Source organism: Panicum virgatum, chromosome 3N (assembly GCF_016808335.1).
Source record: "Panicum virgatum strain AP13 chromosome 3N, P.virgatum_v5, whole genome shotgun sequence".
Lineage (NCBI taxonomy): Eukaryota > Viridiplantae > Streptophyta > Magnoliopsida > Poales > Poaceae > Panicum > Panicum virgatum.
In genome coordinates this window covers 46,565,323-46,636,824 of record NC_053147.1, presented here as the reverse complement: position 1 = coordinate 46,636,824, position 71,502 = coordinate 46,565,323, and the positions used below count along the sequence as shown (strand labels likewise).

Genomic DNA, 71,502 nt, shown 5'->3' with positions numbered 1-71,502 from the left:
ACACTAGACCTGAGTTCGAATACTTGCTAAGCTTATTGGACCGATAAAAGTCGAGTGATTGCCTGTCACTCGAGAGCTCTATAGGAATTGCTTGTTTACTTTCTGTTGTCAATATAAGGACGACGGACGGGGTTGTGTTCGATACCATGACCTTATGTGAGACCCCGTCTGTGTTGATGAACTTGCTAAGGTCGCGGTGTGTGGTAGCGGTGGTTAAGTTTTTGAAAGTACTAGCCACATGCCGTAAATATGGTACGCGGCAAGCCTAGTAGCCGATTGGACCGGGGAGTGGATATACCTGTCACTCTCTCTTTAGAGATAGTTTTTTTAAATGTTAATGTTGATCAACATTGCGACTTCAAGGGACAAGGGTGGACCTCGTAGAAGGGTGGACCTTGGAGCCCTGTAGTCGGGGAGAGTGACCCTATCCACAAGCCGGAAAGAAAGATCAACGGTTGTTTGGGAACGACCCGACGGTGTTCCAGACGTGTGCTAGGTTTATCCTTGCAAGGTTGAATTTCGATTCAGAATCGTCTGCCTCTCACGATGAAATGAGACTGCTTGATCCCTTTGCCACACAGAGTAATAAGAGCAACAATATTATTTATCAATCTTGATGTTTGCTTAGTTTTCTACCATGATTGGATAGTAGTTGCTTACATAGAATGGTTAATCAACTAGAATCTTGAAAGCTAAAACTTGAAAGTAAGGACCTACTCTTTATTGCTTTTCAGCAAAAGAAAAACCAGAGCTTCACAGAACCTTGCATAGTCTAGCTAAAGTGGGCTACGTATACCCGTTGACGGTTAAGTCTTGCTGAGTATTAGAATACTCAGCCTTACTGTTGAAACCCTTTTTCAGGTATGAGTATTGAGGACCAGGTCGCTAGTTTATCTTGGCCCTGCTCCTTGCCTCCTGGCAGGTCCGTAGAGTGGGATCCGTCTTCGGCCGGCAATGACTTTGACTAGTAATACCATGCTTGGGCTAGCCTGGTATACTTTGGCGACGCGTTGTAGCCGTCGTGTTTTATCTTCCGCTGTTAAACTTTGAAGTTTTACACTTATGACTTGTATAACTACTTTACTAAATTTGGTTTTGTAATAATTGGTTTGAACTGGTTTGTAATCACTACTTTGTCTATGTTGTAAACTTGTGGTTGTAATATCTCTGGACTCGCCTTCGTGCGGGGTATGCTTGTTCGATCCGAGAACCGGTGGTTGTATCGGGACGTTACCCGACAGACCAAGAATTGTTCCGTTTGAAGTGCGTTTGAGCCGGTGTTGCCTTTCTGGTGATGGCGTGCGCACTTGAGCCGGGATAATTCAGGTGGTTCTGCCACAGCTGGTATCAGAGCTGCAAGCATACGCCAGAGGTGTTGGAACCTTAAAAATCATTTTCCGTATAAAATTGGACCAACAAAGAACTTCGGAAAACTACGTTGGAATCATTAAGGGTTGTGCATAGAACGTAAAGTCCTAGGGAATTTACGGGAATTACTAGGTGGCTATTTATGTATGGCTTATGTTATCTGACTTCCAGCACTTTACATTTTGCCAAACCATACTCACAAACAACTCTTAATTCCTGTAACGACGCACCTACGTTGAGGTAAGAAGGTAAGGATCCTCAGTCAGCTGAGGGAGTCTGACCTTCCCGTCGGTGATGCGAGCCGAACGCTGCCCTCAAGCAGTGGCTTACTTGAGGTGCTTCCAATATACCGACTATTAGTTGACTATATTGGAAGTAAAGTGTACTCAGCCAGCTGAGGGAGTCTGACCTTCCCGTCGGCGATGCGAACCGAACGCTGCGCTCAAGCAGTGGCCTACTTGAGCTGCTGCCAATATATCGATCTCGGTCGACTATATTGGGAGTAAAGGAACTTGTGAATGCGCCACTGAGTAGCGTATGTTAACGTTGGCCATACGGCGGAAATTGTATGGCTGCCGCTTCTATAGTGAGCGGTAATGTTTGGGGACGCTTTCATGAGTGCTGGCATGAAAGGTTCATTGGATATATATATATTCTGTCAATCTTCTGCAGGTACACTAACCGCGATTCGATAAGTTAAGAACGGTTAGAATGTATCGACTAGCTATATAGGGAGAGCCGTATTTATGTATGCCACCGTGCTAACCACGTAAGCCCAACCATAGTTGGCAATTGTTTATCTTGTGAGGAACGAACAGGACGTGCATGCATATTGATTGATGTTTACTTTGGTTCCTAGTATTTGAAGTTGTTACATGAGCTTTGTAAGGAATTTCTAGTGTGAATCCTCATAGATAAATGTTAGTGTGCTTAAATCATGAGTGAGTTAAATTTTGATTTTAGGAGCATGCTTGTTAAAATGCTTAGATTTTCTTGGATGAAAAAGATGGTTTTGAGTCTAGATTTCATCCTAAGCCCCATCTTGTTGTTATAAGGATCTTTTCGTTCCATAGAATCTCAAATGATGAACCTTACCATTGATCTTAGCTTGTTAATCAATCCAACCCTTGATCAATGCCTTGAATCTATTCCTATCAAAACCATTATTCCTTTTCCTTCATGGCTCCCTGGCTAAGCCATGATGTTGTTAACAAAATCCCATCAATAATCATTCTATTCCTCTTGGTGTTATGCCGGATCTTGCTGGCTATTCTGATATCTAAATCTTGTATTTTCATTCTTGCTCAGTTAATTTTGGGTAAATTAAAAAGTTTCATGTCATTCGTCAATGCATAGTGTTGCATCATGATCGGGAATCTGTAGACTGACTAAGGGGTATGCGTTTGAGTACCACTTTGTGGGTTGTCTTCGGTTCCTATCTTATCATTGCTGGCGCTATTGGGTTGCCAATCTTGTTTTCTCTTGTGGTGGAGTTTAGTCATATAACCTTGATGCCGTGACGAAACCTAGACTCTCGTGTGTGCTGTAGCCACATGATTGAGTTACTAGGAGCGCGCTGGTGTCTAGGTATATGTGATGTAACTCACTGCAATTCCCTTCTATGCAACCTTACTAGTGTCCTAACCTCTGATCCTTACTCAAGTGTATAGGGCTAACGAGTTTTAGTCACGGGAATATGGGTACGATGTGTGCATTGCACTGTGTGCATCATCAACTCATCCTTGTGGGCATCATGCTTATGCATTTCATACATGCATACGTCAAAGAACATTGTCATCGTTGCATCATGATGTATGCATCATTGGTCCAGCATCGTGGCAATTACATTGTGTCATAAGCACCATTTAAATTGTGTATAAAATATTTCGTTACTGCATTGCACCAGCATTGCAATCATACATCTCGAGGATGCATCATTCTCATGGTCATCGAGCATATGCATCTCGCATCATATTGTTTAATTTAATCAACAGTTGGAGCAAGAATGTCCTTGAGCAAAAACTCACCTTGATGTCATTTCTATCTAGATTTACCACCAGGTTGAGACATTGATTCTTCCAGAACTTAGGTCCTCTCTTCTTTACAAAAATCCTACTATATGTTAGTACTATAATAGTCCACCCGTCTTTTCCAGCCGACTTTGATGGTGATTGTGATCTCATGTTTTATCCATAGACTCTTGCTGCAAAGAATGAAGTCCTGGAGCCTTTAGTGTGGAAAAACAATTGATTAGTTCACACAATGGCACAATAATTCCTCTCGCTCATAATATCATACCTTGTTTCTTGAACTTTCTCTAAGTTCTCAATCCTTATCTACAAAGGATCATATCATCAACATCAATATTCTTTAGTGTGACTTTGTCCTGCTGGCTTGATGATTGGTCTGCTCTTTTTTCCCTCGAGAGTCTATCTTTCAGAATCTCGGGGCGAGATTCCTTTTAGGGGGGAAGGCTGTGACACCCTAGGTGTCTGCACAATAAAAACTGCATTTGTTTGCTATGCTTCATGTGTGAATTGTTTGAACAAGGGCTTAATTTAAATTTATAAGGACCTTTGTGTAATTTTGAATTAATGTAGGGTCATTCTTAGAGTTTTATTTGAATTGAATGTGTATTTGTTGCTTTTGTGGAGGGTGTTTTTACAAAATTCAGTGCATTTATTACATGGCAGCAAATTTTACTTTTAAGTCTAAGTTTAAAGTGAAATTTCTTTGAAAAAGACAAAATTCCTGGAATTCAAAATCCTTTCCATGTTTTCAAAATTAACTCTTGAATCTTTGATCAAATAAATTTTTGCACAACATGAAAGTTGTAGATCTTGAAAAATTGAACAACTTTCATGTTGGACACTTTTTCAGTTGATCCTTAGTTTAAAAGTTATCCTTGTTTTACAGTTAGGTCCCTGAAATTTTCCGATATTGCAAATCAGTCCACCTTTCTTCTTCCCTCTCCGTTTCTCTGTTCAGCGCCGCCCGCCGCTCTGGGCCGCCTTCCCGGCCACCTCCTGCTTCGCTGCCGCTTCACGTGGCGACCTCACAAGCTTCCGGACCCACCTCTCCACGCGCTGGACCTCTTCTTCCCGTGCCACGCGCCCCTGCCCAGCCCAGCGGCCGCCACCACGACGCCGCCGTGGCGAGCCCGCTGCACCACCCCAGAACATCAACTCGCGCGCGCCCCAGCATCTGGAGAACCCCTGCACTCTATTCCGCACGCTCTCTCTCCGATTCCCCACTCCGACGCCCCAGAACACCGCCGCCGCTCCGCAGAACGCCGGCGAGCTCACCCTCGCCGTCGAACCGCGCCTCCGCAGCTCCTCCGCCCGCGCTGACCCCCCTAGCGAGCTCCTCCGTGACCTAGCGCAGCTCTTAGGCCCCTTCTCCTCGCCCAATCCTCACTGGAACCACCCCGCCGCCGCACAGAGCTCTGCCGCCACTGGCTGCTCACCGTGGAGCTCATAGCTCTGGACCTCCTCCGCTCAATCCAACCCCTCCACTAGATCCGCCTCGCCCTCGTGCAGCTGGTCGACCACCTCCCCTCGCCCAACCCCCACCAGAGAACCCTAGCCGCCGCTGAACTTCGCCGCCGACCCGCCTGCTCCGTCGAGCCGCCGCCTCCGAGCCTCTCCCCGCACCCCAAGACCACCCTGTGGTGCGCCTTGAACCCGTGAAGCTCCCACACCCCTCCACCCTCGCCGCCGGTGAGCCCCTCGCCGGTTTTGGCCAGTCAACGCCGTGCCCCCCCTCTGACCCAGCCAAGGACCCCGTGTTGAAAGATACAAAACTCCAGGGGGCTTTCTGCAAACCCCGTGACTCAGATGAATAGTGTCTTTAGGGACTTCTTTGTTATGATTTTATGTGAACTTTGAAATTCAGTATAAATTCGTAGAAAATTCGTAAAATAGCAAATCTTGATGTTCTGGAATCCTTGTGTAAAGCTCTATGCAGTAGAATCAAAATATGGTGGGTGTTTGTTGAAAGTTTTTGCTGTAGAAGTAGATTTGTGTCACTAGGTAAATAAAGACTAATTGTTTTGTCTTTTTCTTAACTGATGATTGAAATCATGCCTTGCTCTGAAATTTTTATGGTGTTTTACACATGTGACACTAGTATTTCTATAAAAATTTCCTGGTCAGTTCTCATGTGTAGCTATTTCTTTGATTTAATCCATGTTTAGTAGACTTTAATTATGAAAAATAGTTTATGCTGATGATAAATCATGAAATTTTTTCTGAGTGATCTTTTCGAATAGTTTAGCTTGTACTTAAAGTTTGAGCCCCAGTTCATGACTAGAACAGGAGTTAAAAATGAATCTTGCTAATCTGATGTCTGTTTTGTTTATTTTCTCATAATTAATTTTGTGTAGATAAAATCATGAAAACTTCACAGTAGCTAATTCATCCCTGTGTAGGCCTGCTGTTAAATTTTGAGCTTCTGTTTTGGTTTAGTTTAATCTGTGTAATTCAATCTTGTTCTAGGTGTGATCTGAATGATTGAATTGTTATGAATAATTGGACACATGTTTTAGCATGAAATTTGCAGGATAGCTTGTTCTGTTTACCTTCTATTGAAAGTAATTTTTTTGCTGATTTTTTTGCTGAATGTGCACTAAGTGACTAATTTGTTAGCAAACCATAGTTTGCTTGCTATAGGAAATCACTCCCACTTGTTTATGATGTTAATATAGCTTTCTTGTGCTGTTGATCATGATGCCTTGTGTAGTTAGATTTGTTAATTAGCTACTCTATAAACGATTGCCCATGTGTGTGTATAATTCTGTTCTTGCATTACATATAGATACGACTGCCTTATCGGACGGGACGTATGAGCTGATCCCGGAGTCTGACGGAGGTGATCTCGAAGCTCAAGTGAACACCCCGTACTAACTGAAGCCCCGGACCAAAGTTCGGAAGAGCCTAGAGCTGAAATAGTTAGCGACTACCGAGAAGGCAAGCCCCGGACATAACCTATATTTCAAATCAATATCATTTACTGTTATTATTTACTTGTGCATTTACAGTTCTTAGAATTTGAATTGAAACCCTAGATGCATGATCCTAGGAACCTATGTACTGAACACTAGACCTGAGTTCGAATACTTGCTAAGCTTATAGGACCGGTAAAAGTCGAGTGATTGCCTGTCACTCGCGAGCTCTATAGGAATTGTTTGTTTACTTTCTGTTGTCAATATAAGGACGACGGACGGGGTTGTGTTCGATATCATGATCTTATGTGAGACCCCGTCTGTGTTGATGAACTTGCTAAGGTCGTGGTGTGTGGTAGCGGTGGTTAAGTTTTTGAAAGTACTAGCCACATGCCGTAAATATGGTACGCGGCAAGCCTAGTAGCCGATTGGACCGGGGAGTGGATATACCTGTCACTCTCTTTTTAGAGATAGTTTTTTTTAAATGTTAATGTTGATCAACACTGCGACTTCAAGGGACAAGGGTGGACCTCATAGAAGGGTGGACCTTGGAGCCCTGTAGTCGGGGAGAGTGACCCTATCCACAAGCCGGAAAGAAAGGTCAACGGTTGTTTGGGAACGACCCGACGGTGTTCCAGACGTGTGTGCTAGGTTTATCCTTGCAAGGTTGAATTTCGATTCAGAATCGTCCTCACGATGAAATGAGACTGCTTGATCCCTTTGCCACACAGAGTAATAAGAGCAACAATATTATTTATCAATCTTGATGTTTGCTTAGTTTTCTACCATGATTGGATAGTAATTGCTTACATAGAATGGTTAATCAACTAGAATCTTGAAAGCTAAAACTTGAAAGTAAGGACCTACTCTTTATTGCTTTTCAGCAAAAGAAAAACCAGAGCTTCACAGAACCTTGCATAGTCTAGCTAAAGTGGGCTACGTATACCCGTTGACGGTTAAGTCTTGCTGAGTATTAGAATACTCAGCCTTGCTGTTGAAACCCTTTTTCAGGTATGAGTATTGAGGACCAGGTCGCTAGTTTATCTTGGCCCTGCTCCTTGCCTCCTGGCTGGTCCGTAGAGTGGGATACGTCTTCGGCCGGCAATGACTTTGACGAGTAATACCATGTTTGGGCTAGCCTGGTATACTTTGGCGACGCGTTGTAGCCGTCGTGTTTTATCTTCCGCTGTTAAACTCTGAAGTTTTACACTTATGACTTGTATAACTACTTTACTAAATTTGGTTTTGTAATAATTGGTTTGAACTGGTTTGTAATCACTACTTTGCCTATGTTGTAAACTTGTGGTTGTAATATCTCTGGACTTGCCTTCGTGCGGGGTATGCTTGTTCGATCTGAGAACCGGTGGTTGTATCGGGACGTTACCCGACAGACCAAGAATTGTTCCGTTTGAAGTACGTTTGAGCTGGTGTTGCCTTTCTGGTGATGGCCTGCGCACTTGAGCCGGGATAATTCAGGTGGTTCTGCCACACTTAGTGTCTACCGATACCATGGGATAAATCTTCGTGTTAAGAATTTGCTTCCACTTATCCCCTCTTTACGTTTCCGCATTTCATACTTGCAACTTGTGTGCCTTTACTTTCTTAGAGTAGCATCAAACTAGGATTGGCTATAGCTTGCATAACTCTTTTGGGATGAGGATTTCACACTAGATGAACCGTAGTTGCATATTTAGATAGCATGTTTTAGTTTAAATATTGTGCAATCTAGTTGGAGCCTTAGGTAAAGGTTTAAAGTTACCTAATTTAGTCCTTCCCTGTCTTAGGCTATGAGCGCCCGATTCCTTTCAAAGACATCAAGGGAGAGAGATCAGTAGAGAGGAGAAAAGGGATTAGCCAACGGGGCAGCAAGCTGTTTTCCCTTGTAGGTGAGTCTCCTCTAGTCTAGCTTTTGGCCATGAGTTCATCTTCTTTACCCCTCTATTTTTGCTGTTGTTACTGCCATGGAAACAAGAAAGGGAAGGGGAAGTCAACAAGGGGCGCGACAATGTGGTGGAGATGATCAAGATAGTGTTCTAGTTCTCATGTTACTCTTTGCTTTCTTCAAGGCCAAACCCTAGTAACGTCCTAAATACTTTATATTATGTAAATTATAAGTTCTAGCCCTGGTAGCATGTGCTAGATTCCAATATTAGGCAAGGATCTGTAACACCTACAGTGGAGACGGGAACTACAGAAGGCGCCATCGACGCGTGATTAAGCTAGCGTTATCTTTTTATTTGTTGTAATCATGGACCCGGCCTGTCGGTGTCATCGGACTCGCGCTAATAAGCCGAGATGCTCTGTACTGGAGACTATGAACCTTCTTCTTGAGAAACAAGTCAAACAGGGGGCTTCAGGGTCATCGCCCGCCCTCCTGCGTATCTCTGTGTGCTTGCTGTGATCTGCTCACGTCCCGGCGATCGCCGGCGGCCACGGGTCGTTACAGTTGGTATCAGATTCGGACCTTCCTCGGCCTCTTCCGCCTCGTCACTTCCTCTGTTCCCCATCTTGGTCGGAGCCGCCATTCCGGTGATCTCGACCTGCTCCGCCGCGAATTCGTTCGATTCCGGTGTCCACGCCCTGCCTACCGACTTCCAGTCGGCGTCGGCCACCGCAAATCGCTGGTTAGCCACTCCGGCGCCGTCGACCACCCCGTTATCTTGCGCCGCTTAGGTTCTAGTTGGGGATTTCCTCGATCGTGGTTGGAACTCGCGACCTGGTCGAGAGGCAAGCACCGGTGACGACGACTTGGTTCTGACGGACGGGCGCGTCTTCGCTCATCGCGACGTATGCTCGGGGATTCCAGTAAGTGTTTGCTGAACTCCTTCGGCTTGTGCGACTCGATTTGGGCCTCGGGTAGTGTTCGAGGTTACGCCAAACCGGATTGAGATCCGCTTGCTTGAGGTGCAGACACAACGGCTCCCCCTAAGCCTTCCGTTCAGACTCAGATTCTGTTGTCAGCAATGGAGGAACAGGCGACTCTGGATAAGGACCGCTGGGATAGCATCACCGAGAATTTTGATTTGCTTTTCGCTAAGGTGGAAGAGATCGATCGTATGCAGCACAAATTGGAGGCCAAAGAGGATATCTCTGCAACCGTGTTGGATCAGATGATCAAGGATCAGCAGACCCTGGCCAAGCAACTTGAGTCCACAGGTCAAGTAGTAGCACAATTAACCCTCCGTCAGATGCGAGCTGAGGAAGAAATATAGAGTAGCACTACTTCGTCAGAAACTTCCACAGTACCACCCTTCCATCCACGTCGTGCAAGAACTTCTCGCAGTGCCAATCAGGGACAGAATCCTTCTGCTCCCCGTCGAGATCCACAGCTTGATCGCTCTCTGTCTAAAGGTTTTGATCCTAAGATGAATTTTCCTCGTTTCAATGGGAATAATCCAAGGATCTGGAAGGACAAATGCCAGGATTATTTCAAGCTGATGAACATCCCGGAATCTATGTGGGCTACGGCAGCTTCATTGCATATGGATGATAATGCTGAAAAGTGGCTCCAGGTGTATAAACTGGGCACCTGGAAGGACCTCATCACTGCAGTCGAGCAAAAGTTTGGTGCTTATGATTATCAGCATGCCATTGATACTTTGCTTGAACTCCATCAGTCTGGCACTGTGGAAGAGTATGTGTCTGAGTTTGAGGCTTTGCAATATCAAGTGGCTATGCATGACTTGGGTATGGGAGATACTTACTTTGTTTCACAGTTCATCAAAGGGTTAAAACCAGAGATCAGATATCCAGTCCAAGGACAAGTCCCAGGTACAATGGAGAAAGCTGTCATGTTAGCTAAAATTCAGCAAACCATCCAAGACAAGAACAGGAGTGCAGGAACCAAATCACCTCACTCTATTCGCTATAATTCTGTTCCTTCTCCTAAACATGACCAGAAACCTGCAAATTCCAGTCCTCCACTGACTAAGGAAAGGCAACTCAGGGATTACTGCCATGCCAACAACCTGTGCTTCTATTGCAGAGAGCCCTATGACCCTTCACATGCTGCCAAGTGTACTAAGAGACCCAAACCTCAGGTGAATGCTTTGGTTCTAAATGATTTGGATGTGACTTTGATGAAGTCCTGAAACAGTTGGAAATAGAAGATGCTTTGACAGAAGAATTCTGCACTTTATCTCTGAATGCATTAGCTGGTACTGACCATGGGGAGGCAATGAAGTTGAGATCTCTGGTGAAGAACAAAGTGTTTCTCTTATTAGTTGATAGTGGCAGCTCCCACTCTTTTGTCAGCTCAACATTCCCCAGAAAGTGGGGATTATCCCAGTCCCTGCCCCACCAAAACAAGTTAGAGTCGCCAATGGGGATATCATAATTTCTGACAAATGTGTCCCAGGGCTGGAATGGTGGATCCAAGGATATTCTTTTGTCACTCCTATGAGAGTCCTAGACATGCCTGCATATGATGCTATTTTGGGGTTTGATTGGCTCAGAGCCCACAGTCCTATTTCTCACCATTGGGATAACAAGACTATGTCCTTTGAGCACAAAGGGTTATCTATCACTCTAAAGGGAGTACAACCCAAGGACCTCTCATTGCAGGAGTTACCAGTGGACAAGCTATAGAAATGGTTGGTGGGAAATGATGTTTGGGCTCTTGCTGCAGTGACTCTTTCTCAGCCAGAGCCTCCTGCTGAACAAATACCGGCACCAGTGCAGGATGTATTGGCCCAGTACCAAGATGTATTTGCTGAACCCAAAGGTCTTCCTCCAGAGAGACACTATGACCATACTATTCCTATTCTGCCACAGGCTATACCTGTCAACTCCAAACCTTACAGGTATTCTCCCTCCCACAAAGATGAAATTGAGAGACAAGTTAGAGAATTAATAGCTGCTGGTCTTATTACTCCTAGCACTAGTCCTTATGCATCACCAGTGTTGTTAGTCCAAAAGAAAGATGGCAGTTGGAGATTTTGTGTTGATTATAGGAGACTCAATGACATAACTATAAAGAATAGGTTTCCCATGACCTTAGTGGATGAGATCCTAGATGAGCTTGCTGGCACTTGCTATTTCTCCAAGTTGGATATGAGATCAGGTTATCAAGTTAGGATGAAGAAAGGGGAGGAACACAAGACAGCTTTTAAAACCCACCATGGCCATTTTGAGTTTAGAGTCATGCCTTTTAGACTCACTAATGCTCCAGCCACATTTTAGTGTATTATGAATGACATCCTAGGCCCTTTTCTGAGGAAATTTGTGCTAGTCTTCTTGGATGACATACTGGTTTGCAATCCTACCCTAGAGGATCATGTGTTGCATCTCACCCAAGTTCTGTCCAAGCTCAGGGAGCATCAATTATTCATGAAGAGAAGTAAATGTTCTTTTGCACAACATCAGCTAGAGTACCTTGGCCACATCATTTCTGATAAAGGGGTATCTACTGATCCTGCAAAGACAACTGCCATGCTGAACTGGCCTACACCCACTTCTGTCACTGAATTGAGAGGCTTCCTGGGATTAACAGGATACTATAGAAAATTTGTGAAGCATTATGGCTTAATTGCCAAACCCTTAACTCAATTGCTGAAAAAGAAGCAGTTCTGCTGGTCTTCTAAAGCTCAACATGCTTTTGACAGTCTCAAGCATGCCATGTCCACCACTCCAGTATTGACACTTCCTGATTTTAATGTTCCCTTTGTGGTTGAAACTGATGCATCTGAGATAGGCATTGGAGCAGTCCTTATGCAGCATGACCAGCCAGTGGCATTTCTATGTAAGGCTCTAGGACCAGCTCATCAGAAGCTCTTTATCTATGAGAAGGAATTTTTGGCATTAATTATATTAATTATGGCTGTTGAAAAATGGCAACCCTACCTATAGAGACAAGAATTCCTAATTCGTACTGATCACAAAAGCCTCTCCTATCTTTGTGAGCAGAACCTGCATTCTGATATGCAAAGAAAAGCCATGACCAGGCTTATGGGCTTACAATTTAAAGTGGTGTATAAAAAAGGCAAGGAGAATTTGGCAGCAGATGCCTTGTCCAGGGTTGGTCACCTTTTATCCATACAAGCTGTGTCTGAGTCTAAACCTGTCTGGATACATGAGATATTGAATGCTTATGCCACTGATCCCAGAGCCCATGTCATTCTCACCCGACTTGCTATCCATAGTCCTGATGAAGAGGGTTACAGCTTAGACCAAGGTTTAATCAAGTACAAATCTAAGGTATGGATTGCTAACAATTCAGCTCTACAGACAAAGTTGATAGCAGCTTTGCACTCCTCGGCCATTGATGGTCATTCAGGGGGTACAGCCACATATCATCGTTTGAAGCAGCTCTTTCATTGGAAAGGGATGAAGGGTCAGGTTGCCGATTATGTGAAATAGTGCCAGATCTGTCAACAGGCCAAACATGAGCTGATACACCCTGCTGGTCTCCTACAACCTTTACCCATACCTCAAGGTGCTTGGAGAGATTGGTCTATGGATTTCATTGAGGGGCTTCCTCTATCTGATGGCAGTAACACTATCCTCGTGGTGGTGGATCGCTTCACCAAGTATGGGCATTTTCTGCCTCTGAAACACCCTTTCACAGCACAAACAGTGGCTAAAGTGGTCTTGGACAGTGTTGCCAAGTTACATGGCTTGCCCAAAACGATTGTGTCAGATCGGGATAAGATCTTTACCAGTGCATTTTGGCGTGCTTTGTTCTCCTTGGTAGACACTAAGTTGCAGTTAAGTTCAGCTTACCACCCCCAAACCGACGGGCAGACAGAGCGGGTAAATCAATGTTTGGAGATGTACTTGTGTTGTGCTGTCAATGAGATGCCTAAGCAATGGAAATCCTGGCTACCATTAGCTGAGCTGTGGTATAATTCTAACTATCATTCCTCTCTGGGTTGTTCCCCCTTCAAGGCTCTGTACGGGTATGATGCTGAGTTGGGTACAATGATCCCTACCACTGATGTGTCATCGCCTTCAGCCTCTGACTTTATGTAGAATCGTGCAACACAAATTGCTGCCCTCAAAACACACTTAGCTGCAGCTCAGAATCGGATGAAACTCCAGGCTGACCAGTCTCGTTCTGATCGGGTTTTTCAGGTGGGCGAGCAAGTATTACTGAAACTACAACCGTATGTGCAACAGTCAGTGGTTAGTCGTCCATATCCCAAGCTGGCTTATAAATTCTTCGGTCCTTTTACTATCTTGGAGAAGATTGGTGCTGCGGCATACCGGTTGGACCTGCCTGCTCATAGCCATTTGCCCCTAATTCCTCACCTGTTTACACTGACTTGCCTAAATTGGTGGACCTCAGTTCTCAAGATCTGCAGCCGGAGCGTGTTCTGGATCGCCGCCTGGTCAAGAAGGGCAATCAAGCAGTGCCACAAGTGCTTGTCAAGTGGAATCAACTACCTGCAGCATCGGCGACTTGGGAGGACTTCTACGTCGTCGAGCAGCGCTTCCCAGACGCTGTTGCTTGGGGACAAGCAACTTCTTCGGCCGGGGGAGGTGTAACGCCTACAGTGGAGACGGGAACTACAGAAGGCACCATCGATGCGTGATTAAGCTAGCATTATCTTTTTATTTATTGTAATCGTGGACCCGGCCTGTCGGTGTCATCGGACTCGCATTTATAAGCCGAGATGCTCTGTACTGGAGACTATGAACCTTCTTGAGAAACAAGTCGAACAGGGGGCTTCAGGGTCATCGCCCGCCCTCCTGCGTATCTCTGTGTGCTTGCTGTGATCTGCTCACGTCCCGGCAATCGCCGGCGGCCACGGGTCGTTACAGGATCCACTTGAGGATTGTTGTATCATCGTTTTCTGGACGCCTAGGAATTTTCAGAGCGCACAGTCTTCATTCTTTCAAGTTTTCCCGATGGTTATAGGCCAGTGAAATTAGGGTAAAATTCATGTTGTTGTAGTAAACTCTTAGCGGATTCCAAGAAGTCCAATTTCATGATTTTAGGCCTTATGATTTGGGAGTTGTGAATATCTGAAGTTGGCAGTCAGAATCTAACAGTAGTAGATTGAACTTGTTTTTGACGATCTTACTGACAAAATTTGTGGGGACAGTCTGAAGAAAACTTGTAGTATTGTTTCCATTGTTTCCAAATTGGTAAAGTATGAAATTATTGGATCAGTAGAACTCCAGTTATTAATTTTTGAAGATGCTTGTCATGTTGTGCTATCAGAAAGTTTCAGTAATGTTCCAAGTGTTAGTAAGTCATCTTAGGTGCTTCAAATGCAAAAACTTATTATACCAAAGTTGTAGAGAATGGGGTCTTCCATGTTCTGCCTAAGTTTGGGAATTTTTGAAATAGTGGATAGCAGTAAAAAAAAAAGAGAAGCAGCACTGTTGTCGTTGGTGAAAAGAAATATTCTTTGTTTAGTGTTTTTCGAATGGATGGGATGTAAGATCACTTTATGTCGGTCCATACATATTTGTATGAGTGTATATACTGAGTTTATGATTCCTAATCAGGTGGTGGTGCTTCGGATCGTGCCTAGTGTTTTTCTTGTGTTGCTTCGGCTTTTGGAGGCAAGTAGTTGTAGTTGTGGTTTTGCTACTGTTGCCACTCTTGTTATTTTCATTATCTTCATTTTAAATTCAAAACTAATATACTCTAATTTTGGATTGAACATTGTGGTTCCTTGATGTTTAATCATGTTAATCGTTTGTGATATGATGTTAACCTTCCCACATGAGAATGAAGTTGAAGTATTGTGTAGATAATCCTTTTATTATAGTGCATTTTGTTATGTGCATTTGCATTTCATATGCTCTTGAAGTTGATCGCAATCCTATGGATGTGATTATACCGGTACACATCAAGCGTTGCCCGAGAAGGGGTGCGATTTTAATGAAGTCATAGCATTTGCAATTTTTTCATTCATGGAAGACATCATATTAATGTGTAATTCTTGTGGATATGGAGTTGGATTATATGTCCCATGGATATGCCCGCCTCAGAGCCCATTTTAAAAGGTAGTTGTTAATAGAATTCTGTAGTAGTGGTAGCTGTTGTGTTAATGTCTTATGAAGCGTGTTTCAAGTTTGTTGATGATTAAACTGGATGCTTAATCAACTTGCCATTTAAAAAGCTTGACAAAACAAATTACTTGCTGAGATTTTTTTAATCTCACTCTTGCTTTTCTCTCCCCAGGTATTGGAAGCTTTACTTGGGGCTTGGGAAATAGCAGCACATGGCACTGTTCATGATTTCACTTATCATGTTGTGCTGTAATGAAATAAATGTTTTGTTCATGGAGTTTTTACTTCATTGCTTAACTGTTGTTAGAGTTGATTAAACATGATCCTTTTTTCTAGCACTCAGTTGTTTAATCATGAATGTTAATTTGATTTAAGTTTTCGAAAATGTTTTGCTTCCGCATTGCTTTTTATACAAAGGAGGTGTTGCTGAATTTTCTTGCTAAAATTCAGTCATAAGTGTAGGAAAGTAGGATGCATATAATATTGTGGATTGTATTAGCTTGAGCCTTGGGGCTGAACATATAGGGGTATATGACTTGGAGGGCAAGGAGCCTCTCCTACAGATCTGGTAGGATACGGATACAATCCTAATCTACCTAATATAGAGATGTCCCTAATATACTCTAACATCCCCCGCAGTCACAGCGGGAGCGTCGCAGACGGTGAGACTGGAGAGAAGTCGATAAACTGACATCCCCCCGCAGTCACAACGGTCAGTGCACTGCAGATGCTGTGGCTAGAGTGGAAACCCACAAGGTTGCTCAAGCAGATGATAGTCCTTTGTGCCGATGTCGAGCTAGCCAAGCTGAGGACGAATAGCCATGGTCGATGATGTCGTGCGTAGGGTAGCCGTGGTCGACGTAGCTATGTCGAGGTTGCCGAAGACAAGGTAGCCTCACATGAAGCCGCGGGCGCACGAGGAGGCTCCATGGTGGTGGCGTAATGGAGAAGACGCCAGAGACGAAGATGGCGACGCGTCGAGGCAGTCGTAGAGGGAGCGATGCCGAAGTCGATGCAGTCAGGCCATCGGGCGACACATGTCCAAGTTTGCCAGGCTCGGGAACGCATCAGGGACGATGGGCACACACCGGTGTTGCCAATACCGAACGTGCAAGGGAGGATGCACAACCAGACGCCGTTGCCGAGGGGGACCAGCAGAGAAGGCCTCCATGGTGGTCGCAGGTGCAGAAGAAGGTGAGGTAGAAGATGCCAACGCCTGCTGTTGCTGGAGTAGACGAAGTAGTCGGGGACGAAATGGCGACACTGGCGACATGGTTGTGCTAGATAAAGCGGGGAGGGGAACCCAGATTTTCCAGCACAAGGCCGAATGATCCGGATGACGCGGCGGCGGCGCTCGAAAGAGACGGCGAAGAACTCGTACAACTTGACGAAGACCATGCGCGGGGCGCACAGCGACGAGTCAACGATTTGGTCGGGGACGTGGTCGACGGCGGTGAGAAAGCAACGGTGGAGAAGACCACGGGGTGACGCCACTCCTGCCCGAAGAGGCGGCACAGCGACAACCCTCCGTGCTCGGTGAAGGGCGCGCTCGATGAGGGCGAACGTCACGGGAGCCAGGTGGATCACGCACATCGGCTGATCAGACCGAGTAGCGTGAAGCGAGACGACGGTGGGCGAAGTCGGTGAAGACGTCCCGATCAGTGAAGGCGACGACGAGCCGGCGAAGGTCGACGTGCGGACGAGGCGGCGATGTTGGCGGTGGCGCAAACGAGCGCCCCCTTGGGTGCCGGCCATCTCGCCAAGCCGCAGGGTCGTAGAGGAAGAAGAGGCCGGTGAAGTCGACGCCGACGTCGAGGTAGAGGCGCAAGGTCGATGGGCGGTGGGCGGTGGGCGACGCAATCCCGATCTCTGATCGGGCAAAAGAAAATGATGCAACAAGCAGCTTCTCTGGTAGTACCTCTGGGGTGCACGTAGCTGGAACCCTTATCCTCTCTGCCCGCAGCCCACCATGGCCAAAGACCAAAAGCAGAGCACGAGCGAGAAAAGGAAAAACAGAGGCGAGGGAGCACTCGGACGGTGGCTGGCGTGGACGGAGCTCCTAGCCGGCGGCGGCGAGGATCGCGTCGGGATGGGCGGCGCATGGGCTGGCCGTCAGCAACAGGAGCCCACACGAGGCAGAGTCGGCGAGGCGGAGCCGCACCGAAGAGCCATCCCAGAGGATTCCGCCGGTCGAGCGGCACGGATCCATCCCGCGAGGCAGAGGGGGCGGGGTGGAGCCATCCCGGAGGAGTCCGCTAGTCGGGCGGCGCGGGTCCCTAAGGGCGGCGACGGGTCCCCCCTGCAAGGCACAGGAGGCTTGGCACAGCCGTCCTGGAGGATTCCGCTGATCCGGCGCGGGTCCCGGAGGGCAGCAGCGGGTCCCCCCCCCCCGCGAGGCAAAGGAGGCGGGGCGGAGCAGGGGCACCGCCATGTAACCAGCCGACGACAAGGTGAACGCACCATGCCGAGGCCCCTGCTGCCACCACGACCACACGGGGTAGGACGCAGGTGCTGCATGAGCCCGCGGCTGCCACCACGGCAGCACGGAACGGAGGTGTCATCGACGATTTCCATGGCGGGTGATGAGGTACGACCGGATCTGCTGCTGCTTGACACGATCTGGCGGCGGATTAAACTGATCTGCCGCGGAGAGGGCCGCTGCTCCCGGCGGAGGTCACGGGCGACGTCCCCGGGGGCGCGCTAGGGGGCCATCGAGGGGGCGCCCTTGATGGGTGCCGTGGGCGACGACCGGCGGCGCGCATAAGGCAGGGGTGCGAGGAGAGGCAGCGGAAGGGTTAGGTCAGGATCTGAAACCCTAATCTCGTGATACCATGTAGGAAAGTAGGATGCGTATAATATTGTGGATTGTATTAGTCTGAGCCTTGGGGCTGAATATATAGGGGTACATGACTTGGAGGGCAAGGAGCCTCTCCTACAGATTTGGTAGGATACGGATACAATCCTAATCTACTTAATATAGAGATGTCCCTAATATACTCTAACAATAAGGTTGTGCCGTTAGTGGCATTCCAGGGATCATGGCCTGGGGTGTTACAATTTAGTAGCTTCCTATAGTGTATAGGGATACCCAAATTCCTCATTGGAAAGTCACCTGAATCACAGTCAAACTAGAAATTGCGTGCGGCAATGCCGCGCGGGCCCTTATTTTTGCCAGTCTGTAGCAATGTTGGGCCATTTTAATAAATTTTGGGCATAACTAATCAGAGATATTGTTAGGTATTGTTTTTTTTGTCTTTTGATCCATCTTTTTTCGGAATATGAGGAAATGGAAATAAGGCAAAGAGAATAATAGGAATCAATAGTTGATATTTGTTAGCACGAATTAGATAGCAAATAAGTATATATGCATGTTTACCGTACAGAATATTATATACTATTATGGATTCGCAATAGTCACTTTGTGAGTAGCGCAAGGAGCAGTAAATAAATACCTTTCAGAATCCTTCGTAGCAGAAGCAGAGATCATTTGTCTCTGACTTCTCTATGGTAACAATGCAGTAGCAGGAAGCATATGTAGATCACCCACTTCCAGGCTAACATCAGCACTCAGCAGGTCACCTTGCCCTTGCCGCCACCATCTGCCTTTCTCTGTTCAAAGAGCTGAAGGGCAACAGGTGGTGTCTCTGCACTAAAATCGAGCAGCAGTAACTTTCTGTTTCCCTCTCAGATGTCCAATTGTTCTAGATTGTTTCGATCCACTTGGGCTTCATGGATTCGTAGCTAGCAAGGTTAATGTTCCCATCTGCGAGATCTGCTGGGGAGGAGCCGGCTGCATCATGATCCAGGGGTTGCAGGTGGAGGGGCCGTCGTGGGGGACGGCGCTGCCACTCTCTTGGATGGTGCTTTGCCTAAGCTTTTCATTGTTTCTGTAACATTGAATTAAATTTCAGTAGTTGCTTGGCAGAGAGAGGGAACATATATGTTAATGAGGTCGAATGAAAGGGATTTTATACCTGAAGCATAATGGTCAGTGTATTAGAAGCAATTGTCGCTTAGTACTATCTTGGATTGCAGATTTTGCAAAGCTTGTTATATCATTTGGTCAATTAGTATGATGTGAAGATGCCTAAGCTCATTGTGTTGGCTCAAGCTCTGAAAAGTGGAGTGATTTTGACCTGCACACTCATTAACACCATATGTGAATATATGTGGCTCTTTTCTATTTTTTTTGTGTATATGTTACATGGCTGGAAATCTGTTTGTAACATATACGTACCTGCATTATTGATGTAAGACCAGCTTTGAGCCTGATACATGAATACAACATGGAAAGGTTAATGGGAGTAAAAATTGTAACTTTGTATAGAATATAATGCTGTAAGTATAAACGAATTGCAGTCAGTAATTTACACTATGTTACCTGAAGCATAATGGTCAGTGTATTAGAAGCCATTGTCGCTTAGTACTATTTTGGATTGCAGATTTTGCAAAGCTTGTTATATCATTTGGTCAATTAGTATGATGTGAAGATGCCTAAGCTCATTGTGTTAGCTCTAGCTCTGAAAAGTGGAGTGATTTTGACCTGCACACTCATTAACACCATATGTGAATATATGTGGCTCTTTTCTATTTTTTGTATATATGTTACATGGCTGGAAATCTGTTTGTAACATATACGTACCTGCATTATTGATGTCAGACCAGCTTTGAGCCTGATACATGAATACAACATGGAAAGGTTAATGGGAGTAAATATTGTAACTTTGTATAGAATATAATGTTGTAAGTATAAACAAATTGTTGTCGGTAATTTACACTATGTCTAGTATTTCTTTGTATACAATATTATTCGTTTTGTCTCCACATGTGCCATCTTCATTCTCTATCAATATTTTTAGTCCTTTTCTGTCCTTTACTCTAGATAGTGCAACATATAATTGGCCATGTGTGAATACCGGCTTTCTTAAATATATTCCTACATTTAATAGTGTTTGTCCTTGGCTTTTATTTATCGTCATGGAATAGCAAACTTTAATCGGAAATTGTCGACGGCATAGAACAAAAGGCCAGCGTGAGCCTTGTGTTGTGAGATTTATTCTCCGTATGTATACCTTATTGCCAATATGTGTTCCTGTGATAATAATAGCCTCTATAACATTGTTTCCTAAGTTTATCACAATTAATCTTGTGCCATTGCACAGACCTAAGCTTTGGTTCAGATTTCGTAATAGCATAATAGGAACTCCTATCTTCAATTTCAATTTATGAGCAGGAAAGTTGTTTGCGTTTAGACTATTTAAATATTCGATTGGATAGAGTATATTTGCATCATTACAAGTGTCGGTGCATTTGGATATTGAGTCAGCACTGTAATATTCTCTTTCAACTGTAGGCAGTAACTGAAGCATGTAATCATTTATTTCATCAACTATTTCATTTGTTGTTGCTAATATTGCTCTATTTTGAACGTACTCAGGATTGGTATAGTTTGAAATGAAATCAGGAAACGTTGCATGTACTAGCGCCTCTATTTTGTTCCCTGTTGTTTTAACTAACAGATCATCTGGTATTTGAACTAAGTGACAATCTGTATTATCATCGTTTACTGATAAGGTGGTAGTTTGGCAGTTTCCATTTCCTATGCTTAGTATCCAGTTGTTGAAGTCTTGAATTTCTTTATATTCAGATGAATTTATATGTAGTCTTCTTAAACGCATATTCTCATGCAAATATAATTTTTTTGTATGCCTCCATAAGTACGATCGAAATATAGAAGCATTTATTATTTGTGCTTTTGTGGCATTTTGTATGACAGGCAATATTTGTTTTGGATCTCCACCTAGTACCATTACCTTGCCTCCAAATGGTATATTTTGTAAGGTTTCTTCTTTTTCAGACAATATATCTCTTAAGGATCTATCAAGTGCTTCGAAGCATTGCTTGTTCGTCATTAAGGCTTCGTCCCATATGATAAGGTCAGTTATAGCAATAAGATCAGCTAGTTTTGTTCCTCTTTTTATATCGCACATTGATAATTCATCTACATCTATAGGAATTCGAAATCTAGAATGAGCAGTTCGTCCATTTGGAAGCAATAGTGATGCAACTCCTGATGAGGCTACTGTGAGTACAATTTTTTTTTGTGCTCGTAAATATGTAATAATTGTGTTCCATAAAAATGTTTTGCCTGTGCCTCCATGACCAATGATAAAAAATATGTTTGGTTGTTTGTTGAATACACTATTTATTATTTCGTGGAAGGCATTTCTTTGATCATTATTTAATTGACGAAATAAAATATTCACTTCTTCCTCTAGTTTGTTACAATCATAGTTTAGCTCTTCCTGTATTAAAGAATTATTTTTGTCTGATTTGTACTGCATGTTTTTACGTGGTAGGTTGTAGTTGTAAATATTGATTCCATTTTTGGAAAATATATCTTCTAGTTCTTGTAGCAATAGATCTTGTAATTCTGTATCTTTTGGATGATATACAATAGGGTGATATTTTTTTACTAAATAACACTCAATGTCGTCTACCATTTTGTTCCAGTTGTGGTTGAAAAAATTGTGCTCATCTTGTAAGTTGCAAAATACAAGCATTATGAAAAATAGGTATCTTAGTTGTGATGCAGTAGCCCAGTTGGCTGCTTCATTGAAAGTATCGTACCATTCTTTGTCATCTTTAAGTAAGCCACGTGCCCCACATGCTTCTTTAAAAGTTTTATATGTTGTTCCATTGTATGTTCTTATGTCATCATAATCCTTTGCTCCTTTAACAATCATGAGTAACATTCTTAGATAGAAACATTCTCCTTCTATTGGATTTACATAATATAGTCGACCGATCTTGAATCTCTGTTGTCGTTTTTTCCATATTCTGGTTTTCTCATCCCATGTCCATTCTTGAGGAAATTCACAATATGTTAATTTTCTTGCTTCGTTATATTTTTTATTAGCTTCAAACCATTCTGTTAGCTTTGTTTTCTGGAATTTAGGATCTTTAGCAATAGATTCTAGTTTTGTGCCTTTATGCATTTTTATTAGATTTTGTAATGGTAGATGTATAGGTAGTCGTTCAACTAGAGGCCAATGGTAATGTATGTCATATTCTAGTAATCTCCACAGTGCATCTTGTTCAGATATATATCAGCATTCTAGGTATTATTTAATTTCATCTATATCTTTTATTTGTTCATTTGTAGGTTTCTCACTTTGTTTTCTAATTTCTTGGAATATTATTGCTGCCTGATCTGGACCTTTGTGAACATATTTGCAAAGATATTTTAGTAATTTGCTCTTATTCACATACTCTACATTTATATGTGCTTGATACTTTTTAAGTAGATTTAAGTTGTATGGTACAACCCATCTATTATCTAAGTTATGGTTCTCTCTTCGAATATATATGTTATTGTCTCGACGACGATATAGAGTGAATCCATTATCTGTGAATGTCGTTTCATCTATGAACTCCTTAGGATAAAATTTTGAGCATTTTCCTTTTTTCATACAAGGACATTTCTCATTTTTTTTCACCACAAGGACCATACATCATATGTTCAGCTACAAGGACATATCCTAAAGGGTCCTCATATGGATCTGGAATTTCAGCCGATATCCATGAATCAATAATTTGTGCATTGATTTCTATATTCTTTTTATCAATCCACACTAATATATGAACATGTGGTAGTCCTCTCTTTTGAAATTCTACGGAATATAAGATAGCTAATATGGGTCCAAATAGATGTCCTGATGATATGTCTTCTATTAATTGTTGAAGTTTCATATGAAATACACGTACAATGATATCCGGCCTGTCGCTTGGTTGTTCACCGTGTTGTAGGTTTTGTGTTATCTCTGTCCATTTTGGATTGCATGTAAAGGTTATGAAAAGATCTGGAGGTCCATATACACGACAAATAGCAATACCGTCATGATAATTTTGTATCATATAGCGTTTAGATCCTGTATGACTCGATGGGAGTAATGTTCTTTTTCCAATTTGGTTGCTGTCAGTAAATCCTTTTTCTATCGCGTCGAAAACTCCTTGTAGATACTCAACTCTTAATTTACTTTGGTTTCTAGCAATAAACATTAATATATCTTCATCTTCCATTGCTCGAGCATCTACTATGACTTGTTTCGATAATCTACCATAGCATAGAAATGGGTTAGGTTGGTTTGGTCTGTAGTGCATGTGGTATTTATAATATTCATGTAGTGTCATTGTTTTTGTTTTTCTATTCTTGCTTGAGCTACCTTCTTTTTCGTGATATGGTATGCCTAGCTGGAAGCCTCTTTCTCCGTAAGGGAAAAGTAAAGGATATTGGAGAGCCATATATGCTGGATGGAAGATTGATATATGTAGCAAACCTGTTCGTTTACTACTGATGATAATATCTCTTTTACATTTTTCAAGGCTTAGGTCTCCAACTATTAACATGGCAAGTTCATCTGTGTGTGGCATTTCATATTGTATTGTGTCTCCTTTACTTGCACCTAATATACGTATGATTATGTCTATTCCATTATACTCCTCTAATAAGTCACGGGCGTGATGAAATAGTTTCACTAAAGGATTGTGTGTGTCTAGCATTTTTTTCAATTCTTCTACAATATGTGGATTTATATCACTTTCAGTTGGGTCTACTTTTTGTAATGCTTTGATCCTATTATTTATTTCATTTTGTGTGTCAAATATATATAATTCAGCATATTGTGGTATTTGACCATGCTCTGGAAGCAAAGATCCTATGCGATGATGTATTTGACCATTTATACGAAATATATATGGACCTTCACCTTTGTTGATATCTTTTATTATATTTGCACCCATTGAGGTAAAAGAAAATAAGCTGTTGTATTGTCTTATTTTTTGTAGGAAATGTCTTGACAATGGATCATCTCTATTATTTATTAAGCGGGATAGGAAGTCAGGAGGATTTCTATATGGTGGTATTTTGATTTTTCCATTCTTGCAACAGTTTGTGTACACTATTTCTCTGTTTCGTTGACTTTGCCTTTGGTTGCGTTCATTATACCAAAATATAGCATTGCAATGTTTACACTTGTATTTTGGTTCACCTAAATATGATTGTCCATTATAGGATTCTTTTAATTGTTGAATATATTCGGGGTTAAATGATACCATACCTTGGTTATTATTTAGATATGCATGGGTTATATCTAATGTCATTCTACATCTTTTCATCGATTGGTTTGATGTGTCATCATCTGGATTTCTCCTTTTTTTGCCAAGCAATGATTTTCTATCTTGTCTTGTTCTTTTTGCCTGTGGTTCAAAGTTTGTGATAGTAATAGGTTGGTATTTTCTCTTCGTACGAGCCATATTACGCTGGTAGTTTTTTTACAACTAAGCAGTATGTATAGATTTTTTGTATTTATATATATGTAGATATGTTGATATATATACACACACATATATATATATATGTATATATATATAGTACTACTGTGTGCAGGAAATATATTTCTGTGCACATGCACAAATAAGAGGTAAGTAAATGTACTATGTAACAAATGAAAGAAGAAAGTAGAAGCAACAAGCAATGTAAGAAACTAAATGAGTGAAGGAACTGAAAAAAAGCAACATTTAATTATAGTGGCAGGAATAATTTACTTCTTATTATAGCTAGCGTGAAAATTTTGAAAACTACTACTAAAAAATATGATATTTTTCAAAAGGAACTTCTACAAAATTTATTACTTATTGTCGGTGCTAGAAGGAACTTTCCTTTTTTTGTATAGTAGTAACTGGACTCTGTTAAAATCTACTCATATTGAATGTTAGTTCATATCTAAGTTTGTGACAATAGATCAATGAAGGAAACATGGATAGTCGACATTGTGAGTAGAACTTGTTAGAAAAGAGTAGAACTTTAAATACCTTGGTCTTTGCGCTATTCGTTACTTCCTTAGAGATTGATGTTCCTGGAAAATATACATTATAATTGTATTGGAATGCAAGGGATAAGTTTTGAACAAATTTACATTGCCCCTTTTGTGAACAATTGTATTTATGTTTTATAAAGCATCATGCTGTTGTGAGTAACTGTATTATTCTGGGAAAAGTGATGTCAGCAGGGTCACATGAATCATTATTTTTTCTAAATTTAGGGAATGGGAAATATACATGTGGAATGTTGGAATGAGCAGCTGATTCTAAAAGTGAGGGCCGGACAACGGATGCAGGAAGAAATGATAGCGTGGACTGGTGAAACGAATGGGTGACGGGCAGCACATGTTTGTGCAAGGCTGCCAGCGGTGCTAGAACCTGAGTTAAGTGGACGGAAAACTTCCTAGGGCGTAATTTGTAGGCATTTGGGACTGATTGTAATCATGTTGTGGTTTAATAAAGCTATTGAGATTGGTTCAAATAAAAAAAAGGAAAATACACATGTGGGAGTTATTGATGATACTGTAAGTTCACGATAACCCATGCTTCAAATCAAATATTTTCTTTTAGAGGATACTTGTGAGCACCACTGAGCAATGCATGTTTCTTTTAGAATCAAATTTAAGTTGTACGAGACTGGAAGTTAGTTTAGGCCTAGGGCTGGATATCAAGCCAGCTCGGCTCGTTATGGCTCGGCTCGTTATAGCTCGGCTCGTTAACATATTGGCTCGGCTCGGCTCGTTATACTAACGAGCCAGCAGGCTAGCTCGGCTCGGCTCGTTAGCGAGCTCGAGCTAGCTCGTTTGGCTCGCGAGCCAATGTAGAGAGACAATATGAACACACATCATCACAGAGTATGGCTCGTTTGGCTCGTTATAGCTCGTTTGGCTCGTTCCAATTCTTGCTTCTTATGCTGCTCTTCTTACCCATTTTCCAGCATTGTTCCAATTCTTGCTTCTTATACAACTATTCTAACTCATTTTTTATATAAGCAACCTCTTGTTGATACCTTGAGGAGTCATAAAGCTGACTAAAATAGAACTGAATATATATCATTTTGAACTTAGGGTCAAGGATTGTAGCAATAACCATGACATTGTTCTTCTCTTCCAAATATTTATCAAATTTGTTTAACATTGCAGCACTCATTTTCTTCAAATATGAGTCATTAGAATTTTTTGTCTTTAACAATGCACCCATTTAAATTTGCTGGCTTCATAATTAACTGGCTCGTTATGGCTCGCGAGCGGCTCGCGAGCCAGCTCGAGCTGGCTCGTTATAAAACGAGCTGGCTTGTTATAAAACGAGCTGGCTCATTATAAAACGAGTCGAGCTCGAGCCGAGCCATTAACGAGCGAGTCGAGCGAGCTAGCGAGTTACGAGTTTTTCGTCCAGCCCTATTTAGGCCTATTGATCTGTTCATACTTGTGGTCTGACCGGAATTTGGGACAGACAGTTTTTTTTTTGGGAGGCTGGGACAGCCCACCTCTCTTGTCAAAGCAATGTCCTGACTCGGCTCCACTCCATCAACGTCGAGTCAAACAAGTCTGAAAAGGTTTTGGTGGCAACTTGCATAAATTTGACCTTCTTGCTCATTAAACACGCTTACAGAATCAGCTTCACAGAGAGGCAAGCGTTGCGACTTGCCTGGTCGAAGTGGTGGTCATGGTCACGAGATGGGATTGGTATTTGACGATGTTGGACAAAGAAGAGGGGATTGAAAAACAGAGGATGCAGTGCGGCTTGGTGTGCAGTAGGTGATAAGAGGGCCAAGACAGCAGCTCAAGATGAAAGATTTGTCTGCCAGACATTTGGTCGAGCACTTGGTGTGCAGTAGCTGATATAGGGCGAAGACGACCTTGGACGTTGGCCGGCAGCATCAGTCCATGGAGATCGACAACGGCGGAGAGAAATGAGGGGATTGAAATAGAGGACAAGGTGTCGCCACTGGCCGTCGGCGTCTCAGTACGCGAGTTGCGACTGGTTGAGCAAGAGACAAAGATTCATAGCAAGGAAGAGTGCACGTACCTGATGATTCGATTGGCTTTCTTCCGTTGCCTAGTTTGTCTAGGGTAGCAGTATGGTCGCCCTTGTTTAAACGTGGCCGCTTTTATTTTTCAGAGTTTGCCGGAGAGTCTCGTGTATAACTTGCCCTCTTCTCTGTTCCAGGTTTTGATGGAGGGTTCTGGATGTATAGCTCTAGCACACATGGCCTGTTTGCACCGCACGTGTTCCTCAGCATTGATCCAACGCTTGATAAGTAGCTAGCGACGTGATCCAACGACTGAGAAGAAGCCAGCGACGTGGCCCTATTGGCTGCACGGGGAATGACACCTGTTTCGTGTCAAGAGATAGCTTAGTATATTGGAACGTTGCTTGTACTGCTGCACCAAAGCAAAATATCTCACTCTTATAAATAAATATTTTGAGCCATGATAATTGCTCTAAAGCAAAAATCAATAACATCATGTTACAACCTTTTTCAAGGTCACGATCCATAAAAAGAATATTGCCATCAACATATTGTATTACAGATAAACCTCCATCTACTAGATGGGGGCATGGGCACCGTACCACACACTTGACATGCATTCTGCTTTGGCTCTATTGATTAAGATATCTAGCATATCGACTAAAGTATTATACAATAGGGGGATATGGGATCTCCCCGCCGAATACTTTTCTGTTTGAAAACAGGGTCCGACTTCACCGTTGGCATTAATTGAGGCGCTTCCATATGAGACATATAGATTGTACATCGAATATCTGCTTAGGCAAAAATCTTTTCATCTGAACTTTTTGCAATAAAAATAGCTATTTTACTTTTTCATAAGCCTTTTGGAATTTTGAATGGGTAGTTTTAATGATGTTGCGCCTTACACGGACGCTCGCATGGTAGTGACTAACGAATGACATGTGGGTCATCCACATACAGACAAAGAGCTAGAGAGTAAAGATATTGAAAGTATAAGGCACAAATATTTGGTTACAATGTGTTCTGTTATGCCTTGTTGATAAATTTATGCATGTTGAATTGTTGATATACCACGTACACAAGTTTATCCATATTAACATACCACCGAAGCAAAACTACCCTTCAAAATCATTTCGGTGTTATTTAGACAGTTTGGAATAGTTCACTAAGGGAAACACCTAGTTTGCCGTGTGCCATAAAAAAACATTCGGCAAAGCTTTTGCCATGTGTAACACACGGCAAAGTGCTCATGGTATACAAACGTTAGCAAAGAGCTCTTTTGTCGTGTGCCTTTTATCGGATACACGGCAAAGGCTTCGTGTGTTTATCGGGCACACGGCAAAAAAAGGGCTCATTGGACGGCGACATGACAGTCACGGCACCTTTGCCGTGTGCCCTAATGGCGAGGCACACGGCAAAGATTTAATCTTTGTTGTGTGACGGGGCAATTCCTCACCTTTGGCACACGACAAAAGTGACGGCCGGGCGATGGCCGTTACAAGTCCACTGATTTGCCGTGTGTCTAGCGTGAGGCACTCGGCAAAAAATTATCTTTGCCGTGTGTATTTTGTTTACCATGTGTCTTATCGGTTAGCTTACGGCAGAAAACTAATTTTCCGTGTGTGTTTTGTTTGCCGCATGTCGTATTGTCTAGCACACGGCAAAAGTGTTGTTTGCCATGCGCCTTAACTTTTGATGTGTGTTTTACATTAGGCACACGACAAAGTTTCTCTTTTCCGTGTGCCCGATATATTGCACACGGCAAAAGTTTGTTCACACGACAAATTAGCTGTTTCCGGTAGTGGTTCAGTATGTTCAATACGATATTTTATAATCTGGAGGTTCAGTAGTCTGATACTAATACTTCAGAGGTTGCGTAGACTTTTCCTTTACCACTAGAAATCAATTGGGTCCAGGATAGACCTAAAATAATCCTGGTGGGCTGGACGATATGCGCACACATAACACTACCCCCATACTACCCGTTGCCAGCATCTAGTTGTCCCAAGTCCCAACTCTCTCGGTCAATAATGGTATGTGAAACCTTGAAAATTTTCAGTATCCCTTTTGACTTTCAATTTTTTGGCTCAATGTGATCGCTGTTACGGCATGGGTTTTCGAATTTTTGCCTCATTGTGATCTCTGTTACACGTGCAGCTGTTCCCTTCTTCAAACTTCTAGCCGTCATCAGTTCAAAAAAAAAATCTAGCCGCCAGGCCCATTAATTATTTAATGTGCATGGTGTTCATTTTTTCTTCCGTTCATGCTATAATAATTTTAGGATCATGTCCTTGTCCAAATTGTTATACCCTGCTCAAAGTTATATATATAGCCAACACTATGCCAAACAAGAACGAAGACAAGACACTAATAAGCACCTGCTCCTCCCTTTGATCTCCACCCATTCCAGTCCTCCTGCAGAACTATCTTGTGAGGAGGGCTCGAGAAATGGAGGCGCTATTTTCTGCTGCTGTAGGTGAACTTGTTAGCAGATGCCTATCTTTTCTGATCAGCAGATATCCGAGCATGCCAGAGCTGTCCAAGGTGGAGAGCCCGCGGAAACTAGAGCGAGCGCTGCTCCGGATCGCGATCACCGTTGAGGAGGCCGAGGGGAGGCTCATCACAGACCAGGCGATTCTTCAGCAACTCAAAATGCTGCGACAGGAGATGCACAAAGGCTACTACGTGCTTGACAAATTCAGGTACCTTGATCAGGAAGAAAGAAAGGTGAGCGGCCGTCGAAGTCGTTCCTTAGCCCTGTCGTCTACCTCCAATCCAGGCAAGCGTTTTCCTCCATCTGCTAGTAGAAGACGCGGAAGAAAGGAGCTAGAAGTGACGCTCGATAGTGTACAGAACATGGTTACTGACATGTATGAGTTTGTAGCTTTTCTGAAGAACTTGCCACCAATGTTTCGTCAACCGTATAGCATGTATCTGTTATTTGAGAGATGCATGTTTGGTCGCCAGGCAGAAATGGAACGAACCATCTACTTCTTGCTGCAGAGGGAACCTCCTGGCGACTTCACTTTGGGTGTCTTGCCAATCATTGGGCGAGGAAAAGTCGGCAAGAGCACACTTGTTGAGCATGTTTGCTACGACGTAAGGGTGCGTCATCACTTCTGTCAGATTGTCTTTTTCAGTGGAAATCGGTTCATAGAAGAAAAGCTGGGCACCCTGATGGACGGAGGCATAATCAAGCACAAAAGCAACGCTCAGAATGTTGGAAAAATGCTGGTTATTGTCGAGCTAGATGCGGATGTTGAAGAGGGAGCATGGAGAAGGCTGTTATCCGCCTCTCGGAGTTGCCTTCCCAGTGGCAGTAAAATTATAGTCACAAGCAGATCAGAGAAAATAATGAACTTCGGAACGACACAAGCCCTATGGTTAAACTTTTTGACTCGAGAAGCATGTTGGTACTTCTTTAAGGTGCTTGTGTTCGGAAGCACATATGCTGAAGACCAACCTAAGCATGCATCTATTGCGATGGAGATATTTGAGGAGTATTATTGCCAGAATGATTTGCTTGGGGACTTTACTGGTTCTTTCGCAAACTCAAAGAACATTGCTGCCCTTCTAAGAGCTAATGCTAGCATACAACACTGGCGCAGGATTCTTGCATGTGTCAGAGCAAATTGGCAGCAAAACCTGCTTCCATGTAGTGCTGGTAAAAATGATGTTAGGGTGGAAAATGGACACTACTATATCAGTAGAATATCCAATATTTCTCAGTATGTGGTGGTTGATAGACACCATAGAGTAGTAGGGTTTGATCACGAAGAGACCCCGACAAACTATAGATGAAGTCATGTATGGAAGAGTTACGCCGAAAGGGAAATTTGAGGCTGTATGGTGGAGATCACACTTGCCGCCACATTACAAATACATAACCACCTGCGAAATTCATGATTCTAAGTGAATGGACGGGAGGGAAAAGAGCTCTAGAAAGAGGAAGAGTCTTAGTTAATATGATCACTTGTTTTTTGTTGTACAGATAGCTTTATATAAATATTATCATAGTATGTGATACTCTGCTAAATTGATAATGTATATTTTAGATTCAGAATAACTTTAGTACTGTATAGGATTAAGAACCTTATCAAGCTCCACCATCCATCGTGCTGGTAGATAAGCCTTGCAGTATTTCCCTTATCTACCAGCTGGCTGCCATCGTGCTCTCTCTCTCTCTCTCTCTCTCTCTCTCTCTCTCTCTCTCTCTCTCTCTCTCTCTCTCCCTCTCTCGGTTCATTCTATCTCTAAGGTAACATGGAATCAGAGCAGGTTGGGTTCATGTTAGGTTAGCCCAACTGAGATCCACTATTCACCTCCATCGGTTGTCGTCTAGCGGTTGTTTGCTATCTGTCGTCGCGTATCTGAGCGTTGTGGTTGGTCCGCTAGGTACACGTTTTGCCTACTACACCCGCTCGCCCGCTTGCCCGCCGTCGCCTGCCGCCCGTCGCAGTGTCCGTTCTCACCGGCTCGTCTTCATCCACTGTTGTTGCGCCTCTGCTCTGCTATGTTGGTGTTCTACCGAATGGAAAGTGGGGTGCTCTACTCTATTGGTGTTATGCCCTCTGTTGTTTGGGTCAAGGGGTGCTAGCAGCTTTCACCATGGCACATATATCAATGCAATAGTAATCAATATCACTCTTCATGGTCAGAATTACCCTAAAAGGGCCTTTTGTGTAGAGACTACACTGAGAGGTCATAGTCTCTATTGTCATTTAACTGATGACCACCTGTGTGTGCGTTTGCATTGATGGAAAGAATGCCACTGATATCAATACAAGGCAGATTAATGATGGGAGAGTGATGGCTGCTATAGTCAATAGTACTAAGCAGTCCATGATGATGAGTCTGTCCAAATTCAAAACAGCCAAAGCTATCTGGTCTTCTCTTAAGCAGCGCTATGTTTAGAATAGCCAAGGCTATCTGGTCTTCTCTTAAGCAGCGCTATGTTTAGAATAGCCAAGGCTATCTGGTCTTCTCTTAAGCAGCGCTTTGTTCAGGACAGTGGTGCTCTTTTGCATAATCTCATGCAGCAAGTTCATGCAATCGAACAAAATGATATGTCCATTGATGATTATTACTCTGCTTTTGATTGTCTGGTGGGATCTTTGACCTCTATGCTAACTGAATGCTCTACTAATGATTCTCTAGCACACAAGTTTCTTCGTAGATTTCTTACATAACATTTTGTCATGGGAGTACGCGAAGAATTTGATTCCTTTCATAGAGAGCTGCTTCACGGTGACTCTGATTTGACTATGGCACAAGTATTGTCTGCTTTACTTGCTGAAGAAACTCTTCTGCAGTCAATGTCTTCTTCAGTGTCACTGCTTCACAGCATGTTGACAGCTTCTCAGCGGTACAATGTGCCTAAGGCTACCTATTTTGAGCCTTGTAAGCATTGTGGCAAGAAGAACCATGCTTCAGAATTTTTTTCTCACTATCCAAAGAAGTTGGCTGAGTATCGTGCTGGTCGTGGTCGGGGTACTTCTCGTGCTACTCGTGGTCGGGTTACTACTTCCACTACTAGAGGTTCTATCTGTTGTTGCTGCCTCTCCTACTGGCCCTGCTCAGTCATCATGGGTTCTTGATTCAGGGGCCTCCTTTCATGTGACATCTAATTGGTTTCAGTTGGTTGCTTGCAAGCCGGTCAACGATAATGCATCTATTCAGACAGCTGATGGTACATCTTGTCATATGACTCATCAGGGCTCTCTTTCTAGTTCAAATTTTTTTGTACCCAATGTCTCCTTTTTGCCTCTTATCTGTGAACCTCCTTTTAGTTGGTCAAATCACCAACCATAATTGTTTTGTTGGATTTGATGACACATCATGTTTTATTCAACAAGCTCTCGAGTAAAGTAATCGACTGGAAGCAAAAATGGTTTTACATCAAGAACCATGGCTCCACGCTCCAGAAAATTACTCCTCAACCCTCAAAGATCAAAGGAGAATGGGTTCATTCTGTTATTGATGAATCCCAAATACCCGAGTTGTTCGACTGGATCAAGAACTTGAGAAGTGATAAGTTGACCGGAGCAGTCGTGGTGATGGACTGGATGCAGCGATGGATCCAACCCTTACATAAGCGGGTTAAATTCGGTTTTGATTATCCTGGAATCAAATATCTGTCACGCTTCTCTTCGTAAGAAATTTCCGAGAAGAAAGCTCTGCGTTGAGTCCAGCGGGTTCTTGAGGGAGTGCCTAGTGCTCCCAGAATCCCATACACATTTTCTACAAAGAATCCTCCAAGACAGGTACACAAAATGTAGCGACTTGAATAAATCGAGTACTTCTCCTTTGCATATGTCGTATTCTGAAGTTTTGTCTTTTTGCAGGAGGATCTAAATGTATTTAGGAGTAGTCCTCTTCTCCCAGAAGTCACTTGTCCTCCTCATCTCCTCCCAAGTGCACAAAAGTCCATATGACTATCGCCCCAGCAAAGACCATGTAATAGATCCATTCACAGATGATGAATCTAACGAGAAATCCACACTTGCAGACGCTGAGGAGGTGATTGGAGCGGGTGGGGAGGACCGAAGTCCAAGCCCTAGATATGATGCGGTGGCTGGGCACCCGAAAGCGCTGCACACGACTATGTGCAAGTGCAAGGCATCCACCCCAACCGATGATGCTAGGTACGTCCCATGACTCATTCTATCTTTTGCATTTGCATCAACTACTTTTATTTTTCATCGAGTTGCTTGTCCTCTTTCTCCTTTCTATCTTGTAGCCTGAAAGGCAATGTGCAGAGGACCGCGACATCTGGGGATGATGCCGGGTCGGGAACCGTTGTCTCCTTTGGCCCAACGGACCTGTCTAGAGAGACTAGGACCACTCTCCTAGAGATCGCTGCACCGGCGAGTGGTTCCGAGAAGACTCCCTCGCCCAGCCCCCAAGCGATAGGAAGTGCAGATACTCCCCCCGCCTGCTGGTGTCTCTTATGCTCAATCTGAATAGGTATTCTGCAAGCGCTCAGAATCACCGGTGTAGCACTTCACCATGGAGTATTTTGGGGTATCGTGAAATCCTCAGGGAAGCACTATGGTAAAGTGTATCGTAAATTGTAGTGATGACATTTACTAGATCTATCAACCGACTAATTTAGTAGGGGTAAGCCAGATAATGGGTAAGGATAAATGTCCAGTCTATGACCGTCTGACACTTAGGAGATTCTATACCTTAGAGTGGTAGGAGTTGGGAGGACAACGAGCGAGAAAGGACTCCTGAAACACTTCTAAACTACTGAGCTAGCCTCACTAGAACTAATCTAAGCTTCAGTCTTGATGCCGACACCTTAAGCTTACTTCGGCAGCCTAAGAGAAGGACTCATAAAGGGATGAGAAGGGACTCCAATGCCCTTCGGCAACTACTGCTATGAAAACACCCAAACATGGTGGACTACGAGGGACGAACAAGGCTGTCACCACTTGCCGCCTACCACTGCGGTGTCGTGGGGTGGAACACACTTCCTAGCTAGTACTGAGTCGGACACCACGTCTGCTCTTAATACTAGGATTTCTGTTGAGGCCTTCAAGAGAAATCCCCCTCAACCTAGTGAACTAACTTGAGTTACACTAGTCCAGGCGATAAAACCCGTAAGATAAGCTCCGACAAGCAAGAAAGATAACTTAAACTGAACTAGAGCTAAACTACTCCCACAGACAAGTACTAGTACTTGAGAAGATAAATAACTTGTGGAAAGTAAAGCTGACCCAAGTAAATAAAAAAGATTACTTATATTAAAATAGTCAAAGGAAAAGATACAAGAGCTTATACCGAGCTCCGATGATGACTCTGGACCCCCGAGACAAGCTCGACTCGACTCTAACTCCCAACTACTAACCTACTCTAGACTTGAGAAGAGAGAATTACTCCTTTAAGTATGTGTTTACAAGTGATGGAGAGGGTCCTATTTATAGCCTTCCAAGGTCGGTTGATGGCCGGTAATTCAGGCAGCGCCGGGTGCACGCAACTATGGCTGTTGTGCTTAACTTCCACGCGAAGCCGGGAGCTGAGGGGCTGCAAGGTGGGGCCGGGCGGCCTGGGCTAGGCCGGCCGGCCTGTGCCACATGTCCACCGACCTTTATGTAGACGGCTCTTGATCACTCCAGGAGGTCGGTTCTTTAGGTGGTTTCCTCGGATGCTTGATTCCTAGGCCGAGCGGCCTGTCTCCGGGACCCGTTGGCCCTCTGTTTCGCCGACGTTGCAGATCGACGCTCCACAATGCCTCTGAGATGGGTAGTTTCCCCATTTGACGATCTGGGCACTGGCTTGTGGGTCCTTTGCTTCATCCTCATGCCTTCCGGGTTCACCGACTGAATCTGAGATGTTCGCCTCGCTCAGTAGCATTGTGAGCATGTCACGTTACTCCAGTAAAAAGATTGCACCCATATATGTGGAGGTGTCAGGCCGACCTGCACGGATTATGCCGGGCGGCCTGGATCTTCTCTGATTTTGACCATCTTTGGACTGTGAATTTCTGCAGGCACAACTCATCCAAAACTTGTGGAATCTATTGGAATTAAACAAAATATGCATGGAACATGGTGCAAGAACTCAATTTATTCCCGAGAAGTTGACGGTCAGAAGATGAAATAATGACCGTCAACACTGCCCAGCAAAATATTCCTACGGGAGGAGAGAATGAAGTGAGCCCCCAGCAAGGGCAAGCAACTCCCGCCACTAAAGCTTCAGTGATGTTGAGTGCTTTCGTGGTCCACCAGGTCCCAAAGCTACTCAAGGGGAGGAAGCTTCCGATCAAATGGGCGACTCAATAAGTCTTCTGTTTTGGCTCCTGGTTATGGATCTTATTTGGCCTTTTGTCGAGTGCTTAGATTTGCCCCTTTTTTGCTCAGCAAAGCGGATATTGGATTGGGAGATGCTGGTGACATCATGTCGTCCCTAGCCCCCAAACCTGTTGCTGCCTGCTGCTGCGGCCACGACCGCGCAGCTCCCCGACATCTAGGCCACCTACGAGCCAATCACTCCGCCGGTCGGAGACGCTCCCGTCAAGGACGCAGAGGAAGCTTTAACCGGCGGAGTTGATCAACTCCAGTCGTCGAAGATTCTCTCAAGTGAGCCAATCTTGCCGCCTCCTTCCAGTTATGATGATCTTCCGTATGATCGACTTGTCCATCCGGAAGAAGCAGCAGGTCCAGCGTCCCAGGAGGTGTTCGGGTAGCGCATCATCAAGGATGTTGGGCCCGAAGATGTAGAAAAGAGTCTACTGGAGTCAAAGGAGATTGCCCCTCCTATTCCTACATGAGAACCAGAGTTGGCGCCGGACAAGATCAAGTATGTTGAAGAGAACATGGCAAGATGCCAAAAATTGCTGGCGGTAAGTAATCTTTAGTCGAGTACTTATCTTTTAAAGTTGACAAGTTGGTCTGCTGATTCGTGTTGCTTGCAGGATATTGCCAAGTATGAAGGCGCCTGGTCCCAGGAGTTCAAGAAGTTCAAGATCGAAGAGAGCCAAGAAGCTCGTCTCCTGAAGGAACAATTGACAAAACTTGCAGAGGACAAGAAAGCTCTCGAGCAGAGATATAAGTCACTACAAGAAAAGAACAAATCAATTGCAAAGAAGCACAAAAGGTAAGATACATAGCTTGCCTGGTTCTTGATTGTCAAGTAGTCGAGTAGCTTTCCTTTCACTGCTTCCGATACTTATGTACTTGTAATATACACACAGAACTCAAAAAGTTATTAGAAACTCAAAAAGGTCTGGTGACTGACTTAAAGCTTTTGATGTACCATTGCATAGATGAAATTGAAAAGCTAACCCTCATCAAGAAGGATGCCACCGCCAGATCGTTGAGACAATGCAGGATATCAAAAATCTGGCTGCAGAAAGAGATCGATACAAGAAGGAACTCGACGAGCTGAAGGTGGCTGCTCAAGCTGTCATCGACATGGTCGACCCATCCGAGGAGGGTGGGAATCAGCTTGAGTCAATGGGCAAGCTCCAAGGGACTTGACCCCAAACTTATACAACCTGGCATGGAGGAAGGGACTGACAGTCCAAGAGGAGATAGAGAACCAGACTTGGACAAGAGTCCTTTGGCGGATGTCTACAGCAATATAAATGACAGAGTTTGTACTTCCGTGGAAAGTTGTATATGAAGTTCTTTTTCACAATTTCCTGATGAAATCACTTGAAGGTGGTGAGGTTCAGTTTGTTGGTTGTACAACACTTTCAATAGTCAAGCAATTTGGAGGGCGAAGGCAGAAGGCAAACATGGATTTTTTGCTTGGCTATTGGTTCAGGGCAAGATCCAGATAGCTCAGGAGCATGAAACGGTGGCACATCTGTGCTTGCACTGCTGCTTCTCTAGGGAAGTTTGGTGCTTGGTGCAAATGTGGGGCGGGTGGGTTGATTAGCATTCTAGTGACATGCGTGGAGTTGGAGGATTGGTGGAACTCATCGTGGCAAACAGCAAGTGTAGAGGACAGGGGCCGTGTGGCAGGTTACTGATCTACACGGCTTGGAATGTGTGGAATGAACGGAATCGACACGTCTTTTAGGGGATATCGCAAACACCTTCAGGAATTCTGGGCTTAATCAAGTAGGAGATGGAGGTTCGATGACAAGCATATGAGGCCCGGGCGGCCGTCTAGTCATTTCATATATCTTTTCTTTAAGAGCTTTAGTTTGTTGTTTTTTTATGTAATCTCAACTATTGTAAGAACCAACTTTCATCTCTTTCTTATATAACCCGGCGGTGCTCCTGCCATTAAGTTCAAAAATAATATTTTCAAGATCTTCTTTCTAGATCTATTAGATCATGTGCTGCGTATCAATGGTCAAAATTTCATTTTGATTCGTTGCATTTTGAAGTTGAAGATTTGGTTTTTCTCTTGCTCCTCCCCTTTGTTTCTGTCCGCTCGTGTTCATGCAGGGAGCGACGCGGGCAACTCGGACCCGAAGCTGACGCGGTCAGTGGCTATCGGCACTCGGCAGAGCAGCACGCGCTCGGTGCACGCAGCGGCCAGAGCCGCACGGCGGCGCACGCGATGCTCGACCGCGGCCAGTGCCCAGCGGCAGAGCCCGTGCAAGCGTTCAGCACACCAAATCAAGATTCCGAGATAAGCCACTGATTGGAGAATCGGCTAGGTGTTTGGCAATCTTGATCATTTTGAGTCGATTATCTGAGTTGAGTGGTAAAATATCTGAAATACCCTTAAAGCTGATGATATCTCATTTTTTGCTGAATACGAGGAGAATTCAATAATTCTTATATTTTTTGAGTATCTTGACTATATAATTATATTCCAAAAAAATATTTTCTAGCAACAACAATAGGTACCGCAGAAAAAAAAAATCGTGTGCAGCATCTATATAGCAAAACGTGCAATTTAGTAGCCAATAATACACTCATTCAATTCACTAGCAACACATACACTACGCAGCATTCAGGGAGTAACAAACAAGAGAACGAGGAAAGGCAGATCTAGTGGAGTAAAAAGCAAGAGAGGGAGGGAGCATGCAGGGTTGCGGACGCTGCTTCCGTCGGGGGGCTTGCAGGGGCGGCGGCGCTGATCCGGAGGGGTCTTGTAGGGGAGCTAGGTGCTGCTTCTGTCGGGAGGCTTGCAGGTTGGCGGCGCAGATCTGGGCGGGGTGCTGTAAGGATGGTGGCGCGGCGCCGTCGGGAGGACAGGTTGGGGGGGGGGGGGGGGTTGAGGGAGAGGAAAAAGTAGTCGATTCTCACGTACGCGCCTTCGAGAGAAAATTATAAAAATAGGACTCGAAACAATGCGCTTCGCAAATTTGCCATTCCAAACATTAACATCGGAAAAATGGGACTCAAAACATGAGCCACTTGATTATACTGCCATTTGGTGTATTTTTCATCATTTGTCTTTTTCTTTTGCATGTATTTCGAGTATAAATGTCTCTTTTGCCCTAATGCATAGATTAGGTATCCTATACTGATCGATCCAACTCCCATCGTTCCGATCCCGCTGCGCTCGTGAGTCCTGACCAAGCACCCCGCCGCCGGACACCGCCCAGCCGCCGGACGCCGGTCTCCTAGCCACGGTGGCCAGACCTGCCTAGTGCACACAGCGGCCTGCCTACCTGCCAGAGGCGGCGGCCAGCCCTGCCAACATGCAGCGACTTGCCTACCTGCCAGGGGCGGGAGTGGCCAGCCCTCCGTGCACGCGGCGGCTTGCCTGCCTGCCAGCCAGGGGTGGCGACTGCAACCAGCCTGCCTGCCAAGGGCGGCGGCGGGCTGCAGCCAGTCCGCCTGCTAGGCAAGGCCGGCGGCAGGTGCCCGCCTGCCGTGGCGATGGCGGCGGCAGGTGCCCGCCTGCCGTGGCGATGGCGGCGGCGGGCACAGATTGAAGCCTACGGCCGGTATGTCGTAATCCATGCACAAGTGAACAAGGACAAAAGAGACATTTTATACCCGAAATATATGCAAAAGAAAAAGACAAATGATGGAAAATACACTAAATGACAGTATAATCAAGTGGCTCACATTTAGAGTCCTATTTTTCCGATATCGATGTTTGAAATGGCAAATTTGCGAAGCGCATTATTTCAAGTCCCATTTTTGCAATTTTCTCCGCCTTCGAGGTTGCTTTGGAGGACAGCGAAGCTCACGTGTAATGTATTCTGCGCTTCCAGGTAAGCGAAAATTAAACTAGGCATTTAGGTGGGATTTTTAATTATTTTTGTCGAAAATCCTCTTATAAACGGAAACAAACAGGGGCACAAGACACGCGCTCGGCAGGCCCAAGTGGCGGCGCCTCACGACCCGTGGCCGGCCACGTGAGCGACTGTAACAGAACGGGCCAGATGGGCCGGGCCGAATCCCCGGGTACTGTAGCTCGGCTACTGTAGTGCCGAAAAAATACTGTAGCGACGGGAGTATAGTCCCAGACTGGAAGTTGAGAGAGGGACGAGCCAGCTTAAATACCAGGCCCAGGGTAGTTGAATAACTCCGGTTGCAACCTTTTGCGCGAAGCGAGGACGAAAGCGCAAGAGAGTTATTTAGCAGGTGTGATTTACTCAACGTGCAGAGTAGATCTTAGCCGTTACCCCGGGTCGGATCGTTACAGGAACATGAGGCCTACACAGGGCGATCCTATCTATCTTCCGTGTGATAGAAAGTTTATGAATCACAGCCTATGGATGGGAGCCCAGCGCGGCCCAACTGGATAGCAGTAGCAGGCTCCAGCAGCGCGTGGCAGACGAACGCAGAGCACACTAGCGCGCAGCGGACACTAGCTTGATTTTCTTTATCATATTTACATGTGTTTTTCTACTTCCGTTGCTGCAGTCTGCAGACCTGCAGTGCTAGATTCAACATTTTTACCAAACTCATTCAATACCGAAAAAAAACTAATTCAGCACTTTGGAAAACTAATTCAACATTTTTTAAACAAATGTTGAAATCGCATAATATATATTTTGGAGTGGTATATTGAAAATGTTGAACTATTATATTCAAATGTTGGAATACTAATATAAGAAAATACAAATAACATATTGGACCTCATTTTGTAACATTAATTCTAACGAATACTAAGTTTCAATCGAATCTTAAATTGACTGCATAGTTTAAGAGAAAAGATCAATTGAAGTTTGGAATGTGTCTAGATTCGTATTCACCTTCCACCACTCACCTTGCGCCACGTGAGCGCTGGATACTCTGCGCTATATGCTTGCATGCGTCGGGAGAGAATTGGCAACGCACCCACGTGTCCGTCTTTTACTTGTGGTTACTTATTCGCTGTGGAACTTAGTTTGAATCGGACGACCCGTAAACGTCGTACGAATCTTATACATCGGAAGATAGAAAATTTTCAATCGGAAGATAGATAGGATTTGGGCCTACGCAGCTGCCTAGGCCGGCTCACGGCCTGCAGGCCGAGCGGACCTGCAAACAGCCCGGAGGGGCGAGCCAGCCCAGCCCGCACAGGCCGGTGCAGGCGTGCAGAAGGCCAAGCGCTGCTCAACCCGACGTGGGCCAGAGCAAGGGCAGCCGGCCCAGCTCTGCCACGCAGCCCACCGAGGGAGCCAGGCCAGCACCAGCAAGCGGACCGACTACGAAGAGATAGAAGGCCCCGTTTGCATTTCCTTTAAGCTCTAGCTAGCTAATTAATTTATGCCTTTTAGTTTTAGTTCATTAGTATTTATTCTTAGTAAAAGCTTTTAAACCTTTGAATGCTTAGATAGTTTTAATTAGTATTCATTCTTGCTATTTTTAATTAATCCTTGCATGCTTGGTTAGCTTTGTTAATTAGCTTTTGTTATCACTAATCTTTGCTTGCATGCTTATTAATTGATCAAGGTTGACTAGTGCTAATCCTTTTTGTGAGACTCTTGATCAGCTTTTTGTTGAGCTTTGCTTCCGTTTAGTTTTGGGCTTTACTAATCAATGTTGAATCTTTGCATGCATTGTTAAGTAGAATCATTTCTAGCTTTGCTTGAGTAGATCAGCTTCTCTTTCAGTGCAAGTTTGTTCTGTGTTGCCTCCGCTTTGCGTTAAGGTTTCCTAATTGTTCCTAGGATATCGCTAGTTGACTCATGTCATCTTAGTGATTAGAAGAGAGGTGTTCTAGGCAGTGAATTGGAGTCAGCTTTTTTGGCTCCCATTCACCCCCCTCTCGTCGGCCGTTCCTATCCCATAATCGTATCTTGCTAGGATTGGCTCAAGGTTGCAAAACTTATTTTAGGATTAGGGTTACACACTAGTTGAACCGTAGTTGCACATCTAGATAGCATATTCTAGTCTCACACTATCCAGAAAACAGTCTAAAAAACCCCACGAACTCCTTCTCGTTTTCCATCTGATGAACTGTGATGTGATATTGACCTGTTGAATCTTGCTGGCACTTCTCCTTGGTATGCACCGAGAAGAAGGGTGAGTGGTATATCTTTGAGTCGTTGCTGTCATGAAGCCTGCACAAGGGAAGGCAATAAGATTTCTGGACAGCGCAACTGCGCGACTGCCCCGAGGCTAATCGACTACGTTCTGCACTGCGTCAACTATGATCTGCACTGCATCGTGTCTACATGAGGATGAAGCGCTGATCTGTAAGTGTGATGATTTTATACATTGGTTTACTTCAGTTCTTTATAGTCTATCTGCTGTTACATCTGAAATGCATAGCAGTAGCATTAGTTTATGTATTTTGCCTCAAATTAAAATCCAGTAGTTTTAAATGCATAATCCAACAGTGTTCGCAAAAATAACTGAGCAAAATAGCTTGATTACTTATTTCTAAGACAAGAACTCCAAATACTGAATATCATCTATGTGCTCCTAAAAATCAGCTGGCCTGGTTCATGATGATGGGTTTGACATGCCTAAGGCAGAAAGACTTCACTCTCTCCAGGCCATCCTCCAGCAGTGGAGGATCCACTGCGATGCTTATTCGGAGCCAATTCTTCATTTCCAGGCCGCTCCCTGCATATATGTATGTACCATGAAGTGTTTCCAGTTAGCATCATGCAGATGATGCAGCAGAGAGCTTGAGGAAAAATGCTTTGTGAATTCACAAAGTTAAACTGCTGGTTCGTTCATCAATAACTGAATGACTTGATACTGCTTTCTTATTTGCTAACTAAGATGAGTTGATCAATAACTGAAATGACGCGGTACTCTTTTCTTATTAAAACTAAGATGACTTTTACTCCTTCCATTCCAAATCATAATTCAAGCTGATCTAGCTTTATATATGGTTTTCTAGGAATATAACATCTATGGTACCAATAAATGCCTTATCAAAACATAATATCTTATGGTGGATTGGATTCAATAAAACTTACTGGATGTTATAATTGTTGATGTTTTTCCTGTAAACTTAGCAAAAGTTAGGAAATCATGACTTGGGACAAATCTAAGTGAACAATTGTATGGCACAGAAATTCATTGGCAGTATATTTGCCACATATGAAACTGTACATGCAGAATAAATCCGCAGCTATTGTATAGAACTCCATTACAATATTACAGTATATTATCCATCCTATCTTAGATACGTCAAACTATTTAATTTGTTTCTGAAAATTTGGTTCAAAATTCATTGTCATGTCATTCATATTCTCAAGAGAAGAGAAATATTTCCGTCAAATCCTTTAGAATTTGTAAATATATATTCTAGAATTCATGACAAATTAAATATGTAGATTTCTTTCAAATTTGAAACAACCTGCTACTACTAGCTAGCAAAGCATTGGCAATATAGGTGTTAAATCCTAGATTCTTTTACCTGGGCTTATCACCACGGACTCCTCTTTAGCCAACTTGCAGCAGAACTCAATATCGTCGTCTATGCCACAAAAACATGACATGTCCAACTTTACCTGTAGCCATATCAAACTACAAATGCTCATACCGAACTCCGGGGAAAAATGTCAATGGTTTAATTTACACTAACCATAACAAACATAGATCCCTCTGGTTTGTGAGGACAAGTGACGCCCTTGATTCCTTTCAGTTTCTGGTAGCATATCTCCGCTGTCTCTCTCATCACGTTCATTGCATTTGTGAAGAATGTTTCGTCCGTGTTTGCAATGATTTGGGGTATAGCTCCCTGCTCATAATTTTTTTGGGGGTCTTAATAGCAACTATACTAATCAATGTGTCCTGCTCCAAATGAGTGGTCTTTACAAGATTTCTCGGCGCTAACCTGAACAATTGCTGCAGGGTCTACTGAGATACCACGATAGACTATGATCGAAGCAAAAATCTATAAATTGGAGAAACGAGCTCTTTAGAAATAAGCAGATACATGGAATAAGTAAAGTGCAACAAGAAAGCTCATACAAGACTACAATTGACTAGACCATGGGATATGATACCTTCTTTTTTCTGAGGATTCCCTTTGGGTCGGTCATTGCAATCCAGCCCAGCTTCCAACCAGGCACCATCCACCGTTTGGATATGCCTCCCAGCGTCACCACAGGAGCAATCTCTCCAAACACGCCCATCGGCACAAATGGCTTGTTTCCAAAAACAAAATGTTCATAAACTTCATCACTGATTACCATTATCCCGAGCTCTCGCGCAGTCTCTGCAATCTAGAGAGAACTTAAGTTCGCAACTGAAAAATGAAATGGACGATATTAATGCTGATCAATAATATATCCAGAGCAAGTAAAAACTAATATATGAATAGGCCGTCTTAATACCAAACTACAACAAAGCATTTCAGTCCCAATCAAGTTGGATAGGCTAGAGTTGAAGCCCAACAGGAACTAGCTAGCAGGCCTGTCGAAAAGGGTGTGCGAGGTGGCCGTTTCGTATCCAAGTATAGGCATAGGCCTGTACATCCGTCAGGTACTCCGGCATTTTGAAGATCAGTCGTCCAATTGATTGGTGCTTTGGTAAAAATCGATTGATAGTATATAATAAAATACTCGAATCATGGTGTAAGAAGTTAATGTCGTTGCTCCTTTTCAAAGATTAAAAAAATAAAAATATCTCAAATGTTGGTTTAATTAGTAGTTAGATTAATCAACAATGGCTCGTTGCTCCTCCTTTTCAAAGATTAAAAAATGAAAATATCTCAAATGTTGGTTTAATTAGTGGTTAGATTAATTAACAATGGCTTGAATATTTTATTTGTTCTATAGTCCGATAACTATCCATGTATTTCTCTTTGGTTTATAAAACAAGAAGTTTGTTTCCTCAATCGGTCAATCCATAAAAAGATTCGACCAGGGAAGAGACATCCCCTTATTTTTATCTTAAAAGTTGTGTTGCGGCTCGAACCCGAGCTGGCTCAGGGAACCGGGGCCTTCCTGGAGACGGCACTGCTAGCTAGCAATCAACAAGGTCCAGGTACCTCAATAGCTGTTTTCGATGCACTCCTATTCAAGGATAACTCTTGGATATATACCAACAATTCAAGTCTCCTTTTATTGTCTCCTTCTATGTCAATTTTGGCCTCCCCATGCCTCTCTTGACATTACTGTCGTGCCTTATTAGGATTCCACTACGCATTGGTGCCTCTGGTATCTGGAGTTCTTCATTGGATAAGTCTAAACCATCCTAGCCAGTGTTGGATGAGCTTTTCTTCAATCGGTGCTTCCCCTAGCCTTTCATGTATATTATTGTTCTGCACTTGATCTCTTCTTGTACGACAAATATCCAACGCAACATATGCATTTCAGCAACACTAATCTGCTGAACATATCGTCATTTTGTGGGCCATATATACCAACATTCTACACCATACAATACGGCAGGTCTAATTGTCATTGCTGTTCTATAAATTTGCCTTTTACTTTCTGTAGTACCCTCTTATCACACAGAACGTCGCATGCTTGCATTGGCCCCACTTCATCCACCGGGCTCTATTAATTCTATGTCTAACATCTTCATATCAATATCCTTGTCTGTCTATAACATTGATCACAATTCACAAATGTCGAATGGTATCCTTCCTTAGCACTACTTGACCTTCCAAACTAACACCTCGCTTCTCATATGTAGTAGAGCCGAAATTCAGTTTTAGTTCTGCTGAGTCTAGATTTTTTGGAAGCTAGTCTCCTGCGCACACCTCTAGTTTGCTATGTAATTTAATCAACTAGCACTACATTGTCCCCAAAAAGCTAGCATTCACCAAGGAATATTTCCTTGTACGTCCCTTGTGTTGTGACTTCATCCATCAAGGTCGTCCTGGACATCTTAGGAGTCTGGTGCCATCAACTTAGCTAAAAGATGTTATAGTGATACACACATATTTCTTCTAATAAACATGTCTTTCTTTTGTTTTTATCAAACATGTCTTTAAAATATTATTTAAGGATCATCTCAAAAGAACCATTTTCATCGACTAATAGATAAATCTTTGAGGACCTTCTTTTTACTAAAATAGTAAAATGTAAACCTTATTGGAATGGATTGCATTGCAATAAGTTAGGCCAGTCTAAAAGCAAATTATCAACAACTTATAAGGAGGTTTGTCCGCTCGGCTGGTCATGGGAGGCAGGTTTGTAGTGCTGCCTCCATATGAGGTCGTGAGTTCGACTCTAGCAAGCGGCAACATTTTAAGCCTTTTAAAGGCTGGGGCCCCCTCTCCGCCTCTTTAAATTTAGTGCTACATTGTCTCTTTTTGTGAAGTCGTGGATTAGTTGGAGGAAGAGGATTAGGAGAACACAAGTAACTTTCACTAGAAAATAAAATAATATAGTATGTTAACTTTCACTAGAAAATAAAAGAATATAGTACGTCTGAAGGGGGGGGGGACAGATTAGTATAGAGATTTCGTTGGAAATGTTTAGTTGTTCCATTGTCTACCTAAACACAAGCACCCTAGTAAAGAAAGTAATATAGAGATAAAATTTGAGACCCAAAATAGTAAAATGTAAACCTTATTGGAATGGATTGCATTGCAATAAGTTAGGCCAGTCTAAAAGCAAATTATCAACAACTTATAAGGAGGTTTGTCCGCTCGGCTGGTCATGGGAGGCAGGTTTGTAGTGCTGCCTCCATATGAGGTCGTGAGTTCGACTCTAGCAAGCGGCAACATTTTAAGCCTTTTAAAGGCTGGGGCCCCCTCTCCGCCTCTTTAAATTTAGTGCTACATTGTCTCTTTTTTGTGAAGTCGTGGATTAGTTGGAGGAAGAGGATTAGGAGAACACAAGTAACTTTCACTAGAAAATAAAATAATATAGTATGTTATCTTTTCACTAGAAAATAAAAGAATATAGTCTGAAAGGGGGGGGGAACAGATTAGTATAGAGATTTCGTTGGAAATGTTTAGTTGTTCCATTGTCTACCTAAACACAAGCACCCTAGTAAAGAAAGTAATATAGAGATAAAATTTGAGACCCTGTGCTGCCGGTCTAATCACACGTGCGCCCAGGACAGGCCTGTCATTCATCACCATGGCAAATAGATAAGGACTCAAAGCTGAGCCTTGATATAGTTCTATTTTAATTGGGAAGTCATTCATCTCTCTAGTGTTCGAACACTAGTAACAACAATATAGTTTGTTTTTAGAGAAATTTTACAATGATAAAAAATAGGAATCATCCATCTGATAAAATCCTACAGTGGTAAAAATAGGAAATACCTAGGATAAAGTACCTAGTACTTCCAAAATATGGGACCAAGTACCTAAAAGTGGGACCGAATACTAATTTAATTTACTTTTATAAATACTTTTCATAGATCAACGGCTAGAAACAAGTTTAAGGTAAAAGTACCTGAAAGTACCCGTTGGTACTTTACAATCACTGTAAAAGAGCTCATATTTTTAATACCAAACTATAAGAACATTATAAAATAATACTATGAAGTCAAAAATGCATTAGGCACTCACTAACCTTGGCCAAGTGATGAGAGGAGTACACGGCTCCAGAAGGGTTATTGGGGTTGACGATAACCATGGCGACGGTGTTCTCATTCGCAAGGGCCTTTACACCTTGAATGTCAACTTCCCATCCCTTCTCTGGGAGAAGATCATAGTGCAGGAACTTGAGTCCGCTCAACGCGGCGCGTGCTTCATACAATGGGTACCCTGGCCGCGGCAGCAGCACATTAGCGCCTGGCGTGGCAAGGACGGCCATCATGATCTCGATGCCGTGGTTGCAGCCAGCGGTGAGGACAACGTCACCTGTGGAGAGCTCGTAGGGGAGGTACCGGGACAGGTAGGTAGCCACTGCACTGAACATATTTCCAAAAAAAAAACATGTTAAGAACAACTTGTTAAGAGGTACCGTGATCTATAGTTGTCATGAGTGATTGACTAGAAAATTTGAGCCTTTTTTCGAATTATTTCATATTTCATATATGCTTGATTATGCTATGGATAACCGGTAGTGTTATGTTGTGTGTGTAAAATATGTCTTGTGTGTTGTGTCTCTTGACTTGTGATGTGCAAGTGTTAGATGCAATATGATGGTTGATGACGAGCTTTGAAGGGCAATCGAGTGTTCATGCCGAGGGATCATGTGCAAGGGTCTGCGACTGAGGGACCCAATCAAGAAGTCCATGTAAGACGATGGGTGGTCCCAGAGTAGTTGATCTCGTCTACTTCCTCCATTTCAAATTATAGATCATTTTAATAAATCTAGATACATAGATTTTACTATGCATCTAGATAAAAGTTACGTCTAGATACATGACAAAAATTATGCATATAAATTTGCGACCTACAATTTGGAATGGAGAATATAACTTTTGAAAATATCAATATATACCTACTATCATATATGTCCTGCTTCTGTAGATTCATTTGCCTAGACAACATCAGTATTTGAAATGTTCACTACATCTGTCCACGACGACGTACGGCTACGCCGCAGAGGCGGCGCCGGCGAGTTGGTTTTGCGTACCTGCACGCCTCGGTGACGCCGGTGGCGGAGGGGTACCCGTTGTGCTTGCCGGAGGCCACGGCGGCGGTGACGGCCTCCTCAGCCGCGGGCGCCGTGCGGAAGCACGCGAACGGCGTCGGGTCGCCGCTGGCGAGCGGCACGACCGGCCTCGGGTCGCTCGCGTCGACGCAGCCGTAGATCCGGCTGACCAGCGCGCGCATCCTTATCTCGCCGTCGGCCGCCGCTAGCTCCGGCTTCGCGGCGCCGAAGCGCCACGCCACCTCACCGTCGCAACTGTCCATTGGCGCCGCCGCAGCTGACCGATCGACCTGCTGGCCGCGCGGGAGTTTTGTTCGCTGCTCGATCGCCGAGCAAAGAGGGGATGCAGTAGAATGCAAGCTCCACGGTATGGTATACAAGCGGGACGTGAGAGAAGGTCATGTGAAGGCAACAGCGACGACTTGGCGTGACTGGTATTTGTATATTCAATTTATTATTAGCTACGAAAAAGCATGGGCATGTGATCGAGGCTCGTAAGAACATTTGGGCCACACCACACAAACATTTGTTCGCTGGGCAAGTTGTCGCTGTTTTGCTTTTCAGCAGCCGCATCCGTCCAACTCTTCACGAGTCGAATCTCAAGGATTTTTTTCTACAGTACCTGGCCTTGGCACGGTCGTGAGAATGCGTTGGGATTCAAGATTTTCGAGCTACACCTGTGATGAAGTTTTTTTTACAAATATACTACAGATGCGGACATTCACAAACACGTATACGCACTCACTTCTATAAAAATAGACAAAGAACCCTATTTTTATGAGCACCTCCTATAGACTCAACCGGCATATATTCTTAAAATTGAGAAAGTTACTATAGGTACCATGTTGGCGATGGATACATCACCTACCATTAAAAGAATTATGCCGGTTTAAAATTCTAAAAATTTCTAGAAAAATAACTCTTAAAATTGTGCCTAATAAGGTCATAAACCTAGATAGGCAGATTCCACCCTAAGAAGTCTTCTCAGCTGAGCTATTCTCGTAGGAGTGTCCAAAAAATTAGTTTTGGCACCTTGCCCAATACTTGGGAGGAGAAAAGGACCCCTCCGGCAGCTGTTCCCAAAAATCAGTCAAAAATAAAATTCGCTGCCACGCGTCATACATTCATGGGCCCAGCACTTCCATCAACGACCCAAGAACACGTTCAACGAAACGATGCAACTCATTAGAATAAAATAAAATCCATCCAAATATGCAAGACACAAATAACATAAGTTGCAGCTGCACTCAAATGACCCAAAATTCACTACTAATAATTTGCAAATCTAACTAATTAAACCTTGCCAAATAACGGATCTAATGTTTACCTAAAAAAACTAATTGCATATATATGTTTATAATTAACTAGCTAGCAAGGCCCACGTAGTTGAGTTCCACGGAACCCAGCCACAGCCTCCCATCCTTCTCTGCGACGTCACTAAGCGTGACGCCCTTGGGCGCCGTCATCACCTCGTGCTCGGCTCCCTTGGCGTCGACCCGGACGCCGACGAGGTGCTCTGGATCTGTAGCGTTGATCTTCTCCCGGTTCAGCGCGAACCAGTAGCCACCCTTGCCGTCGCGCCGGACGTTGTCCGCGTAGCCCGGCAGGTCGGCGAGGAGCTCGTAGCGCCCGGCCTTGGGCCCCCTCAGCCAGTACCTGAACGCCTGGCACGGTCCCGTGTGTGCCACCACGACGTGCGTCCGGTCAGCGCTGAGGGCGACGCCGTTGGGGTACGGCAGGCCGGCCTTGAGCACGGTGGCGCGCCGGGCCCGCGAGTCGTACCGGAGCAGCCGACCGGTGGCGTCGCGGTGGATCATGATCTCCGTGTTGCGCGCTCGCGTGTAGACGGTGCTGGAGTCGGTGAAGTAGACGTCGCCGGTGACTTGGTCGACGTCAACGCCGTTGACGAAGTTGAAGGGCACGCCGCCGGCCTCCGTCGCCAGCATCTCGGCCTCGCCGCCGCCCGGCCCGACCTTCATCAGGCCCAGGTACGCGTCGGCGATGTACAGGTCGCCGGTCTTGGGGTGGAACTGCAGGCCGAGCGGGCGGCCGCAGACGCTCTCCGCGCCGTCTGGGCGATCCGTGGACGCCGAGCACATGGGGTTCTTCTTGTAGTTAGGGCTGTATGCGAACGTCGTCCAGCCCTGGGGGCTGGCAGGATCCCACTTGAGGATGCGGCCGTCGGAGACGCCGGCGTAGGGGCCCTGGCCCTGGCGGTCGAACGCTAGGCTCTCGGCGCCGGTAACACCGTGGGGCAGCCAGACGTGCTCAAAGGTGAGGCTCCTGGTGCCGCCGCCGGGCTTGGGGACGTGGATGCTCCAGGGCGTCGGCTTGGCCTTGATCTGCTTGGCGTGAGCGGCGCATGCCGACGACAGGACAAGGCCGACGAGGAGGATGGCAGACATGGCGTGGATGCGCGACATCTCGACACGAGAGTTTTTGTCGGATCGATGGAGGGTTTGGTTTGATGCATGCATGGGGTGGATGGCATCTATTTGTAGTGCTTTGTTTCGTGGCCAGCGCGCAAGCACGAGGCTGTTGTGTTGTGTCGAATGCGGACACCGGTGTCCGTTGGGGTTGGGTTGTGTCGAATGCGGACACCGCTGGGCTTGGTCTTCCACGCGAAAAAAACAGAGAGGAAGTATATATTATTAGAGATATAATTAGACTTTTTTTGAGAAAGGATTACCCCTGCTTATAGGAAAGCATGTAGTTTCTGGTACAGACTCCCTGAGATATATACCACCTAACGTTAACGACCAACTAAACAAGTTCAGAGACCAGCTAATAAGGAAAAGACAGACCCCTGACCTCGAAACACAAACTAACTGAGACGGAACTACGGATCGGAGAAAACACTACTGCAGAAAATGTTTATAGGGGCGGGTAGAATGGCATCTTCAGGGGCGGGCGCGCGACCCGTCCTTGTCTCCCGCAGCTAGAAATCGAGTTTTACAGGGACGGGTATAGGGCCTGCCCCCCTGAAAATCAATTTACAGGGGTGGGTCATGGCACCACCCGCCCCTGGAAACTCTTTTTCAGGGGCGGCCCACCCTGTGAGCCGCCCTTGCAAACAATTTTTTCAGGGGCGGCTGACGCCGTCACCCGCCCCTGAAATTCAATTCCCGCCAAGCCAAAATTTGAAATTCCATTCAAATTTCTGTTTCCCACTGTATTTAATTATTCTAATTTTTGTTTCCCGCCAATTTTCACCTCTAAATCAATTGCGCGATTCATTTCAGCATTTCAAAATTCTAATTCCGCCAAATTTCCACTTTATTTGAAAGGATCGATGATGAATATATTTCTTAACATAAAATCATATACATTGCATATCATTAAAATTCAACATAAAATCATATAAAAGTATCATTGCAGTGCATATCATTAGAGTACAAACATCATAAAAGTGCATCATTAGAGTACAGACTTCATTTACATTGACTAACGCTACTATTGGCACCCCGAAGTGACTAATTGTCCCACTGACAGATGCTTGCATATTTTGGGTCGGTTGATAAATCATACTCAGGGTGAACAAATTCTCCATCTATATGGACCACTTCATGCAAAATGAAGCGACATAAATCATCGACTATAAAAAGAAGTTGTCGCTCATAGAGTGGACCATTGTGGAGTGGCCGTTGATCCTGAAAATAAGAAATCTATTCCAAAATTAAGCCAAGTGTTAGATGCAAACACTTACAATATGCAGTTATACATCTATCCTAGCAAAGAGTAGATGCTTACCAGTTCGGGATCTGTTGTGTACCTCCCGAACTCCCTCACGTGCTCGCACACGTAGTATCCACAATACACGGAACTGGCAGGTTGCTTGTGGCATGGATAGTGTGTGCGCATAGCCATATTTTTTTCCTTATCGGGGGGGGGGGGTTCTCCTCCTTTGAGCACGTAGTGCCTGTAAGACCTGTTTTTTAAGGAAAAAAAGAAATAAGTAGTTATTTATGTATGCAAGATTCAGCATGAAGTCGAAGTATAGGATAATGATTTTGCAGACATGTTGAGGATGCCCTCGAATTCCTTATAAGTATCCGGATCGAAATCAGCGGAGTCTAATACTAGAATACGTCCTTTCTTTGGCTTGATCATAAATACAATCTAATGATTTCTGCAAAAATATCATATATGATTTATTAGTCAGATATTCGAAGGAAGTGCATGTTATACCAAATCATTGAGACTACACTTACCGAAAGTTATATGGTGCCCATATGACATCCCTGTCTTGCCACTCTTGAAACTGATTTGATATGTACGTAGCAACTATCGTAATAATATTTCTATGTTCCCACTTCCACACTTCATTAATTTCCTTGCGCGATTTACAGTTTTTGAATTCATCGTGGTCGTCGTCCCAAAACATTGGCCCTTTATGGCGCTTCTCAGCAATAGCTAACGGGTCAAGGAACGCGACCTTTCTACCTGCCTTATCCGCTTGTCATTGCATCATCCTGTAGAACGAAATATCACAACTAATTAGATATGTATGCATATATAAGTATAGAGTACTATCTATAAGATATGAATTTGGATGCGACACTTACATGCACCAGAGTCTGATCATTTCTACGTTAAGTTCTTTGAGGCGGAACATTACTTGGATGTCTTCAAAATCGAACATGATATCAGTGATACCCACAGTTCGTAATTCGAAAACTTCCGGAGGGTACCTAGCCCAAAGGCTTGTGAGGTGAAGTCTACATGCCCTTCTGTACCAAGTGTGCATCCTTTTAATAAAACCTGGACGGTCTTGCAACAAAGAGTGGGGTAGAAAATCTTTACCATACTCGAATTTTTTCGAGCAATCCGGTAAATCTGCTATGTCATCGACCCCAAATTTCCTAATGAAGTCGTGGTCAGTGCGGGGCTCGGAAATGCCCGATTGTCTGGTGGCACTAGAATCTAAAACATTTTTTTGACTTTTTCTGTGCCTTATCCGCTGACTTTTCCTGTAACTTTTGCTTGGTGTTTGCGGCGTGCCATTTATTTACAATATCTGAGTCCTCCTTCTGGTATGACCGTATAACTCGATGGACAGGGAACCCAAGTATTTGTTGTTGTTGTTGTGGTTGTGGTTGGTGAGCCGGTGCCGTGTGCTCTCGTGGTGGTGATGCTTGAGGTGCTGGGGCCGGTGAAGGTGGAGCTGCTGGTGGCGGTGAAGCTTGAGCTGCTGGGGGCGGCGAAGCTTGAGCTGCTGTGGGCGGTGAAGCTGGAGCCGGTGGCGGCGATGCTAGAGCCGGTGGCGGCGAGGCTCTAGCCGGTGGCGGCGAAGCTGTAGCTCATGGTGACGGGGCCGCCGCTGCATAATCTAGAGCCGGTCGAGTCTGATGTGCCGGCCCTTTTGGTGAAACAAGCAATACGATATCACATTTGTGCCACAGAATGGTGATGCCAATGCACACTCCAAGCGTGGCCCTACCATCCGAAGTAGGGATGTCTATCTCGTTGTCCTCGTAGCTTGTTTTCAGTAGCTCCTGCACTCGCATGTATGCATATAGGGGCGGGATTGGTTTTCCATCAAATAAACCCGCCACAGGATCCATGTGCGCCTTGGCAACTTCCCTTGTCTTTCCAGCTCTACCTATTGGATTGAGCAGCATGCATGGAGTAGTATTTGTGATGCAATCAACCGGATATAGTTGTGTTGTAGTTGAGGCAACACTGCTCTGAGCACATGCCGTATTCGCTGGAGCCACTACCGGAGGGGGCATCATCACCATCTGGCCAGATTGCTGCTGCCCCAATTGCAACGGATTCATCCATATTTGCCCTGATTGCTGCTCTGCTAATTGTGCAAACATTTCCTTAAACTTTGATTCCGCTGCTTTCTCGGCCGCTTGTATCATCTCTTCCTTGTAGTGGTCATGCCTCTTGTAGGTAGAGCGGTTCTCCTCGAATCCATCCATAAAGGTCAACTTTGATGACACGCCTCTGATGCGGCCTCCGTGCTCTTTGGTCCCAATGGCTGTACTAAGCACGTCCTTGTCCCTCATGACACTGAACTTTCCTTGTTTCTGAAGCTCGGTAAGTTCGTACATTTTTTGTGCGACGGCTTCAGTCTCAAGTTTGTCAAAATGTGGCTTGCCTTCCACTATCTTAGGCTTCCTGTCTTGAAGCCAGAACATGACACGCTCAGTATTTTTCTTGCTTAGCACTAGAGATTGTTCGGTGCTCTTTTGCCAAACAAACTCTTCCCATTGTGCTTGAGTGATTTCTCCGTAATATGCAAATGGTGTTCGGCCCTTTTTGACATACTTTGTGTTGAGATCGCTCTTCCACCAGCGGAAACTCTCACCCAGCATCTTCCTAGCATAATGCCTCACCCTATCTTGAGTTCCTGTTGGCAAAATAAATGTTTGCCTCTAGGAATTCTAGGATACATTTATCAATATATTCAGAAATTATTTCTAAGCCAAATAAATAACTCTAGAAATTATTTCTTACATTAATAAATAACTAAATAAATTAATTCTAGAAATTCTAAGATATATAATATCAACATATACAGAAATTATTTCTAAGCCAAATAAATAACTCTAGGAATTATTTCTTAGATTAATAAATAACTAAAGAAATTAATTCTAGGAATTCTAGGATACATTTATCAACATATATAGAAATTATTTCTAAGCCAAATAAATAAGTCTAGGAATTATTTTTTACATTAATAAATAACTAAAGAAATTAATTCTAGAAATTCTAAGATATATAATATCAACATATAAAGAATTTATTTCTAAGACAAATAAATAATTCTAGGAATTATTTCTAATAATTCTAGGATACATTTATAAACATATATATAGAAATTATTTCTTAGAGTAATAAATGACTATATAAAATATTTATAAGACTACTAAATAATACATTAGCTTGTTGAAAAAAAAACCTAGGCGGCGGCGCGGGGGTCTCGGCGGCGGAGGAGGACGGCGCGACGTGGGGGGCTCGGCAGCAGAGGAGGACGGCGAGGCGCGGGGGGCTTGGCGGCGGAGGACGGCGCGGCGGGGAGCTCTGCGGCGGAGGAGGATAGCGAGGCGGGGAGCTCGGCGGCTCGGGTTCGGCGGAGGAGGGCTCGACGGCCGGGAGCTCAGCGGCGGAGGAGGCTCGACGGCGGCGGCGTAGATCTAGGCGGCGGAGAGGATGGCGCGGCGGCCTAGATCCGACGCGCGGAGCCAAGAGGACGGCGGCGAGGCAGACCGGCGGCGGCAGAGGAGGACGGCGGTGGCGCGGGTCCAAATTTTGGCAGCCTGGCGGCGTCGTTTGAAAGGCTCCGCGAAAATGGCTAAGTGTTGGAGGCTCCCCTGTTATTTATAGGTGTAGGGTTTCCAGGGCGGGCGGTGGCGTCACCCACCCCTGCTAATTGTTTCCAGGGGCGGGTGGTGGCGTCACCTGCCCCTGGTAATGATTTCCAGGGGCGGGTGGTGATGTCATCCGCCCCTGAAAATGTTTTCTCAAATTTAGCTGAAAAATATTTTATGCCCAAATAAATAGCAAATGTCATTCAGAAATTTTGAAAATTTAACACTAGCATTATTATCTCAAATAGAACATGTGAAAATTATTAGAGCAACATTTCATTATTTATTATAGTTCATAGTGTGCAAATCAACAATGTATGGGTCACACTACTGTAACATAACCCTATACTTTGACATTTTCACCCCCTCACGGAAAGTATACGCTGAGATGTAGTTTTCATATTTTATTATTGTTCTATTGGTCACAACAATAATATGGTTAAATTTTCACAATTTTTGGATCTGTTTTGCTATTTTCTGGAATTAAATTATATTTTTGAAATAAATCGAAAATCATTAACAGGGGCTGGTGACACTACCACCCGCCCCCAGAAACTGATTTCCATGGGCGGGTGACACTACCACCCGCCCCTAGAAATTGTCGTCCATATAAATTAGATAGATCCGGCTGGGGACTTGCGCACAGAAGCCATTTTGGATCTCGCCGTCGCCGTGTGTCCTCCTCCCCGCGCCTGCCACCGCCGCCACCTCGCCCCGTGCGCGCGTGCCACCGCCGCCACTTCCCGCCTTCTCCATCGACCCCTGTCAGGTATATTTTTCTTTTTTCTTCCGTTCTTTCCATTTAGTAATTTAGTAAAATTAGCTAGTGCAAATGTTATGAATTTTTAGTTATTTAGTAATTATAGTTAGTGATTTAGTAATTTAGTAAAATGCATATGTATATATAACTTTGTAGATATTGGAGACACTATAATGACGTAGTGAAACTCTATTGGTGCATTTTCAATAAATTAAATACACATGTTTCTAGGAACACATATGGCAAGTGGTGGCTTTGGTCATGGTATGCCGCATCAGGATTATGACCCGCCCCAGGCTCATAATCCTGGCATCACTTTCTGCAGAGTCAACAGAACTAGACCAAGGCGATGTTCTCAACAGAACAATCCAGCTTCAAGTATAGTAAGAATCATCTTTTGTCTATGATCCACAATATTTGATTTCAGTAATTAAAATAATTATTAATGTTTATTTATATTGCCTCTAATGAAGCGTATCGATATGTTTAAATGGCTTACTGAGGTTCTACAATACCTAGGTGATTCACCTCTTCAGGTGGTAACCACAAAACGCCAACAATTCAAGAAAATTACAATCTCTTTCGAGATACCATCAAGACAAGATGTAGGTACCATGATTCAAATAGTGGCCAGTGGAAGAGAATCACCAGTTCAGATGACTTATGAAAGAAGAGCCATAGAAGCCTGCCTTTTTGGAACTTTAGAATTATGGTTATCTGATTCCATATTTGTCATGGTTCAAAATCAAAGCACTTCAACAGAATCAACAAGATATTATTACTCTCTGCGAAACTCTTTCACGAGAAAATCTATATGACATAGTAAGTGAATTTTGTTAGTTTCAAGAATTATGATAGTTTCTTTGATTGCGCAAAGCAGTTAATGGTATTTGCATTCCATCTCCATTGCAGGATATATTTGGTAACACCTTTACGGCAATGAGCTTAGAAGAAATTTTATGTCAAGCCGTGAAGCAGTTGTGTTATTATTCGACTGAGTACGGACCAGTATATATAAGGAAAGGTCTCTACCAGAGTTCTTATCAATTTCGAACTACGCCAGATCCTCTCGCGAAACCAATGTTCACGTCTACGGCAAACACTTCCTCGTAGAAGCGAAGCAAAGGATAGATGTCTTATCCGTGCATTGATTTTCATTGACGATGCCCTGGGGTATAAAATTGGTGATGTTAACTATGTTCAGTACCTATTGCTTCGGAATAATATTCCTTAGATGATGTAATGTAGGCTTTGAATTTATTAAGGCTACTATCTCTAAGTGTGATTTTCTGAGGTTGTACTATATATTGCACGTGTGGTTGTGAACTTAAGCTTACAAATTTATGTTTTCCTTGTTCTAGGTTGTATTAATTGGTCTAATATTCAGAATACAAGAGAAAAATACGATTACAAGCAAAGGACAGCTGTCTTATCCGTGCATTGATTTTCATTGACGATTACATGCAATCCGATTTGAAATAACTACTGATTTAATCGGTTACAATTCTCGATTCACCATCCTTACGTGTCCATGGCTTGTCATCTTTTCTTAAACTTGCTTCTATAATCTTCATCTTTTGGGGTAGGTCCGTGAATAAGTTCATTTCATTGTAGTGATTATAATCTTCCACATCATTGATACCATCAACTCCTATGATATCTTGTTTTCCTGGGACAACAACATGCTTTGCTTTCTTTGCGGGGTCAGCTACGTACAGAACCTATGCGACCTGTGAAGCAAGTGTTATCTTGCATGTGTATAAATATATGAGGGAAATCATATCATTTTCTCTCTCCTCTATAATTTTTGGAAATATGTCCATATCTAAATGAGGCTAAAACTTAAAGATTGGGCCCAAATAATTACCTAATCATGTGCTCCAACTAAAATAGCCTAGATTTATCCAAAATGTTAAAGCAATTCGTGGCTTAAATGTTAAATCCGCCTAATTTAGATCTACATCTAGATAGAGGAATGAGAGCACAATTTGACTATTAAAATTAACCCAAAAGCTTAGAAAAAACATAGAATTAGGTGCTACTTACATCCTAGAGCCTCAAACTTCAAGGAAATCGAGTTTAAAACCTCCCCCTATTTATGATGCATGGAAAATTCGGACAGCACCTCTCTCGAGAGAGCACTGTTCTGTCGGGAGGAGGAAGATGGTGGGCAGCCAGATATTTATTGGGCTTTCCAGAGACGAGTGGCATTACCAGCCGCCCCTAGAAAAGGTTTCCAGGGGCGGACTGTGTCATCAGCCGCCCCTGAAAATTGGGCCCCTTTCCAGGGGCGGCTGATGGCACCGGCCGCCCCTGGAAATCAGATCTTCAGGGGCGGGTGACTGCACCACCCGTCCTTGAAAATTAGCCCTGTTTTCAGGGGCGGGTGGTGCCGTCACCCGCCTCTAAAGATGCATTTTCAGGGGCGGGCGAAAAGCTACAGTGCCCAGCTCTTGTTGTTTGAGTGGGGTACATTTTCAGCCATCCCTGGAAAAAAAAACTGGACGTACCTGGAAATCATTTCTGTAGTAGTGAAATTAAATGAAAGCTTCTTTAGCAGCTTCTCTCGTTCTCGCAGCGACGCCTTGCTCCATTCAAAGCTTCAGGTTTCCCATCTGGTCGTCCATTGTCCAACAAGGTACGTCATTTCTGGAAGGGATAAAAACTTTTGTACAACATCTCAGTAGCAGATCGTGGAAAAACCGTACCCTCTCAATCCTCATCATGTTTCCTCAAGTTCCAAATCCCACAAACACTACTAGAAAACGGGCCTTGGGCACCGGCTGAGAAGGGCTAAAGGCACCGGTTTCCCAACCGATGCCCCGCAACCGCGACCAATGGCCTCGCCTTAAGACACCGGGTTTTTCAACCGGTGCCTTAGGCTTCCATTGGTACCGGTTGGAAAGACCAGCCGGTACCAAAGAGGCAGCCACACTGACGTAAGGTGGCAGCCCCTTTGGTACCGGTTGGTATTTCCAACCGGTACCAATGACATTTTCCTTTTTTTTCCCAAATCCAATTTTGTTTTTTATATTTATTATTGTTTATTCTTTTATACTTGCTAAACGCACTCAAACTCTACAGTACTATACGTTCATTGGTCGTTCGTGTTCATTTTCAGAGAATATTTGAAACTAACTAAAAGTGAAATGCGAGCATATAATTAAGCTAATTAGATGAACTAATATATTTACAAATTTACAAACATCAAGGCATAATGTTTAAAAATATTTACAAATGTACAAGTCATGTTAGCAGTCCAACTACTAGTCCCCTCAGGAGGTCGACGGAAGTCCTCTATAGATGTGACCGTCGTGGTAGAACTCGCCTCTAGGATCCAAGATCTCGTTCAAAATGAATCCGGCGAGCTACTCGTACACGGCGTTGATCCGATCAGTAGAGTAACATTCATCCCCCATTTGAGACATCTATCATTTAGGAAAAAAGGATTAACATCATGTGCGTTAGTACAATTATGAAAATATACTAGTGAACAGTTTGGACGTACTCTCGTTTCTTCATCAGTAGCCTTCCCGCATGGAGTCATGATGTGCAAGTAGTCGCATACGTAGTACCCGCACCAATCAGTTCCTTGTTGTTGTCTCGCACACTTAAGGAGAAACAAATAAATTACTCAATTTATAGAACAATTTGGGATTATATACTTAACTAGACAAATCTTTATGAATGAACATACCGGATAATCCATGTTAACGTTCAGTTAGGGCCTCCATTGACCACGTCCTTTGTTATTTTTCACAATTTTTTTCCAAATCCTGCGCTCAAAGTTAAGTTTGATATTCAGGAATTGTTATTAACAGAAAAAGGATTTGATTGTGCAAACTGAACTTACCTGTTCAAGGGGTCTATGATATGTTGGATTGCGGACTTTGGATTTCTCATTGAGTCAAAGACTATAAGATTGCCGGTCTCTACGGAAAGTATGAGTAAAATCCAATGATAACTGCAGATATAGATAGGATATATACATAAATGTATTAGACAACTTAGTATTTATTTAGTAATATAACAGAGGATTGAGTCGACCAAGGCTTAACCAAAGTTGTATGGTATGAATATATAGGATTTGTAACTTTGCCTAGTCAATGAATCGTACATGTTTTGGCACGTTTCCTTGTAACTTTCGTTGATCAATTTCTGGTTGACTAGCAAAGGAGACATGAAGCCGATCTGATGGTGCCATCCATGTTTTCGGCTTCTTTGGGTCTCCTGTCTAAACGATGCAATAGAAATTTTATAATACACACATATAATTATGTACTTGTTAACAAAAAGTATTAATGTAGAGGTAAGTGATACTTACAAAACCCAAATGGTGATGATAGAGGCGTCGAGGGCTTGTCGATGGTAAATGTGATATAAATTTTGGAAGTACACCCAGAAGTCGTCCTCCCCGCGGAAGAAATCATGGTCACGATACTTGACTCCAAACATTTTCCCTTCGTCTTTCGCCATTCGCAGGTACCATCTATGCAAATTGAACATCTGCGTGCCTAGACTTTTCTCCTCTTCCTCAGTGACAAAAGGTTTTCCATGCTGGAATGGAGTAATAGTGCGAGCGACAGGGATTTTTGCCTCCACATGCCCCGTTGCCTCCTCTAGCGTTAATCCAGTTTCAGAAAGAAATATTGCGGCCTATAGGTCCGCCTGGAGTTGTACGTCCGTCGGGTGTAGGATTGGCAACCCTGGCACCAGGAGGGGCTCGAGTTCTTTTTATTGTGTGCCAAGCTGAGGAATGGTCTTGCCACATTTTTTCTTCAGATTTCTCACCTTGTGTGCCTTTGTCAGAGTACGATCACAGTCCGTGGGTAAGCTTTTCGGTTTTGGTGGGTTGTCTAGGTTTGCGAGAAGCTTTTTCCCTAGTTCTAGATGTACCTTTTCCCTCGGCGGGGGGGGGGGGGGGGGGGGCGGGGGACTTTAGGCTTCAATTGTTCTTTTATACATCGAGCAGTCTCCTCTTCCAACTCCTCAGTGGTTTTCTCGTAGGTTAATTGTCTTTCGACCGTTTTCTGCTTCTTCTTTGAGGGTCCAGCCGCTGGGAGGGATGCTGTCTTTTTCTTTCCCTTTTCTGGTGCAGGAGGAGTTGGAGTACTCGTGGCCCTTTGCGCCGGCGGAGATGGTGGTGAAGGAGGTGGCAGTGGGGACGGTGGTGAGGTAGGCCGCGGAGATGGGTGATCAATCTGCACGGGAGCCGTTGTGCTTGCAGAAAGTTTGATGTCGGCCTTGCGCCATAGAACGACCCCGTGCAGTGCGTCTCCCAATGTCTTCTCTCCATCCCCTCCAACGAATTCGAGCTCAAGATCCTCATTGTTTCCAACTATCTACTCGACTGTGATGGAGGTGTAGCTAGGGGTATCGGCCTTCCATGAATTGTAGTAGAAGGATTCAGGGGTAGGGCTGACCCGTATGCGACATGAATGGATATATTTCTTGCTCGCACATGAAGCTCGCATGGTGTCGGCATGGTGACATCATCCACTGGATACCTCTGGTCATCTACCGCCGTTGGCTCAATCTGGGGTTGCTTTTCCGCTTGTACGTAGGGCGCCGCTGTGGATGCACAGCTGCTGCGTCGCCGAGAGGTCGGGCTTATTACAACATCCGGGTGCGACCCAGCAGTGCCCCTTTGGCTCAGAGCTCACTGCACCGCCTCATTGACCCTGGCGTCCATCTGAGATTCCAAGGACGCAACCTTCTTGTTCATCTTTTCTTCTATGGCACGAAGTTTCTCTTCCTGTTCGGCTCTGCTCTTTCGGTGAGTCTTGTAAGAGGGATCTCCGGCCCAAGCAACTTTCCATGGGACCACGTCGATGCCGCGGGCTCGTCCAGGGTGTTTTGGATTCTTTAATGCCCTTGTCAACTCATCATTCTCCCTTTGAGGATGGAATGTTCCTTGTTGAGTCTCATCTATTGCAGCGACTAGATCGCGGGACACTTCTTGCATATGCTCGGGCACGACCAAACTTCCATCCAACTGGTTTAGTGTCATGCCATTAGCAAATAATGACCACTTGGATCTATCCGGCCAATCCCAAGTCGTCGGCCTGATGCTTCTATCCATAAGGTCCTGCTCCATCTTCTGCCATTTTTTAACAGACTTCTTGTACCCGGCAGCTCCAAGGTGGTGGTTGTACTTCTTATTTGCTGCATTCACCTTGGCTTGTTCGGATTTTTCTGGGCTTCCTCTGATAGTTTGTATTGTTTGAACTCCTCCCAGTATGGTTTAACCTGAGGAAGATCGTCCCAGTTCGGCTCCTTATCCTTCTTGATGTAATTGGTGTACAACTTCTTCTTGAAAGTTGCAAAGGCAAGGGCCATCTTTCTCCAGGCACATTTCTTCACAAGTTCTTGGTCAACTCCTTCAGAAAGAGTGAACATATCCTTGAGTTCTGCCCATAGCATTTCCTTCTGATGTGCAGGCACGACGTGTTGCTGTTCTTCGGGTTTGGTCGTTTTCCATAGTCTTGTGGTGATCGGAATTCTTGCCCGAACAATAACCCCACATTGGTTGACAAATTTTGTGCTAGCATCCTCTGGAGCACTTGGACAGCCCTCTGCGTCCACTTCTGTGACGACCTGTCATCCCTCCATTTTCTTGGTTGGCCTTAGCATCGTGTAGCTTTTCCCTCAGAGTATTCCCCTAAGGTTTATCAGTCCACGGAAGGTAGCAAGAGAAAGTTAGAGATAACCAATCTAGATCACCTAGATCATGCATATGTTGTAATTCCAGCTAGATGAAGTGAAGTAAGGTAGATGTGAATCTCAATGAAAAACCTCTTTAAACCCAAAATCTCCAATCCGATCACTCGATACTCCGCCTACTCTGTGGAGACGGCCTGTCACGACGCCCCCCTTTTGAACGAAATACCCTGAAGCAAGTCGAACCCCCTTTGGTAGTTCCGCCATGAACCTCTAGCCACCATGACTACAAGATCATGCTAAGCGATCTATCTCGATAATAGATCTAGGATGAAGCAAACCCAAAGAAAAGAACGAAATCGAAAGAGAGAACATGGTCGCTAAACATTCGGAATCACAAATAACTTCACCATGAATGATTGTTGATCACAAGATCACAACCAGGGCCCTACCTTGATCTTGATGATCCTAGCTCCAGAACTCCGACGTGGTCTTCCTTGCAAGGTTCCCACGTCGGCTAGGGCGAACCCTAGACAACTAGCACGACCCTCGGCTCTCCGAGAGGTGTCCCTCTATCTTCTCTGCTCCTTGGCGTCGTCTCCCGAATTGATCTCCGTGTGAACCTTGGGGAGGGGTCTTTAAATAGCCTCAGGGAACCCTAGGTCAAAGGGGAGGTCGAACCGACCTAAAAAAGGGCTGGGCCGGCCGGCCCAATGGGCCTAGGCCGGCCGGCCGGCCTGGCTCTTTCCTTCGCCGTCTCATGTTCATCTTTCTCCCCAAGTCTCCTGGAATCTTCTAGAGTTTATGTCTTTCACAATTGCACCCCATTAGACGTCGTTATCTTCGATATTTCTTCGAGGAAAAGGTTAGGATGGAAAATCCTTCCTTAATTATCTCTTTGCTTTGCTTAGCCCCGAAGTATCTCGATCTTATCTTGTGGGCTTTGTCCTTTGGGCTTCATTGGAGGGTGGATATGCATGAACGGGCCTCTAATCATCATGGCCTTCGATCCTTTGTTCAGGCTTTGGCCTTCGTCTTTCTTCGTGTCATCGCGTGATCGTGGGCCTCGCCATTTCATGCTCCAAAATTGGTCAAAAACCTGCAAAAACGAAGTACCTCCAAAATATATGTGCAAACACGAAAACGACCAATAATTGGGCCGAGGTTAGGATGGTTAGTGATTCTGATATTAAATTTATGCCATTATCAAAGTTAAATAGGGGATAAAATGGATACTTAAGGAGCGCCAACATTCCCCCCATGCTTAAACCTTGCTCGTCCTCGAGTAAGTCTTTGATAAAAATCAGCGCTGCCTTTCAGTGTCCAATCCCTGCACTTGATCATACATGAGAAAACACAATGCTCCCAAAAATATTTTGCAGTTAATAGTTCAAGTTGTAACCAGCTTTTTCAATGTGGAAGGTAGATACAAGTTAAATGCTTCCCCACAATTATTAAGCACATGCTCTCAAAATTAAACAAGTCTCATAATTAAGAAAGTAAGTTCCATAAGTAATGCTAAACCAAGATCAATAATTCAAACCTCATTGCAATTTGCTCATGGAAACTCTAAGCTCATCTTGTCTCTCAAACTTGCTAGAACTCTCTCCTTTCTTTCTCTCATATGTATGTGTGAGGCTTTATCTGGAGCTCTGGAAAGGTTAGTCCTAACAAAAGATATTATAATCAAGATATTATTAAAACAAGAAATACTTCTTATGGATTTACCGAGACTCGTCAAAAAGACCATTGGGAAATAATTTCTTTGTGGAGAGGGAGAGAATGGAACACACACTTTCGATGGTGGACATGTGCAAATGGCAACGGTTGATCCCAAGGCACAACTGAAGTCCTTGTTATCGGATTGCACATGGTTGGAATAATTGAGTATAGAGTAATCTTCAAAGTACCTGGAGTTTAATGAAGCGAAAGGAACCGAGGAGCTTTTCATCATCATTCATTTTTTTCTTTTTCTCTCTCCTTTTTTTTCTTCTTTTTTTTTTCTTTCTTTTTGCTCCTCAGAACCATTGGCAACACAATGCACTTACTCCGCCTCCCCCCATGCTTGAACTTTTGCTTGTCCTCAAGCAATGAAGTGATGATAACTTGATGGAGTGAGTGCACAAAACCTTTATCAATTCTCTGAACTCAACTTTGGAATTTAATGGAGCATCTCCTCATGAAAGATTGAAGTCAACAGAGGAGGAAAAGGGGCAGGCCAGCCGGCCTAAGGGTGTTGAGCCGGCCGGCCTACTGCCTGTAGGCCTCCACTTCTTCGGATTTTTCTTCTGCGAACTCTTTGATGCTTCCCAAGCTTATGTTTTACTGAATTTTGCTCTTGATTCCACTGTTTTGCCGTCGAAATAAATATATACTCAATATATAGGTTGTGGTCAAGGAGGTGTTTCACAAAAAGATGTTTTTGGTTAGGGGTGGATATCCAGCGAGGTTTGCGATGTTCCCGGTATAGAAACTCACAATGCATGGATAGAATGGCTAGCAAAAGAGAGGTACGCAAAAATGCGGAAAGGTCGGCTTCTTAGTCTCGTACCAAAGAAGAAAAATCCTGAATTAATTCATCTTAAAATAATTCTTGCTCTATGGTTTGTTATGATATATCATTTAGGTTTGTAGAAGGGTAGAGCAATTGCAAAAGGTATCATTGACAAGGTTAGTTCAGAATTAAATCCAAATTAAATTTTCCTTGACAAGATTAAGTAAGAGAGCAAGAATAAAAGATATGGGTCTTAATTTATCATAACCTCCACAATTGAATTAACTGGCATTTAATTAATTTTCAGATCATGTTAGAGAGAGCATTAGTTTAATCATGCATAAACCGAGCACAAGAAAGTAGACAAAGCGGCAACGATCATCATATTTTAACATGGCACAAGCTTTCTATCATCATTACTAACCATAACATTAAAGCGTAGGTGATGCATTTATTTATCATGGTGATGAAAGAAAAAAAAACAATTTGCACACATGGTGAAAAATAAATAAAACAGAAAATTGCTACGCACACACAAGCTTGCACACATGCTGAAAATAAATGAAAAGAAATAGAAAATCCAAACCACACGTGCGAGCATTTTATTCATTGTCTTGTCGTCGATCACTCTTCTTGATTGGCTCTTGCATTGTATCCTTGGTCATAATACTGCTGAAATACTCCTCTATTAAATTGTTCCGGTGGTGCCAGGCCTAGAAGTTCCATTTGATATGCGATTCCCGCGGTTCCATCTTCTAGTTGGGTTGTGTGCCTCCGGATGGCGTCTATATCTTCCATGTTTCTTCTTGCATAGGCACCCATGATTCTCATTCCTTGTTCTGGTTGAGGGAGGTCAAAATATTGTGCTCCAAATGACGGCTCGGGCATCTCTCCTTGATATGACGAGGGTGGGTAGCCGTAGTTGCTAAATGGTGGGGGAGCCGCCGCAGCATGCCCCCATGCTTGTTCTTGGCTTCCTTCCCATTGACTCATCCATCCTTGCGGGTATCCTTGTCCACTTGATGCACCTTGAAATTCATTCCTCCAATAAGCGGAACTTGGCGGTGGAAGGTTTACTTCCAAATCTTCTTGTTGTGTCGATGCCGATGTTCCTTCAATTAACCTTCCTCTTTTTGATTTCTTCACCTTTTTTCCAATATTTTCAACTCGCCAATCAGTCTTCCCTCTTGCAAATAATTTCAGCCTTTGATCAGGGAGGGAAATATCCGTCTCAGAAATAGTGAATCTCTTCTTTTCATCCCCTCCGATATAATGGCATTGCCTCAAATGTTCAATCCCAATATCTCTTCCCGGGACATAAAATTTTTGGATCACTCATAACCTCGGATTCATGGCTCGGGCTATCATTGTGAGATAACATCCCGAACCAATTCTCCCGTGCCGGATGATGCTTCACAAAGCCACCTTTTAACCATGATGTAGGTTGGATCAATTACTTGCTTCTTCACCTATGCAGCATACATCCAATTTAATTCTTGGTCACATTACTTATATTTTTCCTTTGGCGGTTGACATATTTTGCTATTTTTGTCCAAAATTCATCAAGCTCTCCATCTTCAACTTGCACCATTTCATATGCATTACTTTTGAATCCGAGCAAGCTTCCTATTTCTCCATAGGTGATTACTTTCTCTTCATTCTTGAGCCGAAATTTCAGACATGGAACTTCTTCATCATCCACCACTTCCGTTGATTTTTCTAATGTCGTGAACATCTCAAGAGCCACTTCTTCTTGCATATCAACCGTGACACCGTCGGAAAATAACTTCCAACCGATGTTCTCCAAGAGCTCATAGATGTCATGATGAAATCCTAGTTTCACCAATGCTTCATCATCAAAATCATAATTTGCTCGCAGTCTTCCCTTCATGAACTTGAGCCTTTCTTCTTCTTCCTTCGACAAGATAATAAACCCATATTCTGAATTCTTGGGCTTGTATGGCGGTGGTGCGGATGACCTTGTCAAACGCCATGGAGGAGGTGGCATCCCTTCGATGAATCGCATGGAGGAGCTTCTCGGGTCTCTCATCCCACCAAGGAGCAGCATGTCGCTCCTCGGTGCGGGGTTGTCTTCCTCCATGCTCCGCGGAGACTCGGAGACCGAGTGCCTCCACGAAGAACTTGCCGATGCGTCGGATGTTGATGAACGCGTCCTTCTCCTCCCGGCGATGAACTTCATGAGGCCACTCATGGTGACTCCTTGCTGCACACACTCAAAAACAAACACACCGGGGGTTTCTTGCCGGCGGGAGAACAATATATCGAAGATTGGAACAAACTAGGAATTGTGGTGAATTTTCTGAGATTTTTGGAGTAGATTTTGGTGGACGAATTTTTCAGGGCTCTAACTGATGTTTCTGAGCAAAGAACTTGAAGAATATAAGCAAGGAATTGAATGAGAAGTGCACCTGTCAAAGGGGAGCACCAGAGCTCTTAAAAAGGGGCCAGGCCGGCCGGCCTAGGATGTTTTTGGTTCTTCTCCATTTCAATTTTCTCTGGTGGCTTCCTAGTGCAATTATTTGCTTCTGTCCAGTACATCTTGCAAGCTTTGCACCGTCCAAATCCCGTGAACCACACCTTCTTTGCCTTTGATGTCCACTTGCAACATTATTTCTCCACTTTGTGTCATTCACCTTGTCCCATGCTTCATCATTCATCACATGGTGCTATCTTTGCTGGAAATCACATGTCCTTCCATGCATGGCTGCTCCCTCCTTTGAATTATTTGCATGTGGTGGTAGGTAGAGAGCACAACTCTTTCCCGTGAACTCACTTTGATCAATGGATGTTAATCAAGCACATAAACCCTTTCCAAATCATGCTTAGATGTTTAATCCTCCTCTAACTTTGAAATTTCAGAATTGACTCAAAGCATGCAATGAGTTTAAATGATAATTAGAGGGGAATTGAAACATCTTTACATTTGTTAGTCGAAAAATATTTCCTGACTACATTAATTTTGGTTGCACCGGAACCGTTCACTTTCATGAATTGATAGCGAACAATCTCGAATTCAACCGTGGGTCTTGGGTTTAGGTTCTAATTTTTGCCAAAATGAGAGAGAGAATAATTAAGGTTAGGAAAATTCTATCCTATGGTAATGAAACTGAAAATTCTCTCTATATTTGTGCAAACCTACTCATCAAGAATTTAAGTAATATAAACATAGCGCGGCTCTACTCATGTGTTTTATCTCAACTTGGTCCGGCCGTCATGGACAGGACGGTCGCCAAAAATAGGTATGGAATTTTGGATGTAGCTTTCTCAAGAAGAGGCAAATAAATCATAGGATGGCTCATGTCATTGGTTTAAAATAAGAAACATCATTGAAATGACCGAGCGAATAAAATCCAAATCGAATTGTTCGACCGAACGACCAATTGTTTAAAAGTGTATCATGTTCTTGCGTAGCAAAATTCTCGACTCACTTACCTAAACTTTTCGTGGGTTGTCCTCCCGGTAGCTTATTCTTAACTCGACGAACGGGTTGCACTCCCGGCAGCTTTATTCTTGACTCGACGAACGGGTTGCCTCCCGCAAAGCGCTTCGTTTATAGTCTATAGCTAGACTTTCTTCTTCTTCACTTCGGACCAACGCTCGGTGATGGCGCTGCAGTCTTGGGTACCCACTTCCGCACAATCCTTGGTGCGGGTTTGTCTTCTACGTTAGTCGTCTTTTTGGTCTTCACAGGCGGGCTTTTAGCTTTCTTCTTGACGGGTGCAACGATCTTGTTTGTCGCAATGGACGCGACGACTTCTATCTCCTTCTTCGCTTCCTTCTTGTTCGGCTCCTCTTCTTTCTTTGGCTTCTCCTTTGTGACACGGCGGTGCGGCGGAACATATTTGACATTGATCATGTTGCATACCTCGAGGCGTGGACGAAACTTGAATTCGCTTGTGGTGCCATTGATGTCGAACTTTATCTCCCCCTTGCCAACGTCGATGTTCGCCCTTGCGGTCTTGAGGAAAGGCCTCCCAAGTATGAGAGGCGCCTTGCTCCCTTCTCCCATATCGAGAATCACAAAGTCAACGGGGACTAAGTGTTCTCCAATCTTCACGGGCACGTCTTCGGCGATTCCCAAAGGATAGCGAACGTAATTGTCCGCTAACTCTAAGCACATTGCGGTGGGCTCTGGCTCCGGTAAGCGTAGCTTCTCGAACACATTCTTGGGCATGACGCTCAAACTTGCACCGAGATCACAAAGTCCTCTTTCGAACATAAGAGATCCAATGGAACACGGGATGGTAGGACATCCGGGGTCCCTCTTCTTTTCAGGAGCTTCATTAGCGATTGCCGCGCTACATTCCTCGGTTAGCTTGACAGTGCTTGGCGGAATCTCGTGCTTGTTTCCCATGATGTCTTTGAAGTAGCGAGAATACGTCGGAACTTGTAGAGCATCAAAGAGCGGCATATTGATGCTCAACTTGCGTACCATGTCAACAAATTTGTTGAATTGCTCATCTTCATGTTTACCTTTGTGGTATCGTGGCCTTGGCGGTAGAATCTTGGTGTCTATATCATCTAGCTCAAACTCTGGCTCTTCGGTGACTATCTCTGGCATAGGAGTAGGTGCTTTCTCCTTGATGATGGTCTCCACTGCAACTCTTGGCTTAGGCTTCCTTGCTCCCGCCGCATGTTCGGGTTCTTCAGTCTCCTTTCCTGAGCGAGTTTGAATTGCCTTAGCCATCTCCGGACTTTGAGGTTGCCCGGGCAATTTTCCTTCGTTGCTAGATAGGCGTCCGACGAGCTGGGCTACTTGTGTTTCTAGCATCTTCATCATGTTGAGTACTTGAAGGTAGCTCCCGACTTCCGTCACCTTGCCATCAATGTTCTCCAAGATCTTGTCCATAGCCTTGAACTTGGTGACGGTGTCCTTGTTGATCTTGCCTTGCTCCTCCATGAACTCCTTCAACTGTATACGAAGAGGCACCGAGTTTTGAATGGAAGTGCTTGCATTAAATTGGGGTCTACCTTGCCCGTAGCGGAAGTTGGTTGGCGGAATCCATTCTCCCTTCTTCATGTAGTCGAGCATCTTGGCTTCCTCCGGGCAATTCTTTTGGACATGGCCGTACTCTCCACATTCTTCACATGTAGACCTTACTTCGGCTGCCTTTAAATCGATAGCTTGGGCTTCTCTCTTTTCCACTTCCATCTTCTCCAACCTTCTCATGAGCGAGTCGATCTTCCCTTCTAGCACTTCTTCACGTTCCACTTGTAATACACTCTTTGCGGCGCCCACGGCTTGTAGTGGTTGTAGGCATCCCAATGATGCCCATGCGTCGTTGTCCGCCACCTTCTTGAATAGCTTGCAAACTTGAGTAGGCGTGAGCTCAATGATAGAACCTCCGGCCGATGCGTCAATGATCCCCCTTGATGCAGTAGTGAGGCCTTGATAGAACTTCTGGACCACATCCTCCCTTGAAAACTTGTGATGAGGTACGGCGCGGATGTAGTCATTGAAGCGCTCATAGGCTTCCGCAATAGTCTCCGTCGGGTTTGCGCGAATGTTGCAATCTTGTTGCGCAGAATCTGGGTCTTGCCTGGCGAGTAGAACTCCGTCATGAATTCTTTCATCAAGGACTCCCAATTTTGCACCGTGCGCGGTGGTAGAGAATGAAACCATTGTAGCGCTCTCCCAAGTATAGAGAACGGAAAGAGCCTCGCTCTTATTTGATCTTGAGTCATCCCTTGCATGTCGAAGGTGCGGCATAGTTGGAGGAACGCTTGAAGGTGTAGATTAGCGTCTTCTTTTCCAGTGAAGGGCGAGCTTTGCACCATCCTTATGATTGAAGTCT

The 71,502-nt window shown here is 44.0% G+C and overlaps 3 protein-coding genes and 2 long non-coding RNA genes across 8 annotated transcripts; 2 read left to right on the top strand and 3 right to left on the bottom strand.

Moving 5' to 3' along the window:
• Positions 1-18,584: 18,584 nt before the first annotated feature.
• Positions 18,585-27,500, bottom strand: LOC120666036. 3 transcript variants are annotated; one of them, XR_005671516.1, is made up of 7 exons: positions 27,185-27,500; positions 25,148-25,191; positions 19,917-19,947; positions 19,656-19,817; positions 19,512-19,542; positions 19,249-19,410; positions 18,585-19,161 (listed from the first exon to the last, which is right to left on the bottom strand). It is a non-coding gene; the product is annotated as an uncharacterized LOC120666036 (long non-coding RNA). The 3 variants fall into 3 exon arrangements; XR_005671517.1 differs by lacking the exon at positions 19,656-19,817 and having other exon boundaries at positions 27,185-27,493; XR_005671518.1 differs by lacking the exons at positions 19,656-19,817; positions 19,917-19,947 and having other exon boundaries at positions 27,185-27,492.
• Positions 27,501-29,579: 2,079 nt separating this feature from the next.
• On the top strand, positions 29,580-30,932 carry LOC120667840. The gene has a single exon (XM_039947836.1). It carries the CDS (start codon positions 29,580-29,582, stop codon positions 30,930-30,932), a length of 1,353 nt encoding a protein of 450 aa, XP_039803770.1.
• Positions 30,933-35,978: 5,046 nt separating this feature from the next.
• LOC120663317 lies at positions 35,979-37,875 on the top strand. Its single transcript, XR_005670468.1, has 3 exons — positions 35,979-36,477; positions 36,550-36,731; positions 36,901-37,875. It is a non-coding gene; the product is annotated as an uncharacterized LOC120663317 (long non-coding RNA).
• A 4,299-nt stretch (positions 37,876-42,174) lies between these two features.
• LOC120666035 (nicotianamine aminotransferase 1-like) lies at positions 42,175-48,868 on the bottom strand. Of its 2 annotated transcripts, XM_039945822.1 has the most exons (8): positions 48,436-48,868; positions 47,715-47,764; positions 47,425-47,618; positions 43,951-44,169; positions 43,779-43,838; positions 43,527-43,682; positions 43,359-43,452; positions 42,175-42,553 (listed from the first exon to the last, which is right to left on the bottom strand). In XM_039945822.1, exons 1-8 carry the CDS (start codon positions 48,714-48,716, stop codon positions 42,417-42,419), a joined length of 1,191 nt encoding a protein of 396 aa, XP_039801756.1. In that variant the 5' UTR covers positions 48,717-48,868; the 3' UTR covers positions 42,175-42,416. The 2 variants fall into 2 exon arrangements, with proteins under 2 accessions (XP_039801756.1, XP_039801755.1); XM_039945821.1 differs by having other exon boundaries at positions 47,425-47,764.
• Positions 48,869-49,616: 748 nt separating this feature from the next.
• LOC120663316 (protein STRICTOSIDINE SYNTHASE-LIKE 10-like) lies at positions 49,617-50,888 on the bottom strand. The gene has a single exon (XM_039942129.1). It carries the CDS (start codon positions 50,874-50,876, stop codon positions 49,818-49,820), a length of 1,059 nt encoding a protein of 352 aa, XP_039798063.1. The 5' UTR covers positions 50,877-50,888; the 3' UTR covers positions 49,617-49,817.
• Between the last annotated feature and the right edge of the window lie 20,614 nt (positions 50,889-71,502).

Excerpts from the sequence above, each read along its gene's own strand:
- LOC120663316 (XM_039942129.1), bottom strand. The coding sequence starts at position 50,876 with ATGTCGCGCATCCACGCCATGTCTGCCATCCTCCTCGTCGGCCTTGTC.
- LOC120666035 (XM_039945821.1), bottom strand. The coding sequence starts at position 48,716 with ATGGACAGTTGCGACGGTGAGGTGGCGTGGCGCTTCGGCGCCGCGAAG. Across the intron at positions 47,765-48,435 it reads GGCGTCACCGAGGCGTGCAG|TGCAGTGGCTACCTACCTGT; the intron begins GTACGCAAAACC and ends AAATATGTTCAG. Across the intron at positions 43,839-43,950 it reads GAATCCTCAGAAAAAAGAAG|ATTTTTGCTTCGATCATAGT; the intron begins GTATCATATCCC and ends TCCAATTTATAG.
- LOC120667840 (XM_039947836.1), top strand. The coding sequence starts at position 29,580 with ATGGAGGCGCTATTTTCTGCTGCTGTAGGTGAACTTGTTAGCAGATGC.